This window comes from Alligator mississippiensis, chromosome 1 (genome assembly GCF_030867095.1).
Source record: "Alligator mississippiensis isolate rAllMis1 chromosome 1, rAllMis1, whole genome shotgun sequence".
NCBI lineage: Eukaryota > Metazoa > Chordata > Crocodylia > Alligatoridae > Alligator > Alligator mississippiensis.
In genome coordinates, this window is record NC_081824.1 from 473,245,451 (window position 1) to 473,317,285 (window position 71,835).

Consider the following 71,835-nt stretch of genomic DNA (forward strand, 5'->3'; position numbering starts at 1 on the left):
ACACAGTACTAATTAATAGCTGACTATGAAAAATCTTTATGAGGAAAATTTGGAGAAGGAGCAGCACAAGAACTACAACTTTGACAAATAGGATGTTAACATGCAAGCCAAGCATCTGTTTAATTCGCATTTTTACTTGAAAGGTTATAAGAAAAGTTCCTACACATCAAAGAGCTACTCAGCACAGCTCACAAAGACGTTCTCAAGGACCCAGAGGGACGGCCCTCCATCTTCAGCTCCCTCTGTGCAAAAATGAAGTTTCTTTCCTACCTATGGGGACGTTTTACCATCTTGTAACATCTACTCTTTTCCCAGAGCCTAACGAAGGGACTTTGATCCCGAAAGCCTGCAGAAAAGGACAGTTTTCTTGCCATTTTCCAGTTGGTCTAATAAAAGGTATCATTTTGGAACCCAGAGTTCTAGTTTTTTGTATATAAGAAAAGTTAGCAACTTTGCAGTCATATATGAAAGCCTACAGGTACAATAAGAGAGCTTGTGATTTGCACCACTTAGCAGCACTGTGAGCAATCATATAAATTAGAGGTGCACTGATACCTTGGTCTGATATCGGATCGGTACCAGTAGAAAGAAAACTGGCTGTATCGGATATCGGCCCGATGGGGCTGATAATTTGGCTGATAAATGCCTGTGCTATGCGTGGTCGAAGCACAGCACTCAGGAAGCAAGGAGCACATCTGGCAGCGTGGAGAGCTGCCTTCAGCTGGCAAGTCTGGTGTGGTGTAAGGGGAGGGAAGGGGCATGTTGGGGGCAGATCAAGGCTCCCGCTGGTGATGGAGGGGGCGGGGCAAGGCGCTGTCCAGGCAGGGTGGAGAGGGGGAGCTCCAGCTTGTGGTGGGGGGAGGCGGCTCCCACTGCTGCTTGCACTCTGGGAGGGCATGGGCGGGGGGGGTGTGCCCCTTGGATCTGTGCACGGCAGGGTGGGCTGCAGCCCGGGCTGCGTGGAGCTCTTCTCGGTGGAGGCTGGGCTCGGAGAGGGTGTCGGTGGCATTGGGAGGATGCTGCATCCAGCCCAAATTTCACCACCGCTGTGCTCCCAGTGCCACCGCTGCCAGCAGCCCAATGCAGCCCCAGGTTTTCCTGGTGCGTGGGTGGAGGTGGGGCGTTGAGCCAGGGCTGCACCGAGTGGCTGGCGGTGGTGGCGCTGGAAGCAGAGCCCTGGCAAAATTTGGGCTGGATGCAGCATCCTCCCAGCGCTGCCGGCACCCACTCCAAGCCTAGCCCCTGCCGAGAAGAGCCCCACGCAGTCCTGGCTGCAGCCTGCCCCGTCCCACACAGATCCAGGGGGGCACATGTCCCCCCGGTGCCTTCCCGGGTTGCAAGCAGCAGTGACAGCCGGCCCCTCATCACGAGTCGTGGCTCCGTCCCCTCCACCCCGCCTGGGCAGCACCTCCCTCTGCCTCCTCCCTCACCACAGGCGGCGTTGATCTGCACCCCCGCCACGCCCCTTCCCCTTCCCCTTCCCCTTCTCCTTCCCCTTCCACCAGACTGGACTTAACCAGCTGGAGGTAGCTGTATCGGAAACCAGATCGGTATCAGCCAATATGCCTCCTTAAATATCAGCTATCGATATCAGCCCCAAAAATCTCTATCGGTACACCCCTAATATAAATTCATAACTTAAAAAAATATTTTAAAGGTATTATTTGGTTATTGTCCCAAAGTTCATTAAGTTTTTAATAAACATAAGAGTATCTCACTACTCAGAAAGAGCTTAACTAATTTCCTTTTTCTCTAAAAGCTGTAAAATGATCAGCAATTAATAAAAAAGCACAGCTTTCTGGGCAAAGTCTTCAAAAGCCAGAACAACATTGCATGTTGTAGTAGAGTTTGATTGAGTGTGTCAGGAACTCAGCTAAAATGTCTTTAATTAATCCAAAAGCCAAGAGCAGATATATAGTGACTAAAAAGTGTACCCCCGGGGGGTGGGAGCAGCCGGATGCGGAGCAGGTGGGGGTGGCGAGCGGTCAGACATGGCGGGGGGGGGCAAGGGCCAGACAGAGCAGGGGCACGGTGAGTGGCAGAGTAGCGGCAGCGCAGCTTCTGTGGGCCCCGCTCTCCCTCCGCCCTGGCCCTGCTCCTGTGAGGCAGCAGGTGTGCTACATCTGCGCCCGCCCCTGTACATTCCCTGGGACCTTTCAAATTACCTCCAGGGGTAGGCATACCCCAGGTTGACAACACCTGCTTTAAGCAAATGCTCTAAAACACTGACAAAGAACGTTTTGCGTTTGAAAGCTTGTCTAACTTAATTCCAACCATTCAGTTGGTCCAATAAAAGTGATCACACCCAAAAATCCTTGCCTCTTGCATACTTCCTGGATCATCACAGGTAGAACATAACTCTACACAAACGGGTGCTCAAACCACGGGGTGCTCAAACATCGCTCTAAACAAAGGCATGCCAGGGCCCCATCCATCTGTGCAGAGGGAGGCAGGGGGCACGCCAGCCCCAAGACAGCGCAGAAAGGGGGCTTTGTCAGCCTCAACCCGAGCCCAAGGGGCTTGACAAGGCCCCACTACAGCGGCAGGTTGGGGGCATGCCCGTCCCCACGGCAGTCCCATGGAAGGAAGAATGGCCAGGCCCAAAACCAGCCATGCAGGGGAAGAAGGGAAAGCTCCAGAAGAAGAAGTGCAAAGTCCTGAACTTAAGACAGAACAGTCTCATGCACCGCTACAGGCGTGGGACCAACTGGCTAAGCAGCAGCTCCACAGAAAAGGACCTGGGGGTTACAGCGGACAATAAGCTGAATAGGTGCCAACAGTGTGTGCTTGTTGCCAAGAAGGCTAACAGCATACTGGGCTGCATTAGTAGGAGTGTTGTCAGCACTGAGGGAAGTCATTATTCCCCACTTTTCTGCACTGGTGAGGTTACATGTGGAGTACTGTGCTCAGTTTTGTGCCCCCTACTACAGAAGGGATGTGAACAAGCTGGACATTAGGAAAAACTTTCTGACTAAGAGACTGGTGAAGTGCTGGGACGGCTTATCTAGAGGGTGGTGGACTCTTGGAGGATTTTAAGGCCTGGCTCAACAAATCTCTGGCAAGATCAAATTAAGGATGGTCCTGCTTTTAGCAAGGGGTTGGACTAGATGAGTTACTGGAACCCCTTTCAACCCTAGTTTTCTCTGATTTATTAGAAACATTTGGAAAAATAGCAGTATAAGAAACAAAATTGGCGATGTAGCATCCATGGGCATCTACACGCAAACAGCAGCTACATCCCCATTGCAACACACTCCCCTGGTATAGCGCGCCACTACGGTGAAGTAGCGGCTAAAAATAATCATGTGCCACACACACAGCACAGTAAAGTTGCCATAGTGACACATGTAGATGCGCCCTGTATCTTGTTAGAATTTGATTGAGCGTGTCAGTAATTCAGTTCAAATGTCTTTATTAAATCCAAAAGCCAACAGCAGAGATACAATTACTTTAAACAAATGCTCTAAAATAGTGACAAAAAGTTTTTCAGCTCAGCTCTGGTGGTGCAGTGGGTTAGCATGTGGTACTTATAAAGCAACACTGGGAAATGATGCCAAGGTTGTGAGTTCTGGTCTCCCCTACAGCATTTGACTTTTAGTTGGGATGCTGAAGCAAGCATGCGTGTGCCCTTGGCTCCTGTTCAGTGGTAAGGAGCCAGCAGCAGCAATAAGGTGACCTGGGCCAGCTGTAGGGAAGTGGGAAGGGGTTTTCTCCCATCCCTATTTAGTTGAAGGGAGAGCAGGAGGAGTCTGAACTGCGCATCAGCATCATTGGCTTCAGACCGTGTTCAGGTGAGTGCACAGAAGGGAGTCTTAAGAGAAACTTAAAGCATTGTGGGTGAGGACACATGGAGGTCAAGGGGAAAGGGACCTGGTGATGGGGGTCTGCTACAGACCACCACATCAAGGAGCAGAGCTAGACTGGGAATGCTTGCAGCAGCTCTCAGAGGCCGTACAGTCTAGGGACATGGTTGTCATGGGGGACCTAAACTACCCTGACATCTGCTGGGAAAAGCAGTCAGCCAAATCCAACCGCTCACCTAACGCAGGAAGTATACGGTCCCACTGGACTTGGTGTTGGCTATGGGGGATGACCTGGTAGGGGAGCTACAGATTCGTGGTCACCTTGGGGACAGTGACCACCACTCACTCAATCAAATTTATCATACGGCGTCGAGTGGGTAAGATAATAATAGGATGGAGGTGCTTGACTTTAGGAAGGCTAACTTCAGTGTGCTCAGTTTAACCAGCGATGCACTGCAGGAGAGGAGTATTGGCGAGATGGGAGTCCAGGAAGAGTGGTCGTTCCTAAAGGAAGTGATCCTTCAGGCACAGAGGGAGATGATCCCAGTGCGAGGGAAAGGGGAGAAAGGGGCCAAAAAACTTCCTTGGCTAAACACAAACATCCAGAAGAGCCTAAGGGCAAAAAAAAAAAGAAGGCATATAGGTGGTGAAAGCAGGAGGAAGCTACCAAGGAGGAGTGTATCTACTTGGCCTGCACTTGCAGGGTGGCAGTTAGAAAGGCCAAAGCAACTACAGAGCTGAGGCTGGCAACACAAATTAAAGACAACAAGAAGTCTATTGTCAGGTATGTAGGGAGCAAAAGGAAGGCGCAGGGCAGCACAGGACCCCTACTGAAGAAACACGAGCAATTAGTGACAGACAGGGGGGACAAGGCTGAGCTATTCAATGAGTTTTTTGCCTCAGTGTCCTTGAACAAGGGTCAAGATCAGTCTCCTAACAGGTTCTTAGATGGGAGCAGAGGGATACCAGCCTACCAACTGTCAGCGCTGACGTGGTGCAGAGTCACTTGGATGGACTGGATGTGTTTAAGTTAGCAGGCCCAGATGCGCTGCATCCGAGAGTACTGAAGGCATTTGCCGGTGTCATTGCAGAACCATTGGCACGGCTGTTTGAGCACTCGTGGCACTCGGGTCAGGTCCCAGAGGACTGGAAAAGGGCCAACGTGGTCCCCATTTTCAAGAAGGGGAGGAAAGAGGATACAAGTCATTATAGGCCAGTCAGCCTCACCTCCATCCTTGGAAAAGTCTTTGAAAAGATTATTAAGGATCAAATTTGTGGGAGTCCAGCGGGAAAAATAATGCAGCAGGGCAACCAGCATTGATCCGTAGCAGGTGGATCATGCCTGACTAATCTGGTTTCATTTTATAACCAGGTCACAAAATGCTGATGCAGAAGTAGAGGTGGATGTTGTTTTTTTGGATTTTAGGAAGACCTTCGATACGGTATATCATCCCACTCTCTTAAATAAATTAAGAGGCTGTGACTTAGATGTTTACACGGTCTGGTGGGTGGCAAATTGGCTTGCGGGTCGCACCCAGAGAGTGGTAGCAGACGGGTCGGTATCGACCTGGAAGGATCTGGGTAGTGGGGTCCCACCGGGCTCAGTCCTCAGACCTGTACTCTTCAGTGTCTTCATCAGTGACTTGGATGTGGGCATGAAGTGTGTCCTCTGTGTAAGTCTGCAGATGATACCAAATTGTGGGGTGAAGTAAGCACTCTGGAGGGTAGGGAATGACTGCAGGCAGACCTGGACAGGTTGGAAAAGTGGGCTGAACACAACAGGACGCAGTACAACAAGGACAAATGCAGAGTACTGCACCTAGGACGTAAAAGTATCCAGCGCACCTACTGGCTAGGAAATGACCCTCTCAGCAGCGCAGAAGCGGAAAGGGATCTCGGAGTCCTAGCGGACTCCAAGATGAGCGTGAGTCGTCAGTGTGACGAAATCATCAGCAAAGCTAACTGCACTTTATCGTGCATCAGCAGATGCATGACAACTAGAACCAAGGAGGTGACACTTCCCCTCTATGCGGCACTGGTCAGACTCCAGATGGAGTACTGCGTCCAGTTTTGGGCGCCATACTTGAAGAAGGATGCGGACAGCTTCAAGAGGGTCCAGAGGAGAGCCACTTGTACGGTGAAGGGTTTACAGGCTCTGGACCTCTTCAGCCTCCACAAGAGAAGGCTGAGAGGTGATCTTGTGGCCAACTACAAATTCATTAGGGGGGGCGCAGCAAGGAACCAGAGATGCTCTGGTCACCAGGATGCCTCTTGGGGTAACAAGGAACAATGGTCACAACTGACAGAGAGCAGATTTAGGCTAGACATCAGGAAAACTTTCTTCACGGGAAGGGTGGCCAAAATTTGGAATGGGCTTCCAGAGAAGGTGGTGCTCTCCCCTACCTTAGGAGTCTTTAGGAGAAGGCTGGATAGGCATCTGGCTGGGGTCATCTGATCCCAGCACTCTTTCTTGCCTAGGCAGTGGGTCGGACTCAATGATCTGTTGAGGTCCGTTCCAACCCTAGTATCTATGAATCTATTAATTTATGAATCTTGTGTTTGAAAGCTTATCTAACTTAATTCCAACCATGCAGTTGGTCCAATAAAAGTCACCACACCCAAAAAATCCCTGCCTTTTGCATACTTCCTGGATCATCACAGCTAAAACACCACTCTTAACAAAGAGTGATCAACCTTTTTGTCTGGTGAGATGGATGGGCAGTGCCCAATCCACATGCAAGCAGTACGCAGTCAGTGGTTCCAGTCTGGGGCCCAAGGAGTTCATGACAGGGCCCCATCCAGCTGTCCAGAGCGGGCTAGGGCACAGCCCAGTCCTGATCCAGCATGAACAGGGATTTTTGGCCAGCCCCGATCGAAGCCCATGGAGGGAGGAAAGGTAGGGGCATGACAAGAAACCAATCCAAAGGCAACGGGGGGGGGAGGGGGTGCCTCACCGAAGGAAAGAGTTTAGACAGGTGAGAAACTGCCAAATTTCCCAACTGTGGGGAGCCCAATGGGGCAGATATCATAGCTCCACAGGCTGCAATTGGCCCAAGGACCAGAGGCTGAGCACCCGTGCTCTAACACTATCATCAAAACGCTATAACAATATTTATTATGCTTGCCAGCATTGAATCCGAACACTTACAGCTGGGCTCGCAGGAAGATCCTAGCTATCCCACGCTGCCTGACTCCCAGGGAAGCTCACTAGCAAAGAATCCACCTCTCCCACCTCTTCCCCTCCACCCCCAATCTCTCCCACTGTCATCTTCCGAGCTAGCCCACACACATCTAGCTTGTCATTCCCCAGACACACAACCTTCATTCCAGCCTGCCTGCAAGTCACTGCTTGGGTGACTGGAGGCAGCAGGCACACGTGTGTCTCTGCACACACATCCCCATGGCCTGCATGCACCCAGGCAGGGTCCTGGGAGTAGCACCAATAGCTGGATGCAGGTAAGTGTATGATCAGTGGGGGTTGGAGGTCCGGGACTTGGGGACTGTGTGTGCGTGGGCAGGGGGGATGGGTACCTGCCAGATATGGGGGAAGATAGCCGGGCGTCAAGGCTGCATCAGGGCAGGGGGGACGGGAGGGGTAGGCGCCTGCCCCTTCAGCAAGAGGAGGCGGCATCGGGGAGAGCTGCATAGGTGGGCTGGTGGCACTTGGGCTGGTGCTCATACTTGTATGGGCAGAGCAACTGGGAGACGCTGCTGAGGGACGGGCTGGACGGACCGTGACCAGGCTGCCTGGTGAGGCATGGCAGCCCCAGACCAGGGCAGGGGGGGCCGCCACAGGCCTCCCCTCCTCCCTCCAGCCTGTGCTGGGGCTGGACTCTCTCCGCTGAAATCCGCACGAACTGCGGGACTTCGGCCCGAATGGCACAGGGGCAGCTGGGGGCTCCCTTTAGGAGGGCTGGGGGAAGGCAGGTGGGGACTGGCCACTGATCTTCATAAATAGGTCCTGGTACAAAAAAAGTTGAGAACCACTGTCCTAGACCTCCCATCCCTTTAACGGGTATTTATTTCCTTGCCATTGTACACCCACCTTTTCTCTTACATTAGCATATCACTTCATCCTGCCAACTGAAGCATTTGGATTGTCTGTCTGGCTGCCTCTCTCAAGTCATACTTTCCTGAAACTGTCCTGCTTGAACCTGAGATGATAAAATAACACACTACCTATTACTTTACAGTTCTTAATTCCTAGATGTTTCATTTTTTTAAAAGTTACAGTAATCAAATAGTCAAATAAGTTAAGAGCTATGATGCTATGCGATTGCCAGGTCAAGGTTAAGTGCAGTTTTCGTAAAAACAAAACCCTTCTTTCTCTAAATCAGATTTGCTTAGTATATAAGGGAACAGGTGGAAGAAATGGGGTGGTTTTTTTCATCCCAGACCTACACACTGCTCCTGAATTTAAAAGCCAAACTGACCTCTTGCCTATTTCTACATCATGACAGGTGGTAAAAGAAGATATTCTTGCAGAATCGTTTTTCAGATTTTGTTCTGTTCAATCACTTCCCCAAAGTCCCCCCTCCCTGCGTTTTTCCTTTTTGGTCCAAATCCTCCAACCAAGAGAGAAAGAGAACGGTCCCAAGGCTTAAAATTGTAATTTATCAGCATGAAGCTCATGTGTGTTTGCACAACAACCAGTGCAATCAGTGGGCTAATGTGGCCTACAAACAGTACCAAAATAAAACTAACCTGTAAAAACTCCAGGATCCCATGCTGTATCTATTAAGTCTCATTTCCTTTGTTTGGTTTACTCTAGCTAAGCAAATGAGGTCATAATACTAGACTGATTAGCGGCTTTAAAGGTAAGACCTGCCTTAGCTTTGCTGTATATTTGTAAAACTAGTTTCACACCCCACTTCTGCAAATGATTATGCAAACATTTAGCCTCATGCGCTAATAGTCTTACTGAGTTTAACAGCTCATTTGTCGAAAACTATGCACACACAGACTTGGCCTTCGAATACAAATGGAGCTTTTTCAGACTATATCTTTTCAGGATAAGAACTAACAAACAGGCCATAGTGACAAATGCAGTTGCGTCGACATAAAAGGGAATTTTCATTTAATCTACACGCACCCTAAGTCTTTATTTGCATTTGTACAGCATCTGCTACAACAGAACTTTAGTCAGGATTGTCATCTCTCCTCATCGAAGGACGTACAAATAATTAACACAGACAGCGGTGATGTTTCTTATTGATTTATGTTTAGCCTTGAACCCTGGGGGTGCAGACTCAAGGCTTGCTTAGAGAGCCAGTATCCCAGGAGCCCTCACACTGAGGGTGGGACCCAGGGAGGGGTCCCAGAACTGAAAAAAGGCTGAGACCCAGATCACGAGGTCCAAGAGGCCCAGAGCCACCTGTGTCCAGGGCTGGGCAGGGGAGGGGTCTGGGAGCTCAAGGGGGCAGAGTGCATAAGAAGGAAAATCAAAGGGAGAACATCTCTGAGGCTTAGGGCGTGGAGTAGGGGAGGAAAAGGAACCACACCGTTTGCCCTTAAGGCTAGGTCCTGTAGGGCACCTGTAGTCAGGCCGAGAGGAACCTACCAAGGTTGGATGTCTGGATAGCGGCCAATGGGGCCTCAGACCCAGGGGAAACTTACTGGATTCGGGCTCACTCTAAGGCCTGCTAGCAGCCTCCTTGAATCAACCTGTAATATTAAGAGCGAGGCACGGCTGGTGAACAATGAAGAGAGAGTGACATTAGAGCTGGAGCCAGGCAGGAGCAGCAAGGCCGCTAGGGGCGTCATGGCAGCCCCTGCGGCTGTGAGCCTGTCACAGAGTACTTCTAGTTTTTCCTTTGAAAGGAAAATATAAAGTAGTGATAAAATTATGATCGCATAATCTGTGATTCCATGACTCGTTTCTTTAAAATTGGTTTAATGGACCACCGATAGTACAGTGCAGCCCCAACACAGCAGGCCAGGCTGCCAGTGGCCAATACATTCATGGGCTGGATCCAGGTGTTCCTGCTCTGGCACGTGGGTGGGCACCATCTGGCCAGGTGGGGGACAAACTGGCTTCAACACAGCCCTGATGGGGAAAGGAGCTTGACCCATCCTTGTCAAGAGGGAAAGAAGGCTAGCCAGGTGACCCTGTAGGGAGGGAAAGAGTGCGTGGCCTGGCCCAACCCGGCCCTGCAGGAAAGGAAGGGGACACGGTCCAACCCTGATCCCGAAGTGGGGGAACGTGGCCCAGGCCCACGGGGGAAAGAGGCATAGCTTGGCTCAGACCAGCCATGCAGGTACTGGGGCTTGGGGATTTGGCAGGGGAAGTGGTGGGGAGGCTGTGTTCATGGCCACCACTCGCTTGCTGCCAATTCCCCAGACCCATGGGGACCCCACAAGCCAGATGTGATGGCTCCATGGGGCTGCATTTGGCCCAGGGGATGGAAATTGAGCAACCCTTGTCTAGAAGATGCATAATACATCAATTTATATTTGCTTACAGAGATAATTAATAAAACATAAATATCAATGAAATGTTAGTTAAAATCTCAAAAGATTAAAAAATACCTGTCAGCATTTTCATTTTTACACTCTCTGCCTTGTATGGATAGCCATTTTAATAATATAACATTAGGTATCGTTTTCAAAAGATCCTGCCTGTTTGAAAATATGCATAAGTGGAGCAGCTGTAAATGCTTCACAACAAGTCGTAGCGCTGAAAGAAGAAGAAAAAAAAGTTAATTTCTCAATTAGTGAATGAGTTCACATTTTGGACTCTAAAAATACCCACGGTTAGTTCTGTAGACAATACATTTAGAAATCCTTTCCAAGAGTTACAGAAGTTCCATGTCCAATACAAATCACCATTTCCAAAGATACTAACAGAGCCAACAAACAGTCTTCAAAGCAACCTTGAAAACAGCACAAGAAAAGCTGGAAAGCAGGGTTTGATGCTTTTCCACCACAAATCATACTAGCCTATCTTCAAAAAGGCCAAAAGGTTCCCAAACAGTTATGACTTTTATTCCCTACCAGCCTTTACTACACCTGAACTAGCAGCTTAAACGTCAAAACTTTTCATTCTATTTTTAATCTGTCGTTTTTTATTTTTTTAAATCTATTTTTAATCTTTCTTGTTTCCCCAAGAAAAGCCATTTTAAGGATCCGATCCAATTGACACTGAGATGAATGGGAGTCTTTTCACTGACTTTACAGAGTACTGAATCAAGCCCAAAGCATTCGTAGTGGATGATTTCCTCTTTGGAACCCCGCCCCCCACTCCGCAAGGGAAATCACCTATCAGTTATGATACCACATACCAATGTAAGAGCAGAGACTCGCCAAAACAAAAGCAAAACACCCAACCTCCATCAATCAGTGTTAAAACAGAAACACGTTTCTAAGTGTGTAAATCAGGAAGAAGAAGGGCTTTTTTCAGCATTGAGGAAATCGGGACTGTTAGTCTTAACTTTACACAGAAGAGCAATTTTAAAACTATCCCATACTAAATCCCAAGATTAATGTAAAAAGATGAAACTATCTCACCAGAGGAAAGAGTTTAGACAGGTGAGAAACAGAACCTAGTATTCATGGAAGGGTAATTATTGGTTTGGCTAGGCACTTTTGCTCCTATTTGCTCTAATATAATTTCCCAACCTTAAAATACATTGTACCTTCTCTTTGGGTGTGCATCATACAGTATTTCATGACACTACTTTACCCATTTAAAGGTAAAAATCCCAGTGATACAACATTCAAATTGGAAGATTTAAAATTATAGCAAAAACTAGAATAAATATCCCCCACCACAACTCTGCCTAGATAAGTCTTTTGGTTTCTATTGAACAAAAGAAGACTGATACATATAATTCTTCCTACACGTTCAGGTTAACAGGAACAGAATGATTCATATACACTACGGTACTAAAATGACTGCCTTACTGGACTCATTTTTGGCAACTAAACCTATTACTTATGTTCACTTGGAAATTTTAAAAGCCTTGGTGGGGTGATATAGTTGGGGGTAGTCCTGCTTCAAGCAGGGCATTAGACTAGGTGACCTCCTGAGGTCCCTTCCAACCCTAATTTTCAATAATTCTGTTTAGCTTTGAAGCATGGGAAGTTTCATTCAAGAAGTGAGAGTTTCTAGTCAAGATTTTTCCCCTCCCCCAAAATGCAGGAGCATGTGAAATCAGATTTTACTGTCAGTATTTTTAAAGCATAATTACAACTGCTATTGCTAAATGAATAGATCCTATTAGAAAGGGAAGCCAAGCAACTTCCTATGTCAGGGAGCAGATATGTAGTAAATTAACTGGAATCAAAGTGGTTCCATAACTTCATCAAGCACTTTCTCCTTTCTTTTCCTATGGGCATGCATGACCATGCAAAGGGTGTGGGAAATAATGTTTCAGGCCTCACCTAGCCAGATATTGTGCCTATTTAAATAAAATTGGTTTTAAAGTTATCAACACAAGCTACACCAAGAAAACCACCTGTGAATTGGTGTGCACTACTTAAACTGACCAGATTGAGTAAACCAGAGTTAAACTGGTTCAACTTTTTGTGTAAGCAAAGCCAGAGGCATAACCAGGAGCGTCAGTGCCCGGGGGAGACAGCGCCGAGCGCTGGAGCGGGAGGTGAGGAGCGTCGAGCGCTGGAGACTCCCTGAAAACCGGCAGTTTGTTCAGTAACGAACTAACTGCAACTTGAGGCCTTTAGGCCTACGCTGAATGAAACAAGGAGACAATTTCAGTCCTACTTAATGTCTTCACTGGAGCATGTCTGAAATCAGTCCCCATTAACAGGCATGAAAAATATACCCAGGTGCTATTGAAGATGCCGTAGAGAAAGCGATCATCGTGGCTTCCTGTACCTAGCACGGGGGTTTCTCAGCCTGTTTCGGCTCCAGGCGCCCGTCTGCAACTGGCCTGAGTTTTGTGCCACCTGCTTTTCACAACTAATTTCACTCAGTTTTTCATTATGAAAAATAGTAGACTGACTCCCACCCCTACTCACTCACTCGGTGTGTGAGCCCATGCAGCCACGTACATGCATGCACATGTGTGTGTGTGTGTGTATGTACATGCATGCACACACATCTGCATGTGTAGGTGTATACACACAGTGCACCTGTAGCACATAGGGTACAGCGTGCCTGCAGGTGCATACTGCGTGTGTGCATGCAGGTGTGCGCAAACAGGCAGAAGTGTATGTGCACTGCCAACGCACTCTTTCCATGTATGTATACTGACATGCACACGTATGTGTATACGTGTAAAGTGTATATGTGCATATCTACACCCCAACCCCCCGTACAAACACCCGTGGGCAACCCCTCGCAGCCGAGGACGACCCTCTCTCAGCCGGGCCGCGTGTCTGCGCGGGGGCGGGGGCAGCTCTGGAGTGCGGACCGGACACACCGGGCTGCTCCTGCCCCCCCCCCCTCCCGCTCCTGCGGCTGTGCAGAGACCCGGCCTCCATCGTGTCGGTGCCGCGGGGTGTCGGAGCGGGCCTGAGGCGGCCTCGACACGCTGCCTCCGCCTCAGCTACAGCAATGGCAGAGTCTTTGCAGTACCTGCCTTGTACGGTAGTATTCAGTCTTGGTGACACGAGTAAAATGTACAGTGTGTTATAACGAGTCTAGTTGCACAAAGAGGGATCTGACTTGCTGTGGCAGGATGACATGTTTTTCCTCTGTTTCCTTCTCCTGTTCCATAATTTTGGTTTGACAGCTCTAGGCTTCAGACTGCAGTTATTAAATTAATTTTAACAAAGACTTTCAAAGACTGTCTCTAGCAGTCTAGGAAAAGAGACACTGAAGAAATATCCTCATTAGGAGAGGGAAAGCATCTAGTTAAATTTTTCATAATTGCATTCATAATTGTATATCTAACCTTCAAGGGTGACAATTTTAAACACTCCTAAGGGAGTTAACGTGAAACGTTAGCTTTTCTCTCCTTATGTGAAATGTTCGGTGATTTGTACCATGCTGTCGATAGTAGTCTGAGTCCTATCTCTCCAGAAACAAAAAGTTACTATCGTCCTCTGTCCTTATCAGGGGAACATGCAATGGGAAAAGCATATAGAGACCCACATACTTTTGCTAATAAGGACCCACTATCCCCCTCTTCCTCCTTAGTGGTACATAGGCATGAGATGTTTCCATCCCAGGTCCACTGTGATGGGTGTCCAGGACCTTTGTGCCACTGCCTTGTCTCCCATTATAGGAAACATCAATGCTGCAAGTAATAATATCTTTTCTGAGCTAGGCTGCTCTTGCAATCAAATCTACTCACCACTGCCCTGCCTTTGCCAGTCCTCACATGTGATGCCTCCTTGGAAGTTACTAGAAGGGGCTTGGGTTTGTATCTGACTGGTCGGTGCAAAGCCCTGTCTAAACTGGGCGGATCATATTTTGCTCTCCTTACCCTTCACCTTCAGCCCCGATCCACCTGGTTCAGACCCACAATGTTTGGCCTTTCTTATTGAAATGCCTGCGTGCAGAGAGACCGGCTGCTTTGGTGCTAGGTGGATAATGGGGACAGCTCACTGAGTTAAGCTTGACCCACCCATTTTCTGGTGTTGATGATACTAATAATAGGAATAATGGGAACTATAACAGCAACTGCTTGCACTTTACACCCAGCTGAGGATCTCAAAGCGCACTTCCCACAAGGTTAGGTTAACACTCCATGAAGTAAGGGGTATGACGCCGCTTTTAACAAAGGGTATATTGAGACCCATAGTGACTAGATGACATGCCCAAGGCCACAAGGCTGGTCAGTGGCTGAGCTTCGTGCCAGTTCTGTGCCTCGTGCGCTCATGCTTGACCTGCCTTTCCCACTGCAAGATAGCAGTGTGGCATGAAAAGGATGTTTAGTCCGTCAGAGCGGTCCAGAGGCCTGCTCCCTTCCCCCGTCCCCTGGCTAATCAGCTCCTTCATCCTGAACCGCAGCCCCCACGCGGCAATCCTGCTGAAGGATATTAGAAAGGGTAAATGGCAAAATCCCCCTTCGGTTCCCACATCATGCTGATGAAATGATGCTGTTTTTGAACTTTCCTTCTGGAAGCTGGGTATTGATCCTGGAAGTAAGAGAAGGGATGTTTTAAATGAAAGTGAGCTCTTCAAGCTAACCTTTTTAGGTTGTGAGACCCCAGGCAGTACCTTAAAAGATATTTAACTAGGTCCCCATGGAGCTGTGCGACTTTGCTTGCATGGAGTGGACCAGATTCCTCTCCCATACACACACGGGCTTGGCTACAGCAATTTAGCCCCGCTGCTTTGGAGGCATGCAATAGCTTTGCCAGGACCCCGCGTTTCCCCTGCTCCAAGACCTCTAAAATCCCCGGCGACCTCCTCATGTGCCAGCAGTAGCTCCTGCCTCATTACGGCGCCTTACAGGTCCATGAGCAGGGAAATGATGGAAGAGAGGAGTGGCTTCTACCCTTTTTCTGCCTCACTTCCCACTGCAGAAATGTACTTAATTATTGAGCATGAAACCACATCACCCACAGGCACACACTTAGCTATGCAAATTTTGCCCTGAGACTGAATGCCCATATAATAATTCATAATTATCTGCACTGCTTGATCTAGAGACGCACAGGACAAAGGAGGTATCATTAGCTGAATCAGCCCCTGGCTATCGTGAGGGACGCGTGAGCCTAAACGCGGCATCAGTCTCATTTACAAGCTTGCCCCGAGGGGCAGCCCTCCCATGATCAGTGGCAAATCTCTGAACTGCCATCTTGGTGCATGCAATTATTTCCCCAGCTTCTCTGTTGTCCTCTCCTCAGCTGCTTGATTCTGCATGGGTCTCTTTGCAAGTGTGCAGTCATAAGTAAGCCACCTCTGCCTTCCCCTGCTTTCCAGCTGGGGCAGCATCTGCTGCAAGTTACGGCACCTCCACGCCCGTCCCCTCTGTCAGCAGGGTCCCACAGCTCACAGGAAGAGCTGAGTTACCTACAGACTTGAGCTCTTCCTCCCCTAGTTGCAAGCCTCATGCTCTAGATGAGCATTTTCCTCATATCACAAGACTGGATTTGCTGAAGGGCAAGCAGCAGCAGAATTATCCCTGTGCATCACAGATGGCGACGGCAGGCAGGGGGCAATGAGGAGTACAGGTGCGGACCGCTGAACCAGAAATGCCTGTTGCATTGGTGCTCTCCATCGTGCGTCTTCAAGCAGAGCCCTCTTCTCCCGGGAAGGGGACTGATGTCCCAGAGATGCTTGGATTTCTTGCCGCACGACTCTGCCGGACGGGACAGATGAGGTGAGCCATATAGTACACACATGGGGTTCCCAAATCCGCTCTGTTGGGCATCAGAGTCCATCTCCTCCACATTCAAGAGCAAGTCGCTCTCCCCACCAGGCTCCCTGGCCAGACCAGCAACACCAGAGTATCAAGAGGAACTGCATCTGGGAGCAGGACATCACAAGCACCTGCCAGGATTACCTGCGGTCCTCTTGCCCCCGCGGCACCAGGACAAGCGCACGATGGTCTTGGATAACTCCAGGAACTGCTTTTGTGTATTGCCAAAGCACTGGGGATGGAAGTGGCTGTGATCCCGGGGAAGCTCTGACAAGCTGTTCAGCATCCCATAGCAAGGATTGCCCTCTCCATAATGTGGAATCAGAAAAAATATATGCCTTAAACTTTGATTATTTTAGTTATAAGATGACATAACCGCTTTGTGTAGAATTGCTGGCTCGGTACAGTAGAACAGATAAGGGCAAGTGTTTGTTCTTTGTAACTCTTCTGCAAATGCTTCGCTCACCGCGGCCTTAAAGGTAGAAAAAAAAAAAAAAAGTATGTACAAAGTAGATTTCCAGGTGCAAGAAGGAGGTTTGTGAACTAACCCTATCTCCCCCATAATTCCCATCCTGATAACAGCAAAGAAATAATAAAGTAATATTATAGCCGCTTTTCATGCTAATTTCACTATATGATCACGTGAGTTGTAAGCGACTGTTAAAAAGTATATAAGCCTCCTGATTTTGCTCTTGGGGGGGGACCCCTTCCAAGTGCTTGGGAAATCCATGTCACTTTGGAACTCCCCCTACAGCTGTAGTTTCTTTTAAATAAAAGCTTCTGCTGACCTGACCCAAAAGTACTCTGTGTGTGTTTCCACGACAATAAGCAAAGGCTGGCTTGAGTCGGGTGAAGTAAAGTGCATCAAGACACAGTATCAACACCATTAATGGGCAGGGAGTCCTGTCCTCCCAGCTTCTTAGTCTTGCTGGTGTTGAAGTCGAGCAAGAGCCCCCAGAACAGTGAGCTGAAATAGCATAACCGGGGCCGGGGGGGCAAAGCTCATTTATCTGTGTATGAGATGTATTTGCTGCCCTCCTTAAGAACAGCTCAAAGCAGCTTACAGTAAAACCAGATAAAAATAAAGACAGATTAAAATAATAGGTAACAGAACAACCTCCCAAACTCACACTCCCTGGAGAGTTACTTCCCAGGGCTGTGGTGGACGAGGTTTCAAACCAGGGGAAGCATCTTCCCCTCCTGGCATTTTCTAATTACAGGGAAGAGGAGGGGCCTTCATCCCACCCTAGACCTGGGGCAACCCCGGGAATACAGGCACCACCTTGCATTCGGGCAGGAAATGCTTCCCTTCGCCATACCACGGCTCCCAGCCTGAAGGACACGTTTCTCTTATAATCTCTTCAGACCGCTGGAAATACCGGAGGGGTCAGCTCAGTGACCCAGCCCGCCCTTCGCCCTGCAGATAGTCTGCAGCACCGGGTAGTGTCCAGGCGTGTAACTCCACGTGCATGTGGCTGCGTCCCCCAACAGAGAAGTGTGGTAGGACTCAAATCTTGTGCCGTGTCTAGCCCTAGGGTTCAACTCCTGAATCAACTGATTACTCTTCTCATCCCCTTCCTGAAGCTTCAATCAGCATGAAGAGAGGAAGACACAGCATAGCCTGGGTGTAGCTTCACAGCCGTGTGTGTGTGTGTATATGTGTGTGTGAATATATATTCACGCATATGTGCATATGTGCATGCACATATATATATTCATATGTATATGCATGTGTGCATGCATGCACGCACACACACATATATATATATAGTGTGCATGCACGCACACACACACATGCACATATAAATATATAAGCATAGAGATATTCTTTCTATATCTGCATTTTATACACATGCAAAACACTACTCATAATAGGTCTGAATAGGTTCAACAAATGCAACAAAATGGCTTAGGCTGGGAGGAAAAACCCAGTATGTTGTTTTCCAGCGTTCAGGCTCTGCTGTCTAAACACTGGTACGAGTGCTTACCATTAAACTCATATATTGCCCCACTGATTTGAATGGGACTGCTCACAGGCTTAGATATATAAGCCTGAGATGGCAGAATTGGGATCTTAGGATGGAAATATATGGGATTACTAGCAGTTGCTAGTTGTATCCCAGTTGTATCACTTAGCTACAGCAAATAAAGTCATTTTTAGTGTGTAGGTAAATGGAAAGCTCAAATCATTTCATTCTGGGAGATGAAAATGAATACTGTGGGTTTGACCTCTCCTTTCCGCCTGAGAGAATGAATTGCTGTTTCATTTATAATGAATTACAACACAACATAGGAAACATGCGTGTGGTTTTAAACTCCACGTTAACGTGATTTGTGTAATTCATATCACGGCGATTGGCATATGACTAATGGCGCTGTATTAAAGTAATCTTGAAGCAAGTGAGATGAACGTAACTCTTGCACCAGTGATTAGCGTCCAGGCATGTACAATGCAAGTGATCCTCCCTATCCTGTGCCTCTCTCCTTCATGAGAAATTTGCCCTCTGATTTTTACATCTGATTATAATGTATAGGTAATTACAATGCCTGGGTAATAATAATCTGCTGCTAGCTGTTTTGTGCAGGTTTCATAGTGTACCCAAGCATCGAGGCTCTCATAAGCATGAATGTTTTCATAATAAATCTTCTTGCCTGTATTCATGTTGAACTATAAGTTTCATGGAGGAAATGATAATAAGTGGTAAACACTTCTAATTCAAGTAGTGTGCAAGTTAACAAGGAATTGTCTCTTGGTACTTGGCTCTGAGCAATTATAATTCATCTTAATAATTCTAAGGTCACTAACTTCAGCAGGGTGCCAACATTTAAAGGGCTTTCAGCATGTAGTTTAAGCGCAGGGGATGACACCCGCTGTGTTGCCTCACTTTAATATTTATGCAGATATGACCTCTGTAGAAAAAAGATGAACCAATATCCTACCGGTATAAAAGCCACGTCTGCGATTTTATTTTCTCATAAGTGAATGGATATTGTTATTATGCAGTTACAAGCATTCTGGCTTTCTTTTGTATTGCAAGACAACATGATCAGTCAGAAAAATGCTTTTCCCCCCCAGCGATGTGCTAACACTTCTGTCACGTTCTTGCTAGAAATACGTTATTTAACGAATCGAGCCATGCTGTCCTTGAACAGAACATCCTCGACACGCGCAGGGATCAGACAAATTCCAGCAGAGATTTTTTTTTCCTTTGCTGAGATTTTTTATTTTTACATTTTCACCAAGGCAGCGGAGGGAACAGATAGAAGAAGGCTTACCCAAGGAAGCGCTGCGCTGGGCGGCCACGCCAGGCAGTGGGAATCCTTTTCAAGTTTTTGTTTAACCCAAGGTGTTTTTCATTATTTAGGGAATGCAAAGCAGAAAATTAAGACAGAGCATCTCAGCATCCTGGTGAGCAGCTTAGCACTGTGCAATTAATGTCTATTGATCGTGATGAAATGAGGAGTGAGAAGGAGGGAGGGTGAGAGGAACATCAGGAAAGCAGGACGAGATCTGCATTGAAAAAGTTGGCAAGGAAACCTGGTTACCAAGAAGTCATACTTGCTTTAATCGTTTGGATCTGCCGCCATGTAAAAGCTATGAACAGCTGAAAGAGAAGCTGCTTTTTGCAATTGAAGAGACCGAAGGATTTGGTCAAGAGTAGAAGGGGCTTCTGGGCAAAGAGGAGATCTTGCATTAGTAAAAGGCCCAGCCAACTAAAATTGCACACGTGATTGTATATAAGCTTTTGTTCTGTACAGTGATCTTTCTGGAACTCTAAAGTAGAAATGTTCGCCATTCTTCCACAGAGATATGCAAAACAGTTCAGCCTTTTCTACTTTATTTATTGCCCCTTCAAAAAACCAGGAAAAAAATCAAGTTTTGAAAGTGGACAAGAGACTTTATTTAAACTATATATATATATATATATATATATATATATATATATATTAAAAATATATTGAATATATATACTGGTGGGCTCTAGTTTTATAGAGCTTTAAGTGTATGAAACATTTATTTCTAAGCGAGGGGCACGACAAGTCTCTCACTGGGGTTGTAGAGAGGCAGCAGCAAGGCGCCAGACTTCCACACGTAGATCCTGAGGTGGTGCAGAGTCACTTGGAAGAACTGGATGCCTTTAAGTCGGCAGGCCCGGATGGGCTCCATCCGAGGGTGCTGAAGGCACTGGCCGACGTCATTGCAGAGCCACTGGCGGGAATATTCGAATGCTCGTGGCGCACGGGCCAAGTCCCGGAGGACTGGAAAAGGGCTAACGTGGTCCCCATTTTCAAGAAGGGGAGGAAGGAGGACCCGAGCAACTATAGGACAGTCAGTCTCACCTCCATCCTTGGTAAAGTCTTTGAAAAAATTATCAAGGCTCACATTTGTGAGAGCCCGGCAGGACAAATTATGCTGAGGGGAAACCAGCATGGGTTTGTGGCGGGCAGATCGTGCCTGACCAACCTAGTCTCTTTCTATGACCAGGTTACGAAACGCCTGGACACAGGAGGAGGGGTGGATGTCGTATACTTGGACTTCAGGAAGGCCTTCGATACGGTATCCCACCCCATACTGGTGAACAAATTAAGAGGCTGTGATGTGGATGACTGCACAGTCCGGTGGGTGGCGAATTGGCTAGAGGGTCGCACCCAAAGAGTCGTGGTGGATGGGTCGGTCTCGACCTGGAAGGGTGTGGGCAGTGGGGTCCCACAGGGTTCGGTCCTTGGACCGATACTCTTTAATGTCTTCATCAGCGACTTGGACGAGGGAGTGAAGTGTACTCTGTCCAAGTTTGCAGATGACACAAAGCTATGAGGAGATGTGGACACGCCGGAGGGCAGGGAACAGCTGCAGGCAGACCTGGATTGGTTGGACAAGTGGGCAGAAAACAACAGGATGCAGTTCAACAAGGAGAAATGCAAAGTGCTGCACCTAGGGAGGAAAAATGTCCAGCACACCTACAGCCTAGGGAATGACCTGCTGGGTGGCACAGAGGTGGAAAGGGATCTTGGAGTCCTAGTGGACTCCAAGATGAACATGAGCCGGCAGTGTGACGAAGCCATCAGAAAAGCCAATGGCACTTTATCGTGCATCAGCAGATGCATGACAAATAGGTCCAGGGAGGTGATACTTCCCCTCTATAGGGCGTTGGTCAGACCGCAGTTGGAGTACTGCGTGCAATTCTGGGCGCCGCACTTCAAGAAGGATGCGGATAACCTGGAGAGGGTACAGCGAAGAGCAACTCGTATGGTCAAGGGCTTGCAGGCCAAGCCCTACGAGGAGAGACTAGAGAAACTGGATCTTTTCAGCCTCCGCAAGAGAAGGTTGAGAGGCGACCTTGTGGCTGCCTATAAGTTCATCACGGGGGCACAGAAGGGAATTGGTGAGGATTTATTCACCAAGGCGCCCCCGGGGGTTACAAGAAACAATGGCCACAAGCTAGCAGAGAGCAGATTTAGACTGGACATTAGGAAGAACTTCTTCACAGTTCGAGTGGCCAAGGTCTGGAACGGGCTCCCAAGGGAGGTGGTGCTCTCCCCTACCCTGGGGGTCTTCAAGAGGAGGTTAGACGAGTATCTAGCTGGGGTCATCTAGACCCAGCACTCTTTCCTGCTTATGCAGGGGGTCGGACTTGATGATCTATTGAGGTCCCTTCCGACCCTAACATCTATGAATATGAATCTATGAATCTATAAGAGGTGTGGGGGGGGGGGGAAGTTTTTTTTGTTTCTGCTGATTGCAATGGAAGGGGCATTTTGTGTTGTCTCCTTGAACGTGAGAAGCCTTTCATCTAAGAAAAGGTGGGAAAGGGTGGGAGGGTATTTGAGGGCATTAAGGGCTGATATTATTTGTTTACAAGAGTGTGGGATTGGGTGGGAAGGGGATTATGGGGTGCTACGGAGAAGATGGGATAAGGGAAGATCGTGGTGGGCGGGGGCAGGTGGGAATAAGGCAGCGGGGGTGGGGATTTTAGTGAACGAAACACAGGTGAGGGTGATTGGGATGGAGGTGTTAATTGAGGGGCGACTGCAACACATGAGGGTGGAGGTGGGGGGGGAGAAGGTGGGGGTGTTCAATGTCTACGCACCAGCGGTGAAGGAGGAGCGGAGGGAATTCTTTCAGAAATTGGCAATATGTGGGGGAGGGGGAGGGAAGAAGGTGTTTGTAGGGGACTTTAACTGTATTGTTGAGGGAGGGGATAGGGAAGGGGGGGTTGGCCGGGGAAGTTGGAAAAGAGGGGAGGGGGGGCGGAGTTGGAGAGGGATATAACGGAGGAAGAGGTGAGGGAGGTGCTGGGGCAGATGAAGAAGGGGAAGACGCCAGGTTTGGATGGGTTGCCGGCTGAATTCTATGAGAGGTTTTGGGGGGTGGGGGGGGGACGTGGTGGAGGTGTTCCGGGAGGTGATGGGGTCAGGGGTGGCGGGGAGGGGCTTGCGGTGGGGGTGGTGGTGTTACTGCACAAGAAGGGGGACAGGGAGGTGTTGAAGAATTGGAGACCGATCACGTTATTGAACGTAGACTATAAGTTCTTTTCAAGGGGCTGGCGACGAGGATGGGGAAGGTGATGGGGGAGGTGGTGGGGGAAGACCAGACGTGTGCGGTGAAGGGTAGGAGGTTGGGGGATACGCAGTGGGTGTGGAGGGATATGTTGGACTACGTGGGAGAGAGGGGGTGGGCAGAGAGCCCTGTATAGAGGGGCGAGGAGCAGAATCGTGGTGAAGGGCTGTTTGGGAGAGGAATTCAGGGTGGAGAGAGGGGTGCGCCAGGGGTGCCCCCTTTCTCCGGGGCTGTTTGTGTGCGGCATAGAGCCGTTGGCACAGAGGGTGAGGAGGGATGGGAGGGTGAGAGGAATGTCAGTGCTGGGGGGAGAAGATTTGAGGGTTACATTATATATGGATGACGTGATGTTTATAGTGCGGGATGAGGGGTCTCTGAGGAGGGCGGTGGAGGGAATTAAGGAATATGGGGAGGCAGCGGGGCCACGGGTGAACAAGGGGAAAAGCAGTTTGTTGGCGGTGGGGGAGTGGACCGGACTGGAGGAGGTGGGGTGGCGGGTGGAGAAGGAGGGTTTCAAGGTGCTGGGAGTGTATATGGATGTGAGGGGGAAGGGGGAACGGGCGTGGGAGGAGTTCGAGGGAGGGTGAGGAAAGTGGTAGGGATATGGGGAACGAGCAAGCTGTCGTTCAGGGGGAAGGTGGGGATTATGGAGCAGTTTTTGTTGCTGACAATTCTGTTTGCGGCAATGGTGTACCCGCCCACCTGGTTGCAGGAGAGGTGGGTGCAAAGGGAAATGTGTCTCTTTTTTTGGAGTGGGCAGACAGAGAGGGTGGCGAGGAGGGAGGTATATATATAAGGGGGAGGACTTGGGAGGCTGGGGCGTGCCGGAACTAGAGGTGTTTCTGTATGTGCACTTTTGGAAAGGGGTGGTGAGAGTTGGGGGCCTGGAGGGGAGGAAAGTGGGGGCAATGTGTAGATATTGGGCGGGAAGGTATTTGAGGAGGTTGGGGTTATAAGCGGGGAGGTGGACGGGGTTGTGGGCCGAGAGACCGGCCAAGTGGTATGCAAGGGGGTGGGGCTTCTTGAGGGCAAAGGGGCTGGAGGGTCAGAGTAGGCGAACGCCAGGGTTCGGAGGACGGAACGTGGAGCAACACCCCCAGGTCTCAAGGACGCCCTGATCCACTGACGAGAACGTTCGAGGCACGGAGACCCCAGCTAGGGCGGAACGGCGACTGCGGATCCCGGAGGACCCTCCCAGGAGGGTAGACCAGCGACCCCGAGCCAGCGAAGAACCCTGACGCACCCCCCCCCCACGATGTCGGGACCCCAACAGGCGGCGGCGGACCCCCGACCATCGATCGACCCCCGGAGGCGGAGAGAGTCTCAGAGCCTGGAACCCCAGCTGACGAGAGCCGCCTCCCGGCGGAGGACCCCGGAGCCCGAGGACGCCCCCCGGATGACGACGGAGCACCCCGAGCGACAGCGGACCCCTCCGGACCCCCATGGCACCCCGGTGACAACGGCGGGCCCCGAACGGCGACGACCCCTGGACCCCGGCAGTCCCGAGGATGCCCCCCCCCAGGGTCTCCCCACGCTGGTGGAGGAGCCCCGAGCCCCCCTGACACCGGACCCCCCCACGGACGACCCAGGGGAAGGAGCAGACGTGACGGCGCTCACGTTCCTCCCTTTCCCTCTTCCGGACAAGCTGTTCTGCCCGACCTGCCACCCGCCGAGACAGTACAGGTCGCACGGTGACATGAACAAATACCTGCGGCGCTTCCACCAGCTGCGCCTAGCTTTTTACTGCTCCCTCTGCGGCACCGAATACGAGGCCTTGAAGCTCCTCAAAAACCACCAGAAGGTATGCCAAGGCCACGGAGCCGAGAGGAGACCCGGCACGCTGGTGAGGTCCGTCGCCCCGGCCCGGCACACCCAGGCCGTGGCGCGGAGACCCGCCAGACCAGCCACCCCGCCGACAACCCCACCGAACCAGACCTCCAGGGACCGCCCAACGGAGAGACCTGCCCTGACGACGCCACCGTGCAGGCCTCCGCCCAGGGACCCCCGACCGGACACGACACCCCGGCCATGTCATTCGTGCCCACGTGGATGAAGAGCATGAGGCAATAGTCAGAGGGACGGACAAGCCTGGGGATCCTCTCCACAATGTCTTGGATGCGGGACCCAGGGAGACAGCAGACCTCTTGGGCTAACACAGGGGTGTCCAACCTTTTTGAATGTGGGGCCGGATCACGAACTTTTTATCACCCAGTGGGGCTGGCAAGCCATATTCAAAGACCACACAGAAAGTGGTATCACATCAGAAAGTGATGTCACGTGACCTTTGACACCAATGAAGTTGCAGGAAGTGACAATCAAATGGGTCTGGAAATGTGGTTTAAAATCCAAAATAAAAACAATATAAAAGCAAGAAAGAAATAATACGAAACACTTGACTAAAATAAACGCTTTCTCTTCTACTCACTTCTCAAAGAATGAAAGAGGCATAATGCAAGTCGACAGATCCAACGTGGAAAAGATATCAGCCAGTGGAAACTAATCAAAGCAACAAAATATGGGCATTTTTGAGAATAATCTTCAAAAAGATTTACTTTTCCTTAATTAATAACTTGTTAGCAACACATCTTTAACCAGTAGTAACAAGTTGAACGTCCAATCCCGCACAAAGAGAAACAGAAGAAAACACAATCCAAACACTGGACAGGATTTTTACAAAGTTTTTTACTTGCTCCAAACTGACATTGGAGCCCAGATCGTTCATGCTCTATTCTTGAACATATTCATAGATTCATAGATGTTAGGGTCGGAAGGGACCTCAATAGATCATCAAGTCCGACCCCCTGCATAAGCAGGAAAGAGTGCTGGGTCTAGATGACCCCAGCTAGAATTGTTCAGTCTTAAACAAGCATACAGCACAGCTATCCAGGGAGGTTCATAATTAGGGACATTCGGTTACAACAGGAACTATCCAGGCAAAAAAAGAGACAGGTGGCAATACAACTGTTGTCAAGTCTCAAGAAACCAAGCATGCTCCAACCCACACTGTAAGTGTACAGAAACAGTGTAAAAACAACGTGTACAAGTCTACTCTTATTAACTTTCTGAAAACTACAATGAACACTGATTTCTTTAGTGATACCTGGCATTGTTTTTGCTTGCACAAGTTATCAATATCTGCTGGCACACTTGATGTGGCGATGCGGAGTATTCCAGGTAAATGTCCGTCTGTCAAAAGTGATCTTGATTTTGCTTTTATGTTCTTCATTCTTGAGAAAAGCTGCTCACAGCAATACCTGCTGCCAAACAGCGCAATGAACCAAAATGCATGATTCAAGAGATTTGGGAAAGAGTGCCACATAACATAGTGACTAGAAAATGTCAGTAGGTCATGTTCTGCAAAAGCTCTCTTCAAGGCACCGTTATTTGGGATGTCAATTAGTGCCGTGTGGAACGTGTCGGGGCATCGGTGGCATCCGCTCCAAATGGATCTGCAAACAGCTTCAGCTCATCGCTGCGTTCCCTGAAATCCGCACATCTTTGTTTGAATTCATCCAGCAGACGGCCGACCAATGCAGAATACGTGTCACGGGTCACAGTCTCAGCACATCTTGTTAACAGTATTGTGAAATGGGTGACATTCTTCTTAGTCAACTGTTTCTGAAACAATTCCAGCTTACGAATGAAGGATTGGATGTGTTCATACAGTCTGTTGACAAATTGATCCTTCCCTCGTCATTTTAGATTCAAATCTGCAAGATACTTGGTGTGTCAACTAGGATGCCAAGTCATCATCATCGTCCATGAAGCCAGCATCTTTTCCTTTGTCTGTCATGAAGGTTTTAATTTCGTCAAGCAGTGACGAGTATTTGGCTAGCGTGGCTAGCGTGGCTGCCCTGCTGAGCCAACGGACTTGGCAGAAGTAAATAACGTCATCATGGTCCGATCCTATCTCGCAAGAAATGCTTGGGATGTCTATGACTAAGCCCCTTTGACCTGATGGAACTGACTGTAGAAACCACCTTTCCCATCATGTCTCATCCCCAGGGCCTTTGCACACAGCTGTTCCTGGTGAAGGACGCAGGGATGTGTGATGACATCCTGAGGCACGGACTTGACCAGTAAACTGACAGATCCATCGTGCTTGCCTGTCATCGCAGGGGCGCCATCCATTGTTAGACCACAGAGTTTGTCCTCTGGAAGACTGAACTCCAACAAGACACGTTTGACTTCATTGAAAATGTCCTGTCCTGCCGTTTTGCCTTTCATTGGACACAAGCCGAGCAGTTCCTCAACAACATGCAATGGTTTCGTCACTCCTCGTGCAAAGGTTGCCAGTTGAGCTGTATCACTCACCTCTGTGCTTTCGCCAACCCCCAAGCTGTAAAACTGACAGGCACCGAGTCTTTTCATCAGTGAATCTTCAATGTTTGATGCCATGTCGTCTACTCTTCTAGCAACCGTCTGATGGGAAAGGCTGATATTCTCCACCATTGACTGTTTATCAGGGAATACCTCAGATGTAAATATGCCCAAGCAATCTTTCACAAATTCTCCATCAGACAGCGGTTTCCCTCTCTTAGCTATTGCCTCGGATATCAGGAAACGGATCTTGGTCTCTGCCTCAGACTTCTGCCTCGCAGCTCTGAAAAAAGACGGCTGCCCGTTCATGCTCGGTGTTAGAGAGTTCACCCGATCAAGTCTGATCTGACCCACCAGGCTGTCAAACATCTTTGCAGGTTTTGCAGAATAATGCTGCTTCACATACTCCTTGCAGACAGCTACTCTCTCTTGGCAAATCAGACACAGGATGTTCCCGTTTTGTTCAGTAACAAAAAAATCAGTGGTCCAACTATCTTTGGAAACTTGACGTACAGCATCAATTTTTCGTTTCCTCTCACTCAACATTTTTTGAGCGTAGCATAGGCCCTGTAGCTAAGAGCCAACATTAATTTTAGTCATAGAAAAACTAGTTTGGCAGAGACAGGTGAAGTTAAAAACAACTCACCAGTTCAAGATCACCATTTGATTACTATATAATAATATTGTGGTATCAATATGGACCCTCACCCATCATGTATACTCATAATGTGGAAGGTACAGCCTGACATGTGCAGGTGCGGCCATCATATGCCAAGTGCAACCTCAAATGCCAACGGGGAGTCAGGGCAGGATTAGGACCTTTGTCTCCTGGTGCCAGTCCCAGTGTCTCTGTCTCATGGCTGGGGCAGCCCAGCCATTACTGGGTTTGGGTCCCATATGGGCAGCACTGTCAGCTAGCACCACAGCCAGCCAGTTGTTATAACCCAAGACAAACACCCCTTTACACCCTGTGTCCTGGGCCAGAGAGACCCTGCCTGTGCAGCCCTCCTGCAAGGTTCATGGGAGCTGCTGGTTTATTTCATAGAGTTTATTTCATAGACATTTGGGCTGGAAGGGACCCCGCAGGATCACTTAGTCCAGCCCCCCGCCCCAGGGGCAGGAAGTCAGCAGGGATCATAGGATCCCAGCAAGATAAACACCCAAATGTGTCTTGAAGGCGTTCAAAGTGGGTGCTTGAACCACCTCGGGCGGCAGTCTATTCCAAACCTTGGAGGCTCGGACAGTGAAGAAGTTCTTTCTTATGTCCAGCCTGAATCGGTCACAGATGTCCCCCCGGATCCTGATGAGCACCCCTGATAAATTTATAGGCGGCCACCAGATCACCCGAGCCTGTGCTTTTCGAGGCTGAAGTCCCATGGCTCTCAGCCTCTCATCACAAGGTCTGTTTTCCTGACCTCTGATCACATGCGTGGCTCTCCTCTGCACCCTCTCAAGCTTCTCCACATCCTTTTTGAACTGTGGCGCCCAAAACTGGATGCAGTACTCCAGCTGCGGCCTCACCAAGGCCAAGTACAAGGGAAGAATGACGTCCCGGGGTTTGCTGGAGAAGCATCTATGGATGCAGCACGCAGGAGACACCAGGACTCCTCGCCTGTCCCGAGTGAAGGACCTTGGGCCAGAGAAAATGGCTTGGTGAGCTGCATGGCGGCCCGCGGGCTGTACGTTGGACAAGCCTGGGCTAGAGGGTCTTGCCTGGGAACAGTGACACCCCAGCTCTCGCTCTTTCTCCCTCTTTCTTTCTTTTTGTTTTTGTCTCTAGGCATAGCTTTCTGAACCAAAATTGTATTAGTTAAGCTTCAGCTAAGTTTCCCCAAATACTCAATTAAACCAGGGGAATATTGTAATTGTTTTTTGTTTTCCCTTGCTTGTCTCTTACTACTAGTACCATTATAAATTGGATATGCTTCACAATAAATAACTTTTATAGTCAAACTGGTGGTAACCAGGTGTATTTTTCCTTCTCTGCTTCCCTTCCCCATTTGCTCTGCAGCAACGCTTCTTTTACCTAAGCCAAAGATCCTTGTGAAGCCCAGAAATACTGTGGGGTCCGCTCCTCAAGAGGCTAGCACTACTAGGACAGTTAGGGCAAAAGATTGGGACGTGCTGAGTTTGAGACACATAAGGGGATCAGCTTGTATAGGCTGATTGGCCCACTTTGGCTCAGGCGTGCCCTAATGAACTGAAAGCTGGCCCGTGAGGGTGTCAGCCGGACACCCAGCCGCATTCAGAGGGATTCTGTTCACTGAGTGCTGGTGTCTGACTGCAGTGTAGTGTTACCTTAATGAACTGATTCCTGGCACATGAAGGTGTCAGCCTGTACATGCTGATCAACCTGGCCGGGTCAGGCGTGTCATGTTAGAGAGAAAGTGTGTGTGTGTGCATTTGACTGATTTAGTGGCTGGTGTGTGTGTGTGTGTGCACGCGCACATCTGACTGATTTAGTGGCTGGAGGAACCCAGCCCCACTGAAACAGAGTCCTGCAAGATAGCTCCATCGGGGGTGAGCACTTGCAGAAGGGAGAGATACAGCTCCGTACAGAAACACAGGTAACACGAGCAGCACATTGATAGAATTGCAAAGACCCTAGAAATGTACCCCTAATAAATGAGCACACCCCAAAGTGACAGGCAAATCTGGTAACAGCTGGGATCATGGCTGGAAATCCATTTTGGGCCAGCCCACACCATCTGGGCCAGGCAAGACACTGGTCATCAATTCAGTCTGTAATCTCAGCCCAAATGCCAGGTCCTTAGTCAAGCATGTATACTTAGTACCATGGGAATCGGGAGCTGTTAGTTGGCAGCCTGGCATGAAGAAACCACGCTCTGGTCCAGGCCAGAGTGGTCAGTGGTGTCCGGGAGAGTCCCCTGGTGCCATAGAGGCATGGTGTGGGGTGGCCCAAGAAGGATTTCCATCTCTAATCCCAGCCCACAAGAAATTCCTTCTTTGAGCCTGTCTACTTGGTACAGTGGGGATGGGGGAACTGGCCCAAACAGTATTTGCAGCCATAACCCCAGTCCAAAACCAGGTCCTTATTCGGGTCCATGTACTTAGTACAGTGGGCATGGGGGGCTGGCAGTTGGCAGCTTGGCGCGCAAAAACTGCACTTTGGGCCAAGCAAGACTCTGGTTGGGGGGTGTGGGATAGTATCCAGTGCCAGAGGCATGGTGTGGGGTGGTCCAAAGAGGATTTCCTGTCGTCAACCCAGCCCCAAACCCAGTTCCTTATTCAAGCCTATATACTTAGGACAGTATTTGTGAGGGATGTCAGTTCATCGCCTGGCACAGCCAAACAATGTCTTCAGTCAAGCAAGAGGAAAAAGGGATGTAGCTCAGTGGTAGAGTGCTTGCTTTGCATGTATGAGGTCCTGGGTTCAATCCCCAGCATCTCTACTTTTCATAGGGCAGGGCCTACCAAGAGAGAGTAGATGGCCTGAACCTATTCAGCCTCCACAGGAGAAGGCTGAGAGGATATCTGATAGTGTTTTACAAACTCCCCAGGGGGGACCAGAGAGAACTGGGGGAAGCTCTGTTCCCCCCAAGCACCACCCAGGGTTACTAGGAATAACACCCTCAAATTAGAGAAAAGGTTCAGGCTGGACATCAAGAAACATTACTTTACACTTAGGGCTGCCAGGCTCTGCAATGGGCTCCCAAGGGAGGTGGTGCTCTCCTACCTTGGGCGTCTTCAAGAGGAGGCTGGGCAGATATTTGGCTGGGGTGACATGATCCTGGCACTCATTCCTGCCTGAGGGAGGGAGTCGGACCTGATGAGCTGTTTAGGTCCCTTCCACCCCCAAGTACTATGATACTATGACTGGTCAGAGATGACCAGGAGAGTCCCCTGGTGCAACAGGGACATGCTGTGAAGTGGCCCAAAACAGATTTCCAACCATAATCCCAGCCCAAGAGCCACTTACTTACTCAAACCCACATATTTAGTACCGTGGCTGGGGGGAGCTGTCCGTTGGCATCCTGGCAGGGCCAAACCAGGGCAAGCTGTGGTCAGGGATGTCCAGGGGAGTCCACTGGTACCACAGAGTGACAGCGTGGGGTGGCCCAACAAGGATTTTCATCTCTGATCGCAGCCCAAATCCCAGTTCTTTATTCAGGTGCCTGAAGTTAGTGGCGTCTGGGCGGACTATCAGCTGGCAGCCTGGCACAGCCAAACTGTTTCCTGGGACGGGCAGGACTCTGCAGAGATAACCAGGAGAGTCCCATGTGCCACAGAGGCATGGCGTGGGCTGGCCCAAGAAGGATTTCCGAGCCCGAAATCCAGGTCCTTATTTGGGTCCATATACTCAGCACAGAAGCTGGCACGCTGTCGGTTCGCAGTCTATCACAGGCAAGCCGCGTTTTGGGTCGGGCAAGACGGGTGAGAGACGTCCAGCAGAGTCCCCGATGGCACACAGGTCTGTCATAGGGTGGCCCAAAAAGAATTTCTGGCTATAATCCCAGCCCAAAAACTAGTTCCTAACTCATGCCCATATATTAGTACAGGGGCTGGGGGTGTCAGCTGGCAGCCAGCACGGCCAAGCTGCACTTTGGGCCGGGCAATGCTGTGGTCAAGGTGCTTCGGGACAGTCCCCTGTGGCGCCAACAGGCAGTCTGGGGTGGCCCAAGAAGTATTTTGCCCCATAATCCCATCGTAATCTGACCTTTATTTAGGGCTCTGTCCTTGATGAAGAATATTATTTTGCATATTAATTAGCAAATATGCAATGAAATTCTCTCTATTTAAAAATGTGTAATTCATTAATAACAAGCTTTGATTGGGTCTACATTTGCTTTGAAAAAGGAACTGGGAATAAGTAACCAACTTCATGCTGGTAGGCAGGATGGAGGAGCCGGGGCCCCGCAGGCAGCTTTGGGCTTCTCCCCAGCCCCCCAAAAATGCAGCCTGAGATTTATTTATTTTTAAAAGGATTTTTACCTCCCCAAAATCTCACCCCCAACACAACCAAGAAATGCACGGAGGGCGAATTGCAGCGGGTGACCCAGACTCAGAGTTAACTGAAGAAAAGGGGAGGGGAAAAGAAAAGAAGTTGTTCACCTCCATCGAGTGCAGCAGAAAACACACCGGCTTTCAAAAACAGGAATACTATATAGCCAGTCACAGGAATTACACTACTATATAAAGAATAATTATGATGTAGCAGTACCACAATAATAGCGATTAGCTGATGCCCAGCCCAGGGTTTCTAGCGCCCACGCAACTGTTTTAGAAGCTGGATGTGCAGAGCGCGTTGTGAACACCCAACGGATTTTAAAAATAATTTCATTTATGTCATGTTAATAATTTTAAAAATCATCTTATTAACGTCATAATCATGCACCGCTAGAATGAGAAATAATTAGAATAGTAAGCAACATGAACGTTAATTAGCAATATGTAAATGCACGATAATTAGTGAATAGCCACGTGTAAAAGGTAACATTAAGCATCCAGGAGGCGCTGAGAAGGGGGGTCCCTGGCTGTTCTGTGGCTGGGGTCGGGAGGAGGGATATATCCAACTCTCCCGCCTGAAGAATTTAACTCTCTCTCTGCCACAGCTCACCCGATAGCTGTGATGAAGCGTGTTGCAGATGAAGAAGGTACTACACGTACCACTGTTACCTCTCGCACACGCACCCAACCAGAAATTCAGGAACTTTGCAGAGAATCTAAAATAAAACCAGAAGAAACTTTGGCTATGTGGTTGGGATGATTAATAGTGGAGTTTGGATCTGACACTTTAGACAGGGAAGAAGCAAGTGCCCTGACCTGACAAGCGGCGTGGAGCGGAGGGCGTGCTACTGATCTGAATGTGGTCACAGACAGTGCACACTGGCCCACCCCACTCCCGGCGCTTGTAGTGGGACAGGTAACCCACAAATTCCAGACCTGGCATGAGGGTCGCCTGCAGAAGGCCACTGCGGAGCAACTCCTCCTAGCCATAATCGGAGTATCATACCTTTCATGGAGCCCGAGAGCGAGTCCAATGGGGCTAACAGCAGCCCAACGCAAAGAAAGATGGGCTCATCGCCACCTGTCGGACCCCGGGGCAATCCCAACGCCCCTGGAAGCTATAGACACCTGTGTAGAGGTGTATGGAGGAGAAAATGCTGTTACGCTCCGACGCTTTTTAAACCCAATGGCGGGTCAGCCAGTGAGAAATCTCTTAGGCCATCTCCCACGACTGCAGGCGCTCATGAAACAAAGTGAAGAAACTTCTGATGATATAAGAGACCGATCTTCAGCATACCCAGTTGAAACACCAACACCAAGACGTCAAGAGTTTACCCCCCAGCGAGAGCCATGGCGGTCACCTCCAAGAACCGTGAAGGAAAAAAATGTTCGGGTTTCTTCTTGCCCGTTCCGGACTTACAAAGTATCAGTTGCGCATTTTGGGAAAAAGGACCCAACGTCGTCTAGCCGAAGCATTAGGATTCAAATTCGAGGACCCACCAAAAAAACGAATAATGGCTGTCGGCTCTGCCGGCGGCCTTCTCCAACTCAAACCTGACCCCACTGACCCTCGTCTTTATGCCGAACTTACTGTTTACAACCCTACTGATCCAGATGACCAACAACAAGTATTCTTCCTTCTCGATACTGGAGCTCATGTCAATGTGATTACCTCAACGATACCTCACCAGAAGACCACCAAAACGATCAAGGTACAAGGGCTTAACGCTATCGCCGTCACAACGAAGGTCAAATTTTTGGTCCAAGGCCACCGATACCCCCTAGGGGCTGTCCTAGGGGGCATCAACATTCTAGGAATCCCAGGGATAAAAGCACTTGACCTTAAAGAACAAGTGCTACAAGCCTTACCCATTATTATCCCAGAACAAGATTGGCATCGACCAACACTTCGTAACACCTCCTCCTGGCGATATTGACCAATCCCAACCAAGGGTCCCCTAAAAAAGTCTCTTATTGACCTCCTGCGGCGACTCGAGCAACGAGGTTGTATTAAAACCGTAACTGCCGGCACCCACCTGTCACCAGGATGGGGAGTCGCGAAACCTGGAAAGCCCAACAAAGCCCGGCTAGTCATCGACTATAGAGAGGTTAACAAAAGATGTCAAGTACTTCAACAACCTAACCCTTCTACTCTGCCACAATGCATGTTCGAGATGGCACAATTCCAGCAAAGTAGGTGGGTCGGAGTCACACTGGACTTAAAAAATATTTTCTTTTCCATCCCGACAACTGACCCTGAAGGAATACTAAATATGTGTATTGATGGCACTATGTACAGATGGACGGTTTGCCCACAGGGATATCGCAATGCTCCGTCACTAGCTACCGGTGCCATGAATAATACCCTAAAGAATTTTCAAGCCTCGCATTCTCTTCCCCCAGAGGAGGAATTAAGAATCTGGAGTTATGTCGATGACATTGCTATCATGGGTCGTGATAGTTCCGTAGTTACTAGTATAGCCAACCAACTAGTCGCTCACCTTCAAAGTGAGGGATGGACGATCAACGAGGAAAAGTCATGCCTACATCCTGTAGATGACATCACGTTCCTCAGCACCCGATATATTGGTTCCATCCACCACAGAATCTCACGTGATGGTCCTAACATCGATCCATTAAAAACATTCCTTCCTGTTACTAGGAGGCATTTTCAACAGCTTTTGGGTCGTTTAAATTGGTACCAGCATTATGTTGAACCCAGTCATCTGGCGCTCCTCACTAAGTTGCAGCGACAGATCCGTGACAAATCCCGAAAAACCACGCCCTGGACGGAAGGAGATCAGCGGAACCTGCTTCGCCTGCTAGCCACGGTTAAAAACACACAGCTCCACACCATCGATCTGGGTGAGTCATTAACCGTAACCCTTGGGTTCACCCCGAACCACGCGTGGTCTGTCGTGCACAACCCTCGCGATGAGCTAGTATACACTGCCCATAAAACGCTTCAAGCAGCACAACATCGATATGGAGCTATAGGAAAAATTCTCCTAGCCAAACAATTAGTGGAGCCATTAGCAAGGGGGTATGGGACACTACGCGCTCCCGGTGCCACGTTGTTACCCTTGCTGAATGCGGAAAAAGTCGACCCGCGTTTTCAGGGGGAGCCTAAAACGTGGAATACATTGGTGCTTACCCACCATTACAACTGGCACTGCTGGAAGATGGAAGATACGATGCCCAATCCTAGCCCAGAAGATGAGGAAAAGGTCCCTACACTGTATGGAACCTCTGCCCCGGCATGGATGGCTTCAGATGGAACCTCCCGACATGGCGGAGGCTATGGGTACTATTGCAAGGCTTGTCACGATAAGGAAATATTTCAAGCCTACCCAGATGACAATTCGGCCCAAAAATGTGAGTTGTTAGGATTCCTCAAGGTACTAGAACATTGTCTGACACATCATGACGATATGCTCCCAGTTCCAATCATCGCAATTGATTCGCAGTACATTTATAAAATTCTTACCGGTACAGCCTTTCCCACCGAAAATTTGGATGGTTGGCAAGATATCTGGAAAACATTAAGCAAATTTGCACGACTCCCGTTGGTTAGGCACACTAAGTCCCACCGTCCGGATACTGATCCAGTACATGAGGTCATTGATAAGCTCTTAGAAGACCCACTCCGGACCGACGTAGTTTTGCCTATCACATCTACCTCCGGTCCTGAAGTAAATCCGTTCCTCGTGTGGCTTCATGAAAATTGGGGTTACCCAGGACCACGAGCTTGCCATCAGCGTTGGTGCCGAACCATTACGGAGCCGGCCTCGTATGGAGTTTGGCGCGATTGGGAAAAGGTAGCTCAGGCCTGTGAGATATGTGCTAAGAAGTGTCATCGAACCAAACATCAGCTCGGAGCTTTCGACTCTTTGCAGTTCCAGGCAGGAAAAGTCTGGCAGGTAGATCTGCTAGGACCCCTCCCAGGGTCTAAGCCGCCAAATAAAGGATTAGTTGTTGTCGACTTGGGAACAAGACAGTTACAAGTTATCCCCTTACGAAAAAGCAATGCCACTGCTGTTATTTCTGCTTTAACTGCTGTATTTGCCACCTGGCAACCTCCTCGTGAGATTCAGTCTGATGGGGGACCCCCTTTTAACTCTAACGCTCTAGACAGGTTTGCTCGTCTTCACAATGTAACATGGCATCGCCATCTGCCGTACCACCCGTGGTCCAATGGCATTGCAGAAAGACATATAGGCCTGTACAACGAACAACTTTGCCTCAGAGGGGGAGGGACATTTAAAAACTGCACTAAATTCAATCATGATGTTCTCATCTCACTGAACACTGCAAAACCGTTATGGGACGAAGCTAATGTCCAGAAACCCCTACCTTGGGAACCTAAGTTCCAACCAGATGAGTTAGTATGGATCTCAGTACCGCACCCCCGCCAATCTCATCCGCAAGTTCACAAGGGAACAGTTCAATGTTCGGGACAATATCCTAATACCTATTCTGTCCACTTAGAGGAAAAGCCCGATCGTCCCCCTATTATCGTTCATCACAACTGGATGACTCGTCGTTCCGACGTTCACCTAGTATCCTTATAGTAAATTCAATTACGATTCTCTTTTGTTTTGTTCTGTTGTTGTTTCTTTCTTTACAGGCCCGACTTCAACAAAGCAGTAATCTACAGCTGCTCTATTGTGAGATCCATCGAGCACCCAACTGCGGTTCCTTCGAGTCAACGGAGTGACGGCTATGAAGGAGACACCGAGGCAGCAAATGTCCGTTGGGTCAAAATTCGCTCTGATGCTGCTCCTCTCTCATTTCTGCTGCAGTGTGTTAGTTAGACCTGTCGTTGATCCACACGTAACAGCGGTTTGGGGGAAGAATGTCACATTAAAGTGTATAACTGACACAAATGAAACCATAATACAAATTTCGTGGGAAAAATTGCATGATAAAAGTGCGCAAACTATTGTTGTGCGTCATCCTGAATATGGGTTTTCTGTTAAAAAAGAATACCCTGAAAGAGTGTCATTTAAAACCTCTTTGTTCAATGATATAACAATCAACCTAAATAATGTGAGTTTCTGTGATGAAGGAACATATAAATGCAAAGCAGTCACGTTCCCATTAGGAAATGCAGAGTCATTAACAACTATAACTGTAATTGTAGAACCCACTGTGAGCTTTACAAAGGAACCAACTCCCTTAACAGATGGTAAAAATTGGACAGTGGCAGCTATCTGTACAGCAGCCACTGGGAAACCCGCTGCAAATATAAGTTGGGAAAGAGATTTTGGTAAAATCGAGAATAGTTTAATTTCCTTTCCAAATAGAACGGTAACAGTTATAAGCTGATATAAGATCATTCCCACTAAATTTGCGAGGGGAAGGCGTATAACTTGTATCGTGAAACACCCAGCTTTGGACAGGGAAATAAGGTATTCTCACGTACTAGACATCCAATATGCTCCTGAAGTGTCAATAACTGGCTATAATAGAAATTGGCTTGTTGGACAAAGAAATGTTCAACTTAAGTGCAATGCTAATTCTAACCCGCCGCCTGTAAAGTTTACCTGGGCCAGAATAGATGGACGATGGCCTAAAGGCTTACTGGTTGTAAACAATACCCTGCATTTCAATAGCTCACTAACCTACAATCATGGCAGGACTTACATTTGTGGGGTGACAAATTCCCTTGGTCAAGGAAGCGATCAAAAAACTATTCACGTATTAGATCTCTCCACCATCACTACCGCACGACCACCCACGGTTTCATGGTATCCTTTAACTAATAGCGTTCCGGGTTTAGCATCAGCATTCACCCTAACAATAATACAGGAACGCAAGTGGGATACCATCATCGCTAGTGTAGTGGGTGGAATTATCCTTCTAATACTTGGAAGTATTTTAATTGGCATTGTCTGCTGTGGGAGAAGACGGACGTTTCGCAACGAGTACTTCGTTATGAACCGTATACCACTGACTAATAAACGAGGGGAGTCCCAAACAGATGTTCTCCAATCAGACGATGACTAATAGTTGTTGTTATATGTTTAAGTTATTGTATTGTATAGTTTGTTAAAAAGACCGGTCTGTAAAATTGTTTGTTTATATAGATATATGTTGGTTGCTTAAGCTCCGTCAGGTCAGTGAATCCTGAAACAAAAATTCCTTTAACGTGCTCGTGTGTCTAAAATCCCAGTTGTGCCGTCGGCAAGGGGGCATGTCACAACCCAATGATTTTGGTGCCTCGACACGATGGAATTTTCCCGCCACATGAGAGTCTCTTGCACAGCAAAAGTTTTCTGCTGCAACAGAAAACCCCGGTGCAAGAGAGTTCCTGCCATTCGCATGCAAATTTGTGTCCCACTATTGGCCAGTTCTAAATTATTCCCACGTGGCGGCTAGCAATTGGCTTGTTAGCCGCATAAAATTTTGTGCGACTTCCGCCCAAGTCGGAGAACTTTGAGCACGCTGCAGAGTGCCTCTAAAGATATCTGACTTGCGGCTGAGCTTTTCGATAGCCTGATCACCTATCAATTCTTCTCCCCGTCGCCGAGCGCAATCCTTCGACGTACCCTTTCCCTGTCGGCTTAATTTGTGGACGGATTCGCTGGCCTGAGCCTTATCAGCTGGAGCAACTAGTGGAGTTGTTTAAGTGACCGGACCACCTGCGTCGCGGCTACTAGCGGCGTAAGTAAAGTTTTTTGCAACCAATACGCTTTGCCTGCCTCTCCATTCACCAGCCCGCCCAAACGACCGAGCAGTTTGTATATCACCTCGAGTCGGTTCCGGCCGTCCGAGACAGTTACCTGGGTAAATAAAGTAGTCAAACTTGCTATAAGTTGGCCCAAGTTGAGAAACTAGATTTGAAGGGATGTTGGCTGTAACCTTGTTCATCTAAGGCCGCAGGCAGACACGGTTGTTTGGGTGGAAGTCATATCTTTTATTAGAACAACTAAATTGATAGCTTAAGATATCACATCCACCCACAGAACCGTGTCTGTCTAGAGCTGAAGGCCCATTCTGTTACAGGGGTAAAAACCTATCCCACATTGTATGCTTCGTGTGTCCACAGCTGGCATTTGTAAGGCTATTGTTTCGAGTCCATGCCATGCAGCTCTCATGCTAGAGACTCTACCTGACATGTACACCTCCTCCCAAATTTTTAAAACCCAAAGTTTCATTTTAAAAAGTCAAGGATTTCTGTGATGTCTTTTGTTTGACCAGTGCATAGTTGACAGACGTGTTGGACAAGCCTTTGGTCATCAAGACTAAGGACAAGTTGCACATAAACCAGTATAAGTGATTGGAAACCAGTTCAGATCTGTAACACAACAGAAGTTCAGTGTACATAAACTGCTTTCAAAATGGCCAACACCGGTTTAAGATAAACCTGGATGAATGTAATATCAGACTTAATTTATTTAGGTGAAATTGGTTTACTGAACTTCTGTCCCAGTTCCCCTCCAAATTCAAACTCAACCCCCCCCCGCCCACTCACCCCCCTACCCCTCAGGGTGAGGGGGCTAGCCTTGTGCAGGCTGTCTGCTCGAGACAGGGAGGGAAACTGCTCTAGCTTCCCCCAGTTTCTGGCCTCAGCACTGCAGACATATGGCTGCATTTCCAGAATCAAAATGAACGTCTGTTCACATGCTTATTGGTTCAGTCTAATCTGCAAAGGTTGAATTGATTCAGCCTTGGGGTTTTCGACAGTCTTTTCTTAGCCCAAGTGCCCTTCCTCAGGTCGCATTTTAAACCTGTCCAGCTTGGCACAGTCTGGCTGAACGCGTAGCGACCCTGCCTGGATTTCGCAGAACAGAACTCGGGCTAGGAGGGATCTCCAGAGGTGACCTAGTGCAACCCCCTGCCTGAGGCGAATCGTCCTTATCTGAACCACCCTATGCAGATCCATAATGCAACCTCTTAGTAAAACTACCCCCAACCCTGACACCACACAAACCGTAAGGCCCTAACCTGCCACAGGTAACACAAGGGGAATGTGGCAGCCAACATCCTGCTTCTGCAAAACGTTGTTAATAGTCACTCGAGAGATCTCGGGTAGATCTCCATGCCCCCACAGAGGGAGGCAACCCCTTCGCCCCCCCAGCCCATACCAATCTGACCATGGGGTCAAATTTCTTTCTGAGCCCAAATACAGAGTCGGTCTGACTGTGAGCAGAGGGGCAAGACCCTGTAACCCAGGCTTGTCCAACGTACGGCCCGCGGGCCGCCATGCAGCTCACCAAGCCATTTTCTCTGGCCCGAGGTCCTTCACTCGGGACAGGCGAGGAGTCCTGGTGTCTCCTGCGTGCTGCACGGCGGTGGTGGCGAGGCGGGCAGGCTCTGGGCTTGCAGCGCTGGGGCTGTGTGTGGTCACCATTGTGAGCGGGGCCGTGCGGGTGAGGGGCATGCTTATAGGACGCGGCACGCTTATGGGATGCAGAAAAACCTGCAGCGTGCTTATAGGCTCGGTAGTGCTACGCTGGTTAGCACTACAGATGAAAGGGACTTGGGGGTCATGGTTGACCACAAGATGAAAATGAGCCTTCAGTGTGATGCTGCGGCTAGTAAAGCAAACAAAATGCTGGCTTGCATCCATAGATGCTTCTCTAGCAAACCCCGGGACGTCATTCTCCGCTTGTACTCGGCCTTGCTGAGGCCGCAGCTGGAGTACTGCATCCAGTTTTGGGCGCCACAATTCAAAAAGGATGTGGAGAAGCTTGAGAGGGTGCAGAGGAGAGCCACGTGCATGATCAGAGGTCAGGAAAACAGACCTTGTAATGAGAGGCTGAGAGCCATGGGACTTCACCCTGGAAAAGCACAGGCTCAGGGGTGATATGGTGGCCGCCTATAAATTTATCAGGGGTGCTCATCAGGATCCGGGGGGACATCTGTTCACCAGAGCGCCCCAAGGGATGACAAGATCGAACGGTCACAAACTGCTGCGACCGATTCAGGCTGGACATAAGAAAGAACTTCTTCACTGTCCGACAACAAGCCGTGACACTGAAGTCCTATTGCTACTGATTGCATTCTGGCCTCGTCTCAGCAGTGAGCTGTGGATGAGAGCAAGCCCATCAAGAACTAACAATACATTGCTGTGCACAAGGTGGAGTGCTGTGATGAACTAAGGGACGGACTGCTGGGTTTTCATGCCATCGCGGGGTATGATACCACAAGCTAACTTGCAGGAATGTCTAAAAAGTTTGCTTGGAAGATCTGTGAAACTCATCTCCTGTCTCAATCTGAAGTACCTCACACACCAGATGCCCAAGCACTGGCCATTGGACTCAAGGCCCCCCATGAAGGATGCCTGCGCTTAATTTTCGCTCATTTTTTGACGTAAGTAAGAATAATTTTTCTGTTGCGAAGAGCTCAGAAAAATCAATCGCCACAGACAGGGCAGAGCTGTTTTTAGTACTACAGATTCCCATTTGAAACCTCTAATTTTCTCTTGTGAATTGGGTTTGCTGCGGCCCCCGATCGAGAATCAAGTTCTAGACCAGCGGTTCTGAACCAGGCTCCATGTACCTCCAGGGGGTACATGAAGCCTCATCGGGGGTACACGAGATATATTTCATACACCGTCTAACACAGGTCGAAGGGCCTAAAAAATGTGAAAATGCTGGGGGTTTACTGTCGTTAAAATGCACACGTGCATGGAAACCAGATATCCTACTCCTGCTCCATGCCTCAACCTTGCACCAGAAACGTTGCTCCAAACACCTGTCACTCAGTCGTGTAGAGTCAAGTCTTTGAACATAGTTGTGTGTTCGAAGTTGTTGTGTTTGCATTTGAGTTTTTTACGTCTTTTTTTTATGCACGTGGCGGTTCCACGCAAGTAACAGTATACATCTGCTTTTTCCTTTCATTTTGGTAAGTACCTATGTTCAATTTTACATTGTTACCAACCTATGATGTATATTTTAAGGGTTTGACTTTGCACTATTTTTCAGGGACTGAATTCTTGCTTCGTCCATCGATTTATCATGTCAAAGAAGTGTTATTACTAGGATTCGCATGTGCAGTTTGGCTTTATGTTCATGCTTGATACAGATGATTTATAAAATCCACAATGCTTCCTTCGCTCAAAAAGTACTTTGCAATGGATATATGAAGCCATCTAAACTTAAAGAGCACGTTCAGACTGTTCACTCTGAAAATACTAAAGACCCAGAAGCTTTATTAAAAATCAAGCGATCACAACTTGAAACGAGCACACTTTACTCCTCAGAAGCCAGCGCTGGCGGCTTGTTATTGCATGGCATTAAGGATGGCCACAGAAAAAAAGCTGCATACCATCGCAGAGACCCTGGTGAAACCGTGCCATGGAAATAGCCAAGCTGATGTGTGGTAAAGATGCAAAACTAAAAATAGCACAGATCCCCCATACAACACCATTCACGACCGAATCAAGGACATGTCAGAAGACATACGCAAACAAGTAGTGGAGCAAGCCAAGAAGTCTGGTAAAATTGGCTTGCAGTTGGATGAATCAACTGATGTCTCAAATTGCGCACAACTTCTCGTTTTTGCTTGATATGCGCATGAGAATCAAGTCAAAGAAGAATTTCTCTTTTGTGAACTCCTGAAAGAAATAACAAAGGTAGCAGACATTATGGCTACGATGAATTAATTTTTTTCCAGCCTTTCCTGGGACCTTGTAGGAGCTATTTGTACTGATGGTGCTCCTGCTATGCTGGGGAAATATTCAGAGTTCACCGCTCTCGTCAAGAAGGTGAATCCAAATGTGATCTCTAGTCATTGCATCCTCCTCCCTCTTATTTGAAAGTCGTGTTGGATGTTGTCATCCAGGCCGTCAACTGGATCAGAGCAAGGGCATTGAATCACTGCATGTTCAAAGCGCTGTGCGAAGGAAGAGGTTGGGTCTGAACACACTGACTTCTGCTTCACACAGAAGTACGCTGGTTATCCGGACAAAAAGTTCTGACAAGAGTTTTTGAACTTTGAGATTAATTGAAATGTTTCTGCATGAAAATGGATCAATTCTGCTTCAGTGTTTCATAGGTCCGAACTTTGCGGGTTGTTTGGCGTACCTCGCAGATGTGTTCACAATTCTAAACTTATTGAACATTTCAGTCCAAACTCGTTGAACATTTCAGTCCCAGGTGAAGAAGTGACTACCTTGGAGGACAAAACAGTCAAATCCTTTCAAGAGAAGTTGGCTCTCTGGGGAAGAAGAGGGAATTCCAGTAACTTGGCCAATTTTCCTCTCTTGGATGAAATCACTTTAGATCCAGTGCATCCAGGGGAACCATGAGTCCGTGAGAGTATTACTAGGTAGACAAGGTTCTTTGGGTGAATCTCATCTTTTGTTAGACCAACTTAAATAGTTGGAAAAAAAATTTTAAGCAAGCTTTTGGTTCAAAAACCCCTTGTTGGGCTGAGGGCCCGGGATCCGTCAGGCCACAGCCCCAACACCCGCCCGCGACCAGCTTCCCCGACCGCGTGGCGCGTTATGGCGGCTACAGTCGTATTTAAAAGCTCTCAGCCCAGACGGGCGTCCACCGCACCCAATCGGCTGCCGGCCCGCGCAGCGCCTCCCAGCCAATGAACGCCGGCATGGAAAGATTAAGCGCCCGCCTCCTCCCTGGTCCCGCCCCCGCCCTGCCGGCACGGGGGGCGTGGCTTGGCCGAAGGCGCGCCTGCGCCGTGCGCGGGACACGCAGTGCAGGAGCGGCCGCGGAGGAGCGCGGAGCTCCGCCCCAGGGGGCGTGGCCTAGGCGGGGTGCGCGGGACCCGCTGCGCGGGCGCGGAGGAGCGCGGCGCTGCGGCCGGGGGCAGCGGCGGGGGAGGCGCAGCTCCGCTCCGGGCTCGGGCAGGGGCTCGAGATGCGCCCGGGGAGGCAGCGCGGAGCCGCCCGCCCGCCCGCCCACACGGCGCTGCACGTGCCCCGAGCCGGCATGCGGGAGCCCCGGGGCCGCCTGCTCCTTCCCTCCCCACCCCGGCCCCAGAACAGCCGGGACCCGCCTTCTCCGCGCCTCCTGGATGCTTAGTGCTACCTTTTACACGTGGCTGCTCACTAATTACCGTAGGTTTACATAGTGCTAATTAACGCTCATGTTGCTTACTATTCTAATATTTCTCCTTCTAGCGGTGCACGATCGTCATGACGTTAATAAGATGATTTTTAAATTTATTATCATGACATGAATGAAATGATTTTTAAAATCCGTTGGGCGTGCACAACGCGCTCTGCACATCCAGCTTCTTTTAAACCAGTTGCGTGGGCGCTAGAAACCCTGGGCTGGGCATCGGCTAATCGCTATTACTGCGGTACTGCTACATCTTAATTATTCTTTATATAGTATTGTCATTACTGTGACTGGCTATGTAGTATTCCTGTGTTTGAAAGCCGGTGTGTTTTCTGCACTCGATGGAGGTGAACGACTTCTTTTCTTTTCTCCTCCCCTTTTCTTCAGTTAACTCTGAGTCTGGGTCACCCGCTGCAATTCGCCCTCCGTGCATTGCTTGGTTGTGTCGGGGGTGAGTTTTTGGGGAGGTAAAAATCCTTTTAAAAATAAATAAATAAATCTCAGACTGCTTTTTTGGGGGCTGGGGAGACACCCAAAGCTGCCGGCAGGGCCCCGGCTCCTCCATCCCACCTAACAGGCTAAAGGTGGTTGCTTATTCCCAGTTCCTTTCTCAAAGCTAATCTAGACCCAATCAAAGCTTGTTGTTAATGAATTACACATCTTAAATATAATTTCATTGCATATTTGCTAATTAATATGCAAAATAATATCCATCAAGTCCAGAGCCCTAAATACAGGTCAGATTATGATGGGATTATGGGGCAAAATACTTCTTGGGCCACCCCAAACTGCCTGTTGACACCACAGGGGACTGTCCCAAAGCACCTTGACCACAGCGTTGCCCGGCCCAAAGTGCGGTTTGGCCGTGCTGGCTGCCAGCTGACACCCCCCGCCCCTGTACTAAATATATGGGCGTGAGTTAGGAACTACTTTTTGGGCTGGGATTATAGCCAGAAATCCTTCTTGGGCCACCCCATGATCCCAGGTAATTGGTAACTGGTAGCAGCCAGGCCTGCAGTGATCCCAGGTCCTATGCCTCAAAACAGACACAGTTGCACGAGCACCCATGTCACAAGTGGGTAGCCAGAAATCCTTCCTGGGCCACCCCATGACAGACCTGTGCGCCATCGGGGACTCTGCTGGACGTCTCTCACCCGCCTTGCCCGACCCAGAACGCGGCTTGCCCGTGATAGACTGCGAACCGACAGCGTGCCAGCTTCTGTGCTGAGTATATGGACCCACATAAGGACCTGGATTTAGGGCTGGGATCACAGCTAGAAATCCTTCTTGGGCCAGCCCACACCATGCCTCTGTGGCACATGGGACTCACCTGGTTATCTCTGCAGAGTCCTGCCGGTCCCAGGAAACGGTTTGGCTGTGCCAGGCTGCCAGCTGATCGTCCACCCAGACGCCACCAACTACAGGGGCCTGAATAAAGAACTGGGATTTGGGCTGCGATCAGAGATGGAAATGCTTGTTGGGCCACCCCACGCTGTCACTCTGTGGTACCAGTGGACTCCCCTGGACATCCCTGACCACAGCTTGCCTGGCCCAACTCGTGGTTTGGCCCTGCCAGGATGCCAACGGACAGCTCCCCCCAGCCACGGTGCTAAGTATGTGGGTTTGAGTAAGGAAGTGGATCTTGGGCTGGGATTATGGCTGGAAATCTGTTTTGGGCCACCTCACAGCATGTCCCTGTTGTACCAGGGGACTCTCCTGGTCATCTCTGACCGGAGTCATAGTATCATAGTACTTGGGGGTGGAAGGGACCTAAGCAGCTCATCAGGTCTGACTCCCTCCCTCAGGCAGGAATGGGTGCCAGAATCATGTCACCCCAGCCAAATATCTACCCAGCCTCCTCTTGAAGACGCCCAAGGTAGGAGAGCACCACCTCCCTTGGGAGCCCATTGCAGAGCCTGGCAGCCCTAAGTGTAAAGTAATGTTTCCTGGTGTCCAGACTGAACCTTTTCTCTAACAATTGGAGGGTGTTATTCCTAGTAACCCTGGGGGGTGCCTGGGGGGAACAGAGCTTCCCCCAGTTCTCTCTGGTCCCCCCTGGGGAGTTTGTAAACTGCCACCAGATCCCCTCTCAGTCTTCTCTTGTGGAGGCTGAATAGGTTGAGACCTTCTAACCTGTCTGTAGGGCCTGCCCTGCTGCCCCATGAAAAGTGGAGATGCTGGGGATTGAACCCAGGACCTCATACATGCAAAGCATGCGCTCTACCACTGAGCTACATCCCCTTGCTCTCCTACTTGACTGAAGACATGGTTTGGTTGTGCCAGGCCATGAACTGGCAGCCCCCACAAATACTGTCCTAAGTATATGGGCTTGAATAAGGAACTGGGTTTTGGGCTGGGTTGACAGGAAATCCTCTTTGGACCACCCCATACCATGCCTCTGTGGCACTGGATACTATCCCACACCCCCCAACCAGAGTCTTGCCTGGCCCAAAGTGCAGTTTTTGCGTGCCAAGCTGCCAACTGCCAGCCCCCCGTGCCCATGGTACTAAGTACATGGACCCAAATAAGGACCTGGTTTTGGACTGGGGTTATGGCTGGAAATACTGTTTGGGCCAGTTCCCCCATCCCCACTGTACTAAGTAGACAGGCTCAAGGAAGGAATTTCTCATGGGCTGGGATTAGAGATGGAAATCCTTCTTGGGCCACCCCACACCATGCCTCTATGGCACCGGGGGACTCTCCCGGACACCACTGACCAGTCTGGCCCGGACCAGAGCGTGGTTTCTTCATACCAGGCTGCCAACTAACAGCCCCCCATTCCCATGGTACTAAGTATACATGCTTGACTAAGGACCCAGCATTTAGGCTGAGATTACAGACTGAATTGATGACCAGTGTCTTGCCTGGCCCAGATGGTGTGGGGTGGCCCAAAATGGATTTCCAGCCATGATCCCAGCTGTTACCAGATTTGCCTGTCACTTTGGGGTGTGCTCATTTATTAGGGGTACATTTCTAGGGTCTTTGCAATTCTATCAATGTGCTGCTCGTGTTACCTGTGTTTCTGTACGGAGCTGTATCTCTGCCTTCTGCAAGTCCTCACCCCCGATGGAGCTATCTTGCAGGACTCCGTTTCAATGGGGCTGGGTTCCTCCAGCCACTAAATCAGTCAAATGCACACACACACACACACGCGCACACACACACACTAACATGACACGCCTGACCCGGCCGGGTTGATCAGCATGTACAGGCTGACACCTTCATGTGCCAGGAATCAGTTCATTAAGGGAACACTACACTGCAGTCAGACACCAGCACTCAGTGAACAGAATCCCTCTGAATGCGGCTGGGTGTCCAGCTGACACCCTCATGGGCCAGCTCTCAGTTCATTAGGGCACGCCTGAGCCAAACTGGGCCAATCAGCCTATACAAGCTGATCCCCTTATGTGTCTCAAACTCAGCACGTCCCAATCTTTTGCCCTAACTGTCGTAGTAGTGGTAGCCTCTTGATGAGCGGACCCCGCAGTATTTCTGGGCTTGACAGGGATCTTTGGCTTAGGTAAAAGAAGCGTTGCTGCAGAGCAAGTGGGGAAGGGAAGTAGAGAAGGAAAAATACACCCAGTTACCTCCAGTTTGACTATAAAAGTTATTTATTGTGAAGCATATCCAATTTATAATGGTACTAGTAGTAATAGACATGCAAGGGAAAACAAAGAAAACAATTACAATATTCCCCTGGTTTAATTGAGTATTTGGGGAAACTTAGCTGAAGCTTAACTAATACAATTTAGGTTCAGAAAGCTATGCCTAGAGACAAAAAGAAAAAGAGAGAAAGAGAGAGCGAGAGCTGGGGTGTCACTGTTCCCAGGCACTCGGGTGATCTGATGACAAGCAAAGTTCCCAGCACGATCCTTGAAGGGAGAGGATCTGTTTCTGCCAGCTTCTTGGGAACAACAGCGGGTGATGTCAGAGAGATTTTCTTCTCTTGAAGCACCCTGTTTGCTGCTTTACAGCTTTCTTATCCCCTTAGTCCAGACTCTTCAAAGCATTCTTTTAATTGTGTAAATCAAGAGGGTCCCAAGCCATAAGTGACAGGGAAAATCCTATTATATAACAGTTTCAATTTAAATGAATGACCTTTCTCAGTGACCAGGGGTTATCTGGTTTGGAACGTCTCAAGAAATGGATTAACAACCAGGAAAAACATCAAGTTTTAAGGAATAACCAGACACGTAGGAGCCAGCTTGAAATTATGGGGTTTTATTTTCTTTTTTTCCAATCCTCTTCCTTTTACAACAAGGTGTCTATGAAACGGCATCTTCACATCTTCTCTTAACTTTTTAATCCTGAGCCATTTTGGTTGTTGCCAGCCTCAAGGCACTCATGCTTACAAAATCAAATGGAGATGCGCAGAACTGAGACCGGTTTTCCTGTAGATTGTCTGAAGAGGCTTCATCTTTTGTTAAGTGCACTGACGGGGTCTGTCTTGGGGCAGTGGATTGTTCTTGGTGCTGTGTATTGAGCTGGTCCCTGAGGGAATCATGATTAATTGGTAACTGGTAACAGCCGGGCCTGCGGTGATCCCAGGTCCCATGCCTCAAAACAGCCACAGTTGCACGAGCACCCATGTCACGAGTTTTGCCTGTCAGCAGCCAGAGGTGCAGGCCCCCGAGCCCAGAAGCCCTGCACCGATCTCCTCGCCAGCTGCCAGGCCTCGTGGCCGCAGCAGGGGCCACCATCGCTGCAGTTTCCAGCCCGCTGCACCTTAACACACACGGTCATCTATGTCACGAGTTTTGCCTGTCAGCAGCTTGAGGTGCAGTTCCCCCAAAACCCTGCACCAATCGTCTTGAAGCTTGGCAGGTTTCATGGCCTCGGCGAGGCTACCGCCCCTGCAGTTTTCACCCGGCTGTGGCGTAACACATACACGTGACGTGAGTTTTGCTTTCAAGAATGTGGGGTGCAGTTCCCCCGAGCCCCTGCACCGATCTTCTTGAAACGTGGCAGGCTTCATGCTCTCAACAGGGGCTACCATCCCTGCAAGTTTCACCCAAATCAGACAAAAAAACAACAAAGCTGTCGATATTTCACTGATTCCCCATTATACCCTATGGCCGGGTCTCCGAGGTGGCTCCGAAGCTTCCTACTCACACAAGCCGACTCGTGACTACAATGGACTGCAGAACCCGGATCTACTCTAAGCAGGATTACCTCTGTCGTCACATCCACAGCTGCCCCATTCAGGCCATGGAAAGCTGTCTGTGCACCAGGCATGGCAGGATCGGCGCTGGGACAGTTGGCTGTGCCGACCTCAGAGAATGGGAGAGCTTTGCATCTCCCTGGGTGATTATAGGATCGTATTTCTGAAGACACGTACTTTTGGGGCATCCAGCAGCAAAGACACACATTTCAATGGGATGGAAAGTGGGTCAAACCTGTTTCAAAGGGAGCGTAGAGAGAGTGTCTGATCTTCTGGGGAAGGGATGTTGATTGTCAGCACGAAGACTTCTTACATGAGCTCTGTACAATGGGAAACAGCAACGGAGAACAGGTGGTGGGAGGTAGCCAGCAAAGTCAGTGACATTTAGGAGGCAGCAGAGCAGTACTTGGACGTACCAAGTAGTTATTTCATCTCCGTGAGCAATTTTAATTAATTTTTAGCAAAACCTTAAAAAAATGAAGACCTGGACTTCTTCAGCTGTGCCATCACAAACCTGAAGGATTACAGGGAAAGGATTTTTGAGCTGCTTCAGGAGATCACCTACCTAGATTGATTTGATCAGGAAGGTAATGAGGCCCCCAACTCAGAAGATGAAGATGATGAGGGTAACTTCTCTAAACATGCAGTCATTAGTTATGCCATTCAGTCAGGATCTAAATACAAAATTGAGACTAAAGTGACTGTGGAAGTGCTGGAGCACAAATCAGCTACGTGTGTCAGGTGAAGGGCAGTATCACATACTGCTCCTATTGGGTAATGCGGGGGGCGGGCAATGCACTTGCAAGGAATGTAGTCGTGGATGCTGTGCACGGTTAAAGGAGAGCTGCACTTAGGAAAACATGAGTACACATCTTTACACTGAGATATAACTATATAAAAGCAGTTATTTTATTGCTGGTACCAAAAGCTTTTTTTTTTCCGTACCCATCATCTCATATTCGATGCTGTGGCACATTCAGTTCTGTGTTTTCTCTTCCTATAGAAAGAGGAAAAAGTGGGATGTTACTTCTAGTCCTGTCTTTTTTTAAAGATTTCTGGAGAAGGTTTTGTAGCTGAATTGAGTCAGATTTCAGAAAATCATTTAAGATTAGTTTACAAACAAGCCTTTGAGGTTTAAGCAAAGCTGTAAGGAATTAATTTACCTGCCTTTCAGAGGGGGATGAGGAGGATGAAGCAGATGAAGACGAAGCTGGTCCATCAGGAGAGTACAAAGAAGACGAAGATGAAAATGTTGGAGGTTCAGATTTGGGGGAGAGTGAAGAGGAGGAAGGAGCTGGCCTTTCATACCTGATGATGGACAAGATCCAGGCAGGACTTACCCTATTCTACTATAAGGCTCAGGATTTTCTTGACACTGTCTAGCTATAAATGTGTAATAAGCAGAATCATGTAAATCCACTATCATACATGAGCAATAGAGTACTTTAGAGAGAGACCTTTTACGATCAAAGAAGTGCATTACAGTAGGGGAACCACCGCTGTTTGGTATTCTTCGTTATCTTGCTCAAAATGAAATGCTGCAAGATACATTACTTCACGGCGTTGTAGAATTAGTGTCATTCTGCACCAGATCACCACGTCCGATTTGGAGGAGAACGTGGCCGAAACAAATCCACCTGCCCTATCAGGATGCTCACAAGTGCCTGGGGCGCTTCAGCCTTGAGAGCCATGCCCTCACCATGCAGATCTGCAGGCTGTCAGGTGTGGGGCTGGGGCTTCCAGGCAGGGGGGAGAGGGTGAGTATGGAGGAGCTAGGGCCTGAGGGTGCAGGGGGCTGATCAGGATGTGAGGGCTGAGGCAAAGGGGAGACAGGCTGGGAATCCAGGAGTGAGGGCTGGCCACTGAGGAAGAAGTCAGGGAGAGGCTGGAGCTGTGGCCCTGGGAGCGCCGTGGGTCTGGCCATGCAGGGGAGAGCTGGGGCGGGGAGCGGAGACTTGCCCTGGGTGGGAGCGCATTGCCCTTGCCCTGGGTGGGAGCACAGGACCTTGAGCTGCTGTTAGTGGAGGGAGGTGGGTGGGAAGTTGGATCCTGGCATTTTGGGGAAGGAGGAGGGATTGGACACTCCTTTCACCCCACTTATCTCAGGGCCCTTTTCTTTCCTCCCCGGGGGGCAGACAGCCCGTGTGATGTTTGCTGAGCTGACCTGCAGGGAGCCTGATGGATCCAGGAGATGGGAACGGGGCTGTGTCGGGTTCGCTGCTCTGGGAAGGAAGCGCGTTAGAGCAGAGCAGGCGTGAGGACCAGGACTTGCAGGTTGTGCCCTGCTCTGGCTCTTCGAAAGGAGTGCTGTCCAGCATGCCAAGGTGAGGGGCATGGTTTGGGAGGACTCCTGGGTCCTGTTTCTAGCTGAGGGAAGGAGGGAAGGGGTGGGAGGAAGGCTCTGTGGCTCAGGACTCCTGGCTTCTTTTGGGGATCTGTCACTTCCCCAGAATGAACCCACAAATCATCTGTGCATTGAGTCAATCGATCCCTTGGGTGATGCTGTCAGCACGTACATGGAGGTGAGTGGAAGCAGCACTGTGGGAGGTGTCCACTGCCCTGGTCAGAGGAGGCCGGGGTTGGGGGAATACTGGGCCCATGGATCGGATTGAAGGGTGGATGGCGATACTGGGCTGGGGTGGCCTCATGGGTCCCATCTGTCAGGCAGAGGAAGGTAGTAATAGGTGCATGGGTCAGATCCCGGCTGGCATGGATGGGGTTCCCATCTGGGGCTGCAGGGAAGCAGAAGGGTTACTTGGCTGGGGGTGGGCCCGTGGGTCCCACGGGAGGGTTTGTATACTACAAGCAGTGCCCTCCTGCCAGGGTCCCCGTTGGGTCCCAGTTGTGCCCTTCACTGCCCAGCCCTGTCCTGGCAGTGGCTGATGGGGAAAATGTGGGGTCTTTCCATTCTCCTTCAGCATGGAAATGGCCTCTGCTTTGCCTCCCACCCCGCTCATGCTTTGCCTCCTGTCTCTTCACAGCAGTGATCAACGTGAGCCATGATGCACGACTGATCCCGCAGACCAGCTGCCAGCTCTGGGTGGTGGAGGAGCAGTCCATCAGCCACATCAACGGCGACTTCGACTGCAAGCGGGAGGTGCTGGAGGCCTCGGGCCAGGTCAGCATTAACTGGCCCCGGGAGTGACCTTGCTGTGGGGAGGCTCCTCGAGGACCTGCCCCTCCCCTCTCAGAGACCTGCCTGCACAGCTTCACGTGCGCCCACACCCAGAGGACTCCGTGTAGAGGGGGCAGGGCCGCAGGCATGGTTGTGGTTGAACTTTGAAGATGTGTTTTGGGGGCCTAATGCAAGACATGTTATATTTTTAGAGCTGTTCTTCTATACCTGCTGCTTTCCCAGGAGAGAGAGACTTAATTTATATGAATGGGAGGGAGGGGGTTGTACTGGAATGGTCTGTTTTAAGCAGGAGTGAGGGCTGTCCTTGTCCCATTGCTGGCTTCCCTGCCCCCAGTCTGGAGAATGGCTTGAGCCTTGTTTTGCTTCCACCCAAGAAGATTATATTAAAATATAATAAAGGAAAAGTGGCTCGTGGTGGGTTTTATTCTGAAGGGGTAGGAGTGGGGCTTCACAGTACTGGCAGGAGGGACACCCCTGAGATTGCAGTGGACAGACAGACTGGGCTGAGGCATGGGGATGGGCACGCAGGCACAAGCATATTCTCCCTGCCATGAACACACACACATACATGCAGGCACACACACGCACAGACACATGCACACAGAGAGAGATGGGTGTGCACTCTATTCACTCGCTCTGCACGTGGACACATTAACACGCTCTCCATGCCATGAACACAGATGCATGCACACGCACACACATGGACAGACACATGCACACATGCAGGCAGGCATGCACTCTTCACACTCACTCTCTGCACATGGACACGCAGACACAAATACACTCTCCCTGCTATGAACACAGAAACACATGCACAGACAGGCATGTACACATGCAAAGAGGAGCACATGCACAGACACACGTGCACACACATACACACATGCACACACACATGCACATATGCATGCACACATGCATGCAGGCACACACATGAACACATATGTACACATGCAGACTCATGAACAGACACACAGAGGTACATATGAATTGACACAGACATGCACATACACTCATGCACGCACAGGCACATGCAGGAACACACACATGCACACAGATACATGCACACAGACATGCATATGCACACAGACATGCAAGAACACACGCATGCACAAACATGCACACAGATGTGTGCAGACACATGCACGCACATAGATACATACACATGCACACACATGCATACAGAAACCTACAAGCACACTCATGCATGCAGACTTGTGCATGCACACATAAGCATGCACAGGTGCACATGCACACACACATGCACACACATGAATGCACACAGACACATGCATGCGTATGCATGCAGGCATGCACGCACATAAATGTAGGCACACAGGCACATGCAGGCACACGTGCATGCACAAACACATGCACACATGCTCGCGTATGCATTCACACAGATGTATGCAAGCAGACACACGTAAGCAAACTCACGCATGCAGACGCATGCATGCACAAACGCATGCACGTGTGTGCATGCAAACATGCACATGTGCACCTGGACACATGCATGCACATACATGCACGCACAGAGACACACCTGCACACACGTGCATGCATGGAGACGTGCCTGCACACATACATGCATGGAGACATGTACACGCGTGTACGCAGACAGATGCATACACGTGAATGCAGACAGACACATGCAAGCACACACTCGTGTGTGCATGCACAAACACATGCATGGACAGACAAGGACATGCAAGCACAAACGCATGCACGCACCGGCACATGCAAGCTCACACTTGTGCGTGCAAATACAAACACGCACATACGCACACGATCCCGCCCGGCCATGGGGCAGGCTGGGCTGGCGGCGGGGGGAAGGTCCGGAGCCCCCAGGGGTCCCGGGAAGAGCAGAGGGGAGCCGGCCCCAGCTCGGCCCCATAGGGGTGGGGGTGGGGGTAGCAGGGCTGCAGCCCCGGCCCTCCCCGGGCGCGGGCACTCCGGCGGGAAGGGGTGCTGCAACGACACCCCCCTCGCCACCGGTGCAAACGCCCCCTGCTCCCTGTGCACACCCAAGTCTGCATCCCACCCCCCAACCCCCGGGCCAGGCGGGGGCCGATGGGGCAGCCTCGGGCTGGGGGTCCCGCGACAGGGGTCCGGCTCCTCTCGTGCGGGGCTTTGCTTTTCTTCCTCTCTCTTGCTTTAGTCGCAGGTCAGGTCCTGCCCTGGGCAGAGCCCGTGTGCCCGGGGGCGGGGAGGTGCTGGTGGGGGCGGTAAGAGCAGGGTGGCACCGATCTCGGGGTGTTTGGGGGGATCTTGGGCGCTGCCAGTGGTGTCTCCAAAGGACAGTGTGAGTTCGTGCCCGGTGCGCTTTTGCCAATAAACACACAGGGGTGGAGGATCCAACTTAATCTTTATTGTTTCAAGTCTGCGCAGAGAGGGGTGCTTGGCAATCTTTTGCAAAGCAAGCACCACTGGTTTCTACCTTTGGGTACCTTTTATACATATGTTTGCAAGTGTATTGCTCAGTGATTGGTTACAAGCCACTGACATAAGACGTTCTCTACTGAGCATGTCTCTATACCTATGGTTTAGCCATGTATTTCATTTACATACATATATGTTTCATTAACATACTTTTGCTCTGCCCAGGGTGTGATTTTTAGCATTATAATTAGACCTTTTTCTCAACTTCTTGCTATCTTACAAGTGTCAGGGAGACATTATCCTGCTGGTGTTAGGGAGGCATTCCAGGATGTCTCTAGTGGGTTATGGAATAGAGAAAATCCCACACAATTTACTGATTCGTTTTGATGCACTGGCTGGGGGAGTAGTTAACTAATTGCACGATTTCATAATGATTACACACTTAATTTATACAACACAATTTTATTTTAAAACTCTTTGCTACGTATATAACACTGCTTAGCTTTAAGAAACACCACAAACATTAAAAACATAATAATTACATATATCAGAAACAATGCTCCGAATGGACTTCCTTCCCAAACAATACTATAAGAATTAGTGTTACAAAAACAACTACAATTGTAACTAAAAGTTAAATTAGAATCAATACTATTATTTTTCATATTATACTTACAATGCTAGAATTCCGAGAAGCCAAATACCAAAATATGGTTTCATCCCTCAGTAGTACGATTCAATGGGTTGGCCTCAGTAGTACGGTTCAAAGAAATGGGCTCAGCAATACAATTCAATAGGCTGGCTTCAACAGTGATAGGACTAAGTCCCCTTCCTTCAGTCCCTTTCAGGTGCTCCACGGCTTCAGCGTGAACTAAGAGATTCGTGTTCACGGAGAGGGTAGTTCAGGTGATCAGTCTGACCCGGGCTATACTTGCGATTCTTCCTTCGTTGTTCTACAAGTATAGTCACCTCCAACTTGGGACAGTAAGTTACCGTTTTTATTGAGCGAGCTGCCATCAGTGGGCTCCTCCTACTCAATATATCACTGCTCCCAAATTTGGGCTCGGATCTTACTCAACAGATTCTTTTACCTTCGTTGAGCATTTTAAATTACCTTTGGGAAACTTCCATATCATTGCAAATGCCCTTTTCTTACCAACCTGGTCAAAAGGCCTCAGGGTTTGATCTCTTGGAATTCAGGATATTTGCTCTCTTTGTAAAAGATTTCTAAAAGATGAAATTTAAATTAAGACTTTAAGCGAAGTCAGGACCTTTTGCACGTACTCCCCAAAACAAAGAACTAGATAAGGAGATAAATCTTATCTTCTTCCTGAAACTGGCTAATGGGCAACCTTTACAAACATTCAAACTATTTCATTCAATATGACACAGTCGTTCAACCAAGATCCGTCCGTCTTCCAGTCCGTTCATCTAAAACGAAAGAGATAGCGCGGTTATGGTTAAGGAAGCAGGCAGAAAAGGTAAAATGAGGATGGCAGAGAAGGAGCACTACCTCGAGGCGCAGTAAGCACGTGATATCCATGAAAGATCCTCTTCAGCCGCAGCTCTGGTGCAAGGGCTGTTTGACCAAAGGCAGAAGAGGGAGATCCAGGACACGGATCTGGTTAAACAGTTCTCCCTCCAGAAAGGGAAAAGGCTTGAAGAGAAACTGGGGGAAGTTGCCCATGAAAGCGGTGCAATGCTGAGACACTGGGAGGACCCACATGGTCAAAGGGCCGACAGTAGGCAGCAAGTAATACAGTGTATTCCCCAGGGCAGAGCCGGGAGCAGCGGGAGCCCCCCAGCCTACAGACATAGAGGTGACAGTCACCGCAGGGAGCACGTGTGAGACAGACCTGGGCCGTCTGTTCTTGTGCACAGACAAGAAATGGTGTTCGTTAGGACCTGGTGTTGGAGTCCCTTTCCTCACCCGCTGTCACAGTGCCCTGGAGGGAAACCCTGGCAGGGGCCAGTCCTGTGCGAAGTCCCTCCTTGTGAGCACCATCAGGCCGCGTGCAAGCCCAGCCCTGTCTCACACCTGGAGGCTGATGCAGCGGTGCGGCCGGACACGGCCGAGACGTGCACGCGGGGAGACCCGGAGAAGGTGACGCGCATCACAATGGCCCCTTCTAGAACCGGCTCGTCGCCGTGCGGCTCCTGGAGACGCGCACAGCAGTTGGACTGCTCCCGAGCCAACACTGCTTGGAGTCAGGTCACACCTGTGTCCTTGGTGTCACCCTGACCGCAAGGGTAAGTGTGGGCAAACGAGGGGGTGTTTGCACCCACACTTGGGGGGTCGTAGGGGTGGGTGACTTGTGGCTGGGGGAATTGTCACTTTTATGCTTTCGTTTCTTTCCTAAACATGACTTCAGTCCGCTTCAGTACAAGCCAAGGGCTGAAGACGAGGTGTGCTGGCCTGACATGGGGAGGCGGGGGGAGTGCTTGGAGCGATGCTATTTGGCTGGGCAGGCAAGGTGAGGGGTGCAGCGGAGCAGGCAGTGAGGATGCGGATGGTTGCTTTAGGGTTTCCATATTTCCAGGTCCAAAATGCAGGACACCTGTCACATGGCGGAGGGGGGACGGGGGATATGACAGTGGGGGGCAGAGACATGCCAGTGCCCTGTCCCTGCCCATGCTGTTGCCCCTCAGTGCCGAGCCACAGCCCCCGCCAGCCCTGCTGCTGCCCCTCACCCCCAACCCACTGACCCCAGCCTGCCAGTGCCCCTCACCCCAAACTGCAGTACCCTGCCCCCCGGCCATGATGCTGTCCCTCGCTCCAGACATCAAGTAACTGGGAATGACTGGTTGTGGTTTCAACTTGCTCTTCAATATTTCTTTCATACAGCTACAGAAGACTGGACAGTCTTTTATCCCGGGAGAAAAATATGGGATCCTTTGGAAAGAGAGGAAGGTAAATCAAATAGAGATGCCAATTCTCACTGTCACATACTCTTTTTGCCCTGTCTAATTTGAGAGATTCAGGTGTGAATTGAAGAATGCAGTGCTGAGGGGAGGGGAAGGGCAGGGAGCTGCGCTGGAAAGGAGACGGCCCAGCCAGGTCTCTGCGCATAGCGGTGCAGTGAGCGCTGGAGCAGGGCCAGAAAAGGCAATATACTCCACGCAGGATTCGGAGAGAGCTCGTGCAGAAAGACCGAGCCCCGAGGCCCGCAGACACGCAACGACGCCTTACTTCACTTCCATTCCCCTCTTTACTCTAGGGAAGGAGAAGATGCTATTGCTGCTAACTTTGCCCTGGTTGAGCGCTGAGGAAAAGGGCCAAGCGCTCAACCCAGCGATACCAGTTTTTCTGTTGGCTTTTTTTGGTAATTGAACCGACCCCGAAATTCTGCTTCCAGTCTCATTGGTTGCCGTCCATTGACTCTGGGGGATTTACATAACCAAACCCTGATTATTAAAGTGTTTTGTGGCTTGAGCCCCGGTGTCTTGTCCTGCCTGGTGCAGGGGCTGGACCCGCTCTGTCGGCTTCTCCTGGATTTCAATTTCCAGTTTCTAAATGAGTTGATGCAAACGGTCTCCTAAAACTTACTACTTAATATCATAACACTTTTCTTCTTGCCTTCCTGCTTCCTTTTTTTGTGAAGAGGTATGGCTCTGTGCCAGTGTGCTCACGGTCCATGTCTCCATGGCGGCATGCTTTTGAACTTAAAGTAAGGACATACATTTATTTAATTTTAACTTTAGGATCTTCCCCATTGTTCTTTCCGCAGTTTGTGCACGCTCATCGGGCCACGCTTTATGCATACAAAGAAACGGCACAAATGCATTTTGAATTCTTTTCTCTTTTTTTCTCTCTGTTTTATTTTGGTTTTACTTCGAACTGTGTAGATGTGCTTAGCACCTAATCACCTTTGCTCCTTACACCAGTAGAAGTAATAATTTCCAATTAACTTGGTTTTGAACTCCTCAACAGGGCATCTCAGGAGGAGGGACAAGGAAGGAGATGCATCCCTCTGCCATCCTGCCTCGAGCACTGCCGCACGCAGGAGCTGAGGCCCGAAGCAGGCAGCCAGACAGGGCAGCAGATGTTTGCCACAGCAGAGTCAAGGGCCTGGGACGCTGTGTGGCGGCAGCAGCTGCGGCTGCAGCAGGCAGGCCAGGAGCGGGTAAGACCATCCACCGCTCGGTCTCCCCCACGCACAACCCACCCTCCCTTCTATGCCCCAGGGGCAAAAATGAGTAGTTGTACCCCTGTGTGCCCACTCTGGGACCTCCTCCATTTCAAAATCCTAGATGTTATCCTCCCTTTTGAAGAACCCTTTCCAAACTCACCATGTCCATTTGTAGCCTAACTGGTAAGAAAACCAATTACTCTTTCAACATCACAACCACATGGCAAATTGAGCTAGTACCGGCGGGGCTGTCTTTACCCATCCAGATCGGAAGTTGTTCCAGACTTTGAGAAGCCGTCAGAATTTGGCCGTCCCCCACGACCGTCCTGTTTGATCAGAAACCAGTTGTATTTGGAGACATCCTGAGGCGGAGGGTTGAGGCCCCATTTTGAATGCAAAGTGCTGAGTTTGATGATTGCTGAGGAAGCAGTTGCAAAGGATGCTGTCTTTATTCACAGAGACTTTTGTCATTCGTTTCCATAGCTACAAAAATGGGGTGCTTCTTTGCATCACAACTCATTGCCATTTGTTGCACACCAACACCATAGATTAAAAGTAACACCTCTTTGGTGCCTGCTGCCCAGAGGACTGCTGCTAGAGATGACTACCAGCTATGATCTGGAGACATCCTCTGTGGCACCCTTGAAAGGTCCCCTGGGGCACCCCGACTACCAATCCTTGATCTAGAACGTGTGCACTTTGACACGTGCTCTCACAGGGTAAGCTGTGGGCAATTTTGTGGACATAGAATAAAACTTGTATGCTGTGAAAATGCTCCTTCCCGTTATCAGAGAGAATAGCTCCTGAAGTATGGAACATCTTCTGGATCGGTTTGATATTCCACAGCTAAAATATAAGCACATGCACGAGGTGGAGAGCACTCAGATCAAGTCACGCATGACACAGTGCATCTCAGTCTTAAGGTGCAGGCAGACATGACATTTGAAATGTCTCCAGGCATAGCTGGCTTGGGGCTGTTTCACAAAGGGAACCACCGCAGGACATTGCACGGCCCCTGCAGTGGCCCCTGGCTGGAGCACTTGGAAATCTCCACGAGGCTGTGGCAATCGGTGGCTTTGCTCCCCCTTTCCGCCTCCCCCCACAGGGCAGAGGAACGAAGGATGCTGCCAGTGCTGCTCCGCTCCCGTTCCCCCCTCCCCCAAACCCTCTCCCTTACTGACATAGGCTCGAGAGTGGGAGTGCGGGGAGGGCAGTGGTGCGGGTGTGGTGGTGTGGTAGGAGGTCACTCGGGGAGGGGGCATGGGGGTGTAGTGGTGAAGGAAACAAGGCATCTAGTGCAGGGGCTTGCAGAGTCTGGTGGATTTGGGCTCTCCAACCGGCAGTCCCCTGTCCTCTCCATATGTTGGTGGAGCAGAGGGGTAGACTGGGGTGTCAGGGGGATTGGGATAGAGAACCTGGCTCAGGTGGTGATACAGTGTCTGGGCTCTGGCTCCGTTCTGAATTGTGTTACTGACTCCTTTAGTGAACGTGTGCACTCCCCTTCTCTGCCTTTCAGTCTGCTGAACAGAAAAACCAGTTCCTGTCATATTTGTGTCTCACTAAGGTGGTTTAAGGAGAGCAGGTGGTGCTTAGAGCACTTTAGCTGAGGCTGGCTTGTGTCTGAGGTTGGTGTTTGTACAGGGGAAGGTCCATGGTGGATATCTGATAGTATGGAGCTGAGAGTGTGTCTGAGCCTCACGTTAAGCAAGGAAACAAGAGCCGTGTAATGCGCTGTATATGTCGTGTGTTTTGTTGCACAGAGTGGGAGGGTAGGTACAAGCCAATGTTGTGTAGAGCTGATGGAAAGCGCATACGATGGTCTGAAGGTGTTTTCTTGATTAATAGTGGGAAGGTGGCCCATGAAGAGAGAGGAAAGTGGAAGATCTGGTAGTTTGGGTAGGTGGAACTCATGTGACCAGTGGGTGGCTGGTACACACTATACATCAAGTGTGGGACATTATTATGAGAGCAAGTGCCTGGGATTGCAAATGCTGAAGATGTAGCATGAGCAGCTGTGAGGATTGTTGGACTATTGAAAGAAGGTGGGACTGCTCGAAGCCCTCTAGATTAGGTTGAATGTCCAGCGGTCAGATGCGGGGATATGGTGACCCTGACTCTCGTCTGCCACGTCTTGATGTAAGAAATCTTCTGTCAGGAGCACTGAGTTCTAGACACCACTAAACATCAGGTCATAGAGACAATGAATCCTATGTCTCCGAACTTCCCTTGTAGCCCCTCGTAGTGACACTGGGAATTCAGTCCTACATGTAAACTGAAACTCGCAGGTCTCGCTCTTTTCAGAATTAGCTTGTATTTATTCAATTCTTGTTCTTTATTTTAGGACCTCACGTATCTCTGGGCACAAGACCTGGAGCTCATTAAATATCCCCAGGTAATCCGACGGCCACGTCCAATTCAGGTACGTCTTCCTTCCAGTCTCCCTTACCAAGTCAGAAAAACCAAGACTACCCGACCAGGAACTTGGGCTGTAGCCCTCCTGGGCAGTATCCTCTCTAACTCCTTTCTCCCTGGAGAATCCAAGTGAAATGAAAGGGGTCTTTCCCCTTGAATCAGACAAAGTGCACGTGTTGTTCTGACCTGAGAGTCTGCAATTCTGTGTAGCCGCCGGCACAACAAGTCCTTTAAACAATAGAAACCCCAAAAAAAGCCTACTTGTTGCAGTTGGGGTTGAGCCGCCTTCCCCGGCAAGCCCTTCAGCTCCTTGCCGCAGTCCCGGTTGGTGCCTGGTGTTCCCTGAGACGCCTCTTCAGCTGGTCTCTCCCGGCTCAATATAGCTCCTGCGAGCTTCCCAGCCAGCTGGCTGCTGGCTCGTTGCTGCTGCGGCCGTATCGCGTGTCCTCCCAGGTTCCTGGACTCGTGACCTCCGCCCCTTGTTTTCATCTGGGTCCTTTCCTTTGGGAGGCTGCTCTAGTGTTACGGAGCTGCTGCTCTGCAACCGTGGCTCCCGGGGAACTCTTTTTTCTTTTGCCGGCTCCTGTTGGCACTTAGGAAGTATCCCCGCCGTCTTCTCCTTCTCTCTACAGCAGCTCTAAGGTTTTCTACATTCAGGAGGAAGGTAGGCAGTTTACTGGCAGGAGCTAAGCTTTTCTTGGACGTTTCTAACACGTTGGCCTTGTGGGCAGCCAGGAAAGGATGGAGGAGCAAGTTCTAAGAGCTCCAAATGTGTGTTCCCAGCAATGAGAATAATATTGCCTTGAGAGAAAAAGGTGGGAGCAACTTGTGAGAGTAGGCAAAAGCCCGTACGGGTTACAGACCCCCCAGAGAGTATTTTAAAATGGAAATTTGGCTTCGAATCTCCTTCTTTATGGATGGTTGTTTTTTTTAAAAATAAGAATGATCTTTTAAAGAGTTTTCTTTTTAATTGACCGATACATATTTACAGCTGTAACTCTGATACCTGTTTTCTGAGAATAAAACGTCCTATTTTTATAATGCGTGTTTGTGAATCACCTGATAACATTTTTAGTTGCCTTATTCAGTTTGACGTGAAGTCCATTTATCCCAACATTTGTCAAGGATGAATGTGTTGTGAGTCTCCACAAAAAGCGAAGCAATTTCTGTCATTTTATCACTTGAAAACAAAGTGCCAAAGCGCTCCAGACTGGATTCCCTGTCCTGTTCCCATTCGGACCCTGCATGTCTTCGTACCTGAAAGGTGGATCCACACGTCCCAACTTTTTGAGTCGCCTTGCCTGTTTGTGCGAGTTCTGTAAAGGGCAATGTGCACGTACGGAGTTGGGTACATAGACACAAGTGTACTTAAACATCATTCGGATCAACGCTCAAAATCTTTAAGGAATTTCCTTAAAGGAAAAGGAAGTTTGGAGATGCACCTGGTGCCACCTTAGTCAGGGGGAGCACGTGCCCCGACAGTGACCAGTCAGTGGCCGATCTCGCTGCTTGGGGGCAGACCCCCCATGGCCGATTGTGCTGACTGGAAAGTGGGCGCAGCACTCTCAGAAGTGGCTGCGGTGCTCCCAAAAGTGCCAGTGGCGCTTCAGCTGGCTCCCCCGCTCCCCGGATGGCCCTCGCAGGGCAGTCATGGGCACTCCCAGCTGCCCCCTCTTGTCCATCACCAAAGCAGGGAGTAACTTTTATCGATCTCGAACTTTCCACCCCGGCTCTCGTCGCACACAAGTCACTGAATCACTCCCAGGGACCATTTCCCACTAATAACATATATTTGCCTTTCGAGTAATAATGATGGCTTGTTCCCATTAACTTGCCTGGGCTTGGATCAGGCTCCAGCCAGTGCAAGGGCACGTCTAAAAGTGACAAGAAATATTGTATCTAGATGTAAAACTGGAAGTGGGACAATGGGAGACAAAATACATTGCTACCTCTGGGATATGCCTGGACTCGTGGGATTAACACCCTTCCTTCACAAGACGAGTTTGATTCCCCTTGGTCAAGCCTTAGTTTCTGTCTCCTCTACCGACATGCACTTCTGATAAGAGAGCTCCCCGCTCCAGCACTGGGTGGACGTGGGGTTTGGACCCGGTTCAAAGGAGGCCACTGTGGACTCGTGCTGGTTCCTCTGTCCTGGATGTGTGTCTCCCCGCTAGCGCGTCCCAGCGCTGGTCTGGTTGGGAGAGGAGAGATGTGCTTGTCTCTGGGGTGCAGTTAGCTACGGAGATGGGGAGGGAGGATGTCAAGGTAATACTGTCCAATAGGAGAGCCGGTTGTTCACCCTTGGTGCCATCTCTAGACCGGCCATCAAAATAACGACACTTCAGTAATTTGTGCTCTCCGATCATCTGTGTTATCAAACGGCCAAACTGAATTAGAGTTTCAGAGTGGGGACTCTCCTTGTTTTCTGATTCATGTCAAGCTTTTGGTCTTTTGTTTCACAGGCTGCGGGGGACTGCAGAGCAAGCCTGGAGAAAGACGTTTTTCTTGTGGTCAGGGATTTGACCCATGCTGGAGGGTTTTTAAAATCTTACCAGGCCTTCCTGCCACCAGGCCAAGTCCTGGACCTTCTCCTCAGCAGGTAAGAGCCAAGAGCTGTGGAGGAAGCTGTCATGGCCTTTAGAGGTGGGGCACTGCGAGCAATGATGTCAGATAGTTTTGAAGAAGGCGTAATTAAGAAGCCAAATGATATGCATGTGTTTGTAACAAGCCTGACAAATTCAGTGTTTCAGTTGAAACTGGGTTGAAAATGCCTTCTCCCATCCCTGTACTTTCTCAAAGAAGGAGACCGAGAAGTAAAATGGATGGTTTGGTTCTTTAGCGGAAAGGTAGGACAGCTGGAGGCAAGCAGTCCTCCGAACAGCTGGACACACTGCTGGAAAAACCAGGCGGTCACCAATGCAGGCGGTCACTGTCCCTCCGCATAACTCTTTGCTCCATGAATCAGGCTCTGCTGGATCAGGAGAGGGATTTCACAGGGCTAAAGGCACAAAGCATCGCTGTCCCTTCCTCTCCCTGCGCCACAACGCTCCCCCAGCTCTGCTCTCGTGGAGAGACAGCAGACCGACAGCTTTGGTTTTCAGGGAAAACCCTGGTTGAGCCGGACGAGATGTTCCAGGTGCTCTTGTCTCTGGGCGCTGTTTTTGGGGAGCGCTGATGTACACGGGCACCAAACCCCACACCTCAAACACAAAGCACTTTGACTTCCAAGGACTCCAAGTTTCGATGGAGCTAGCCATGGAGTAGTAGTCTTGATCTCAAGGTTGGGACTAGTAGAGACGTGCTCTTTCTTCTGCCTTGAGGTCTGGACTGTCAGCTTTGGTTTTCAGGGAAAACCCTGGTTGAGCCGGACGAAGGGGATGAAAGACAATGATGTTCTTCATCTTTTTTCTCTAACATGGTTTGACTAGAGAAATCTTCATGTTTCATTGTCTGGGCAAGGTTCTGACATAGACCGTCTTACTCTTCTGACATAGACCGTTTTTTAAATAAATGTTGAAAGTATCCATTTTGATATTTAGGCATGGGCACCTGGAGATCCCACGAGCAGCGGGAGATGCCAGCCAGGCCAGACAAGAACTTGGGAAGTAAGTGTGGCTTTCTGCTGTACAGCAAAACCTCAGTCAGGATTCAGAGGATGTGGTAAACTTAATCAGCTCTATCTATCTATCTATCTATCTATCTATCTATCTATCTATCTATCTATCTATCTACATAGGCTGTATCTCTCTATCTGGCTCTATCTATCTATCTAGAAATCTATCTATCTAGATAGAGAGAGAGAGAGAGAGAGAGAGAGACAGCCAGCCTTATTTGTATAAAAAAAGAATTAACTGTATGATGCCTACATGAATTGCCAGAGACTGGGATGCTGCCCCAAAACTGAACAGATGTAGTCTTTTATTTGTGGATCCATCATTTCTGGGAGAGCAAACAAAGCATGCAACACTGCAAAATGTGGCCCAAATGTAGCAAGAAAAAAGAAAGCAAGACAAGTAGGAAGCGAGAATAGCCAGGCGATTTGTGTTGTGTAAAGGTTGGGTTTGGGGCAGGATGTTTGTGTTTTGCCTGTGTCTCCTCTACTTGTTTGCCATAATACTGGACCAAATTGGAGGATGCTGTTATAGCTAAACAAAGTTATAATTGTCCTATAGTTTGCATCTTGAGGATACAATTCAGTATTCATTCCCTAGTTTGGATCAGTAATTAGGAGTGGTAAAACGGGTGTCAGTGAGATCAGACCATGATTAGGTAAAACGGCGCCCAGATCACAATTCCTTGCTGGCTCACAGCAGAAGGGATATATTCATCTACTTGATACAGGTTTGAATGACAAATATCACTGTGATAAAGCCTGACTATGACGGGATTTTGTCAATGTATTTGTTTTCAGCCCACTAGCCCTGCTGTTTTCCATGTGGCTGCACAACTTTGCGGAGGATTTTAGGGAGCCACCAAGTTTTAATACCTTGAACAAAGTCGTGGCATACCTGGAAAGGAACATGCCTGCCTCCCAGCCATTAAAAGAGGCAGAACAACTGCTGGTTACGTTTCAGCGAGAACAAGTTGAAAATGAGAGTAAGTTATATTTTTGCTCAAGCTATCACTACCTAATCTCCCAACCCTCACTAAAGAATTGCATTTTGGGGGGTTAATGTTACCAACATTCAGATCGCCAAGGTTGCTAATAGGTGTCTAATGAGGTTGTGTCCTGGGTTTGGTTTCAGTGGGCCAAGAAAATGTTCAGGTCTACGTTGAGATCCAACTGTTGCTCAAAGTGAGCACAAGTTTCCAGCCGGGTTCTTCTTGCATTTATTTCTTGTAGTCATATTTGAAAAAGGTCCTTAAACTTTGAGCGACAGACACCTCACTTGAATGAGAATGAAATGATCCAAATCTTGAAATAACGGAGAGTAATTACATTAAATTGTCTGTGTGCCAGGGAGTGCGGAGAGGGCAGGTCAGTGTCTCATTTGCGAGTGTGATAGGAACAGTTTGATAGCGATCACTTATTTTATGTGTTCATCAGGTTTGCTTGTGTTTATACAAAGCTGAACAATTTATTCTTTCAAAAGTTCATCATGCTTCTCCGTGAGCACATGTAAAGACTCGGCGCCGAGTCATTGTTGTAAGGGATTTATTTAGTGAGAAACATGTAGACGGAGCTTTCTATATGCAGCCTGAACTCTACAGACCCCCTCGACGACTCTATGCAGCCTCCACCCATGTGGATTAGACTGCAAGGCTGGGACAAGAGATATCCCAAAGGGCTCTGACAGATGTGATTTGACTCCATAAAGTTAAGATAAAGAGAGCGAGAGGAGAGATTCCAGTTGTCGGGGAGAAGATTTTTGTAAACAATTGTTATAAAATTTCATTTCTGTGGCTTCATTTCATCAAATATCCACACTTAACTAAGGCTGGTCCAGCCATTTTCACTCGCCTCATTTAGCTCCAAATAATTGGTGTATCTAGGCCAGCCCAGGGACCAGCTCGAGGACCAGCCCGGGGAGCAGGCCAAGGACCAGCCTGGGGAGCAGCCCAAGGACCAGCCCAAGTCCCAACCCAGGGACCAGCCAGGGGACTTGCCAGAGGGCTATCCCAGGGACCTGCCAGAGGGCCAGCCCAGGGACCTGCCTGAGGACCAGCCCGGGGACCTGCCTGAGGACCAGCCCAGAGTCCAGCCTCAGAAAAAGGTATGGTCTGGAAGCTTTTGTTCCAAGTATTCAATATGAAAAGGGTATGCGGAACTGCCGATATTTGTATTCTATGTGAAAATAGACTTTCCACATCCAGTATTTACTCCTGTCCCCGAGAAAGCTGTTCAGAGCTGTGACCAAACACAAGTGCATGGCTGCAAACAGCACAAGTGGCCCACTGGGTGAAAATCTGACCCCTCGTTGCATGTGGTGTCAGATAAAGATGTTTCAAAATGAGGCATCTTCTGTAACGTGCGTGTGCTGGGGCTCCCAGCCTGTGGGTGTTTTCAGAGTGGGAGGGGACAAGAGAGCAGAAGGAGCTGAGTCTTGGGGTTTTTCAGCCCCCCTCTGCAGGCTGGGCCCAGTGTATTGCAGGCCTCCCAAGGTGGGGGGCTCCAGTTCCCCCACTCCACCCCTCAGCACCAGCTGAGGAGCCCCAAGAACGAGCTCCCTGCGCTTCCTTTCCCCCCTGCCATGCTGAAACAGCCAACACTGCACAGAGCCTGGCCCTTGCTGTAGGAACCTGCTTGCAGGCTCCCAGAGGGCAGCTAGATCCCCACCCCCCGGACCAACAGTGACCTTCTGTTTGGTCTCGGGTAACGCTGTCACTCAGACCGCTTTGCACACATTGCTCTGAGTTACAGCTGGGAGCTCCACTTCTCTCTGCACCCTTAGGACACGTCCACACACGCAAGCACTATTCCTAGGGCTGTGTGAAGCTTCGGTAGCTGATTCAATTTGGAGGAGATCCTTCCCGATTCAGCGGCAGAATCTCCGAATCCAAATCGAAACAGGAGACCAATTAAAAGGTCCAGATAAGCGGGGTTGTTACTCAAATTTGATCTTATGGTGACGGAACAGTCAAGATTTTGGAGCGTGCTGGCTGCTACGCCACAGCCAATCTTTGAATGAAGGTCCTCACTCAGCACATCCAGGCAGCGTCGGCTGCCACGACTTTGTGTAAGAAGAAAGAAAAAAGAGGGAGGCTTGCTGTTTTCGATGGTTGTTGACATTTGGCCTGTTTTGGATTTTTTTACCATGCTTAGCTCCACTTTGTGGCCATGGCCCTGTTAACGTGGCTTTCTATCTCCATTTTACTCCTGACTTATTATATTATTCTTATCATTAATTTTGGTGGGCTGCAGAAGGATGGCTCCCTGGTTTCTTCCAGGTGCCCTTGTCCTGCACCACAGCCACTCACGGTTGGTTTTGGGCCCCTGCAGGTCCGTGCGCGGCGGAGGCAACCGGCTTTCCGTCGCATCTTCTCAAGAATTTTTTCTTGTTTCCAGGTCCCGGTAAGTACGGAGACTCCTCGGCGCCTCAGAAGGAGAGAGCTTCCTGCTCTCATCCTTTTCCCCTCCGGGGCATCGTCCCTGTTTTCTTTTCTCAACCCACTTCCTTTGAGCTCTCTCCGCGCCTCTCTCTCTCCTCCTCCTTCTTCCTTCCGGTTGTTGCTGGGGGCGGCTTGTCACTGCTCTCCATCCCGCGCCAGCCACCCCGAACTGACGGGAACTGATGAATCTGGGTGTCTTTCATCCTCCCGCATCCCAAGCTCTCACTCCTGGTTCGTCAGGCGAGAAGTGGTTGTGCTTGGAGCGCCTGCTCCGGCACTCCTTCTTGTCTTCAGGGTACTTCTCCTGGGTCCCTGTAATCTCCTCTGAGCAGGCAGCGTGATCTTCACTGCCAGAGACCAAATCAAATAGGAAGCCTCCAAATCGATTCGGAAAAATTTCGGCCCAATTTGGAGATTCGGCCATAAACTAAAGAGGCAGCAGTCCTCAAGGACGCTGGGCACATCTGCCTCCAGCTGGTGAGTCTGTTGTGGTGGGATGAGTGGGTAGGGAAAGGGCACGGGGGGGGCAGATCAATGCCCCCACTGTGCGGGAGGGATTGGGGCTGGGGCTTGGACAAGCTTCCCAGCCGGGGCGTGAGGACGTGTGAGTCTGAGATGGGGGCGAAGGGTGAAATGGCTTGCTCCGGGCAGACGGGGGCAAGCAGCAGCAGGGCATAACCCCACATCTATTACTACCATGCCCACATCCTGTGCCCGCACCACCCCGGCTGGGCAAGCAGCAGCAGCGCCCATATCCGGTGCTCCCCACACTCTGCCTGGGCAAGAGGCAGCAGTACCTGCATCCCACGGCCCCCACACCCTGTATGTGCATGGCCCTCTGTCTAGGACCTCTGGAGGTTTCTAGATGCCAGAGACTGGCAGGTGGGGGTGGGAGGTCTATGTTGTGTCAGGGCTGACCATTTTCTTATGTAGAGTTGAGAGGAGAGTTGCATGGGATGGTTTAGATAGAGCTGCTCATGCTTCAGGCGGGGGGTGGATTAGATGGTCTCTGGAGGTCCCTTCCAGCCCTGCTTCTCTAGGACTCTGTCTGTGACTCTGTGGTCCCAGCTCACACCTTCCAATGAAGTGAGCCGCGCTCTGTATGGGCAAGGCTCAGAGTGGAAACTTGAGGAAATTTAAAGGGCAACCAACAGGAAAAATAGCAAAAGACAGAGGAGTCTGCAAACACAAAGGAGTGGAGGAGATGGAAGCAGAGCGTCCAGTGGTTTGGAATATTGGCTTGACTTTTCAGATCACGAGACAGCCCATTTCCTTGGGTGAAGAGCCTTGCCCAATATATAACAATAGAGGAAGGTCAGTAGGCATGTCCGCTCTGCAGGAGCTCCTTCCTCAGCAAAGCACATTGTGGAGCCTTGAAAGCCACTCTTTTGTTCAGCAGACTGGGCTCTTTGGGTACAAGTGGTATCTTTTATGACACCAACTAAATATCCATTACAAACAGGAAAATTCGGTATCCTCCAAGTTTCAGGGGTGTTAGTTGTAAGTGGACGTCTTGATATGAATACTTCATTGCAAAGACCAAGTTCCTCCTGTAGGTAGGACACCACCACTAACAACATCGCAGAACCAGCTATAGACCCCGAAATGCCTGCTTGTGTTTGTGCTGTTTTGTTCCTACTGCTTGCATCATGTTTCTGACTTTTTCTCTTCATTTATTTTTTATTCTTTACCTCGCTCACTGCTCATCACCGTGTTCATCTGTACCTCCATGGACACACCTTGTGCACCGTGACATCAACTCCATCTGCATTTTACTACCAGCAAAACAAAGACACCCTCATTGTGCGGTGCATTATAAATGACAGCGAAGGCGCTGAAAGCAAAATCATGGTAAGTGATGTGGAAGAGTTGTGTAGATTTATTACTGGATGTGTTTTCACTCTGGATGACAATGTAGATGTGAAAGCGCACACCACTGGTAGGAATGGGCGTGTGTGCACAGGTAGGCAGACAGATACACTGCAGACCAGCTTGAAGGCAAGTCACTGAAAGATGCTGTATAGCAATAGATAGTATGTAGTTATACAAGGATCCTCAAGGGCATGAACTTCTAGATATCCTCATGTATTCTCCTTCAGTTTCTCTTCTAGAAAAGGAGAGCTGGAAGGGACCTCAGGGGGTCATCTAGTCTAACCCCCTGCTGAAGGCAGGACCAGTTCTGCCTCAACCTTCCCACTCAAGTTATGTCTAAGCTAGTCTTAATCCTGCACAAACCAACCTCCCAAACAACCGCTATTCCCAGTGCCCCAAACACCAAGGGTAGCTGTAACCTGCTACATAAATGACATACAGGAACAGTTGTAGTTCGCAGTATTTTTTGGCTGCAGTTTTAAAGACCTGAATCCCTGCAAGTGAACTATGGGTCTGACCCAAATCCTGTTGAAGGTGGGAAGAATCTTTCTGCTGATTTCAAAAGGGATTGCATCGAGCCCTGTGCTTTTTCACAACCCATTGCACTTCCACAGGAGCGTGGAAGCAAGAAACAAGGCCAAAAAACTTCACAGGTGTCAAAGAAAGTATTTGCCACCTCAGACTGTAACTCAGTCGATGCCTGTGAGCAACATATAGGACAAGGATTTACGTGGAAGGGGTGGCTAGGAAGACGGGCACGTCACGTCTCCAAATGTTTGGTCGAGGGAATGACTCTGAGTTGCTGGTGCCCCAGCTAGTGCATGCCCTGTCTTTTTGAATGCAAACATACTGCACTGTCAGGTGTAGCGCAGTTTTCTGCTCAGCGGCAGCTACAAAGTCATTCCAAAAACATGACCTTTTCTCACTACTCTGAAACTTAGGGCCAGATCCAAAGGTCAACTGAAAACAGACTTCCATACACAAAGAAGCAAAATCATTCACTGCAAAATCCCTTTTCCAGCTGACTTGCCAGGACAGGACGGCAGACGTAATTAAAAAAATCTTGGAGGCGAACAACCGAGGAATGGAGGACTTGGCCAACTACGAACTTGTGCAGGTGCTGTCAAAGGACAAAGGTAAGAAAGCAAAACTTTTTACCAGTGAAAATAGCCTGCTTGTGCTTGCAGAAGAACATGCATATGACTCCATTTCAGAAAGAGTGGACTGTTTTCACCTCCAAGCCAGGTGGAGGAGACCTCCCTCTTGATTACCTGGAGGAGTCAGCACACCTCTACTCCCCTTTGGGATGGCACGGGTGCAGGTGGGGAAGACTTGCAATGGGAGATCCAGCGCTGACATGTGTCCAGCTGTCTGAAGTCAGGGCCAAATGACAAAGAAGAGAGAGCTGGGAGCATCACCCGTACACTGACTGGTGCCCAGAAAGCCACAGGGACGACACAGGCCAGATCCACTCCCTGAAAGCCATCCTGCTTCGAAACTCGACGCCCTCTGCACCAGGACTTTGGGATGACTTGTGTCATCTCAGCATCGCAGCATTCATTGTGGTGCAGCACAGTACAGCCTCCCTCTCCTCCACTTAGTTTAGTATTGGCGGAAGCCAATTTTGGTCCTGATATGTCCAGTGCCCTTGTGAGTTATTCCGTCCTTGACTTCAACAACTTCCTGGACAAGACTGAAGTTTCCTAGATGTTTGCCATGGGCATGGCTTCTTTCTTGCCCG

The 71,835-nt window shown here is 49.5% G+C and overlaps 3 long non-coding RNA genes and 1 other non-coding gene across 4 annotated transcripts; 2 read left to right on the forward strand and 2 right to left on the reverse strand.

Annotated features, from left to right (window-relative positions):
* Positions 1-7,737: 7,737 nt before the first annotated feature.
* On the reverse strand, positions 7,738-13,121 carry LOC132248735 (uncharacterized). Its single transcript, XR_009460087.1, has 3 exons — positions 13,089-13,121; positions 10,332-10,479; positions 7,738-7,957 (listed from the first exon to the last, which is right to left on the reverse strand). It is a non-coding gene; the product is annotated as an uncharacterized LOC132248735 (long non-coding RNA).
* Positions 13,122-43,689: 30,568 nt separating this feature from the next.
* On the forward strand, positions 43,690-52,651 carry LOC132248736 (uncharacterized). Its single transcript, XR_009460088.1, has 3 exons — positions 43,690-43,953; positions 50,293-51,442; positions 52,100-52,651. It is a non-coding gene; the product is annotated as an uncharacterized LOC132248736 (long non-coding RNA).
* TRNAA-UGC (transfer RNA alanine (anticodon UGC)) lies at positions 46,127-46,198 on the reverse strand. Its single transcript has one exon. It is a non-coding gene; the product is annotated as a tRNA-Ala (tRNA).
* A 3,980-nt stretch (positions 52,652-56,631) lies between the features above and the next one.
* Positions 56,632-58,586, forward strand: LOC132250305 (uncharacterized). Its single transcript, XR_009461984.1, has 3 exons — positions 56,632-56,880; positions 57,476-57,541; positions 58,562-58,586. It is a non-coding gene; the product is annotated as an uncharacterized LOC132250305 (long non-coding RNA).
* Positions 58,587-71,835: the final 13,249 nt, after the last annotated feature.